The sequence below is a fragment of the Pinus tabuliformis genome, chromosome J (genome assembly GCF_031772625.1).
Source record: "Pinus tabuliformis cultivar Carrire ecotype Pingquan chromosome J, CPIR1, whole genome shotgun sequence".
In the NCBI taxonomy this organism is placed as follows: domain Eukaryota; kingdom Viridiplantae; phylum Streptophyta; class Pinopsida; order Pinales; family Pinaceae; genus Pinus; species Pinus tabuliformis.
The window spans coordinates 1,554,640,136-1,554,701,083 of NC_142295.1; the positions used below are offsets into that span (position 1 = coordinate 1,554,640,136).

At 40.6% G+C, this 60,948-nt stretch overlaps 1 long non-coding RNA gene across 2 annotated transcripts; it reads left to right on the forward strand.

The window, feature by feature from the left end:
- Nucleotides 1-40,798: 40,798 nt before the first annotated feature.
- Nucleotides 40,799-43,090, forward strand: LOC149233421 (uncharacterized). Of its 2 annotated transcripts, none has more exons than XR_016248231.1 (3): nucleotides 40,799-41,390; nucleotides 42,292-42,390; nucleotides 42,532-43,090. It is a non-coding gene; the product is annotated as an uncharacterized LOC149233421 (long non-coding RNA). The 2 variants fall into 2 exon arrangements; XR_016248232.1 differs by having other exon boundaries at nucleotides 42,298-42,390.
- The last annotated feature ends 17,858 nt before the right edge of the window (nucleotides 43,091-60,948 follow it).

Sequence of the window (60,948 nt, forward strand, 5' to 3'; positions counted from 1 at the left end):
AACTATTGCTAGGCACATATTGCATCCAGTAAGTATTCATACATGTAGAATCTTTCTTGCTCATCCTTGGACAGATTCCGGGCGTTAGTCACATGGGCTTTCAACATATAAGCCAACAAGTCTGACCAGTTGAATGGCCTTCCATCATTCACCAACTGGTCTAATACAACTATCCAACCTTCAGGAAAGGTCTTGGTGCTCTCTTGAATATATTTGGCATGCAAAGATGATGAAGAACTGGTAGGTCTTCCTGAGAGACTTTGTCTTGTGAAAATGACTGGGTGTTTGTCTGAACTTTGATGGCTCTTTCACCCAGAACTTGACTATATATCTTATGTTCACTTAGCTGTGGGTGGCAGAGAAAAGTGAGTCCATGCACCTCGTTGGATGAGGTAAATGTTCTCCACCCTGAAGGTGGAAATCTCTATCCCATTGGCACTACTCAATGTCATAGTCTCTGGATCTGTGTGTAAGACAATCCAGTTGATAATGTTCGCACATGGTAGGGCAGGGTACCTGCGTGCAACCTTTTATAAGCCTGACTGTTGGACACTGATATAAACCTATTGGTCCTCTAAGTCTTCCTTGAAGTCCTCTACAAATGTATCCTTGATTTTGATGCCATGTCAACTTGATGTCCTTCTTAATGAACAACTGAGTGTCTGCATAAACTGGAAAGTTAACCAACACCTACTCAATTGCTTCCCACGTATTACTCTTGACGGTTTTCTTTGATACAACTCTCCTGGAGGCCATGTTAACTATAACTGCTAGAGAGATGCTCAACAACTGTTGTACCTGGAGACAAAGAGGACACTCATGGCATGCAAATGTTAGCTTAAAACAAAAAGAAACTTCAAGATCACATCAAGCAAAAAACCAGGCTAATGCTAGGAGAGATTGCGCAATTCTGGTTCACAGAGTGACTGGCTTCCTGCTGGAACTGCGCACTGTGCAGTCCCAACAGTCAGAGGGGGAGGCTTGCTGATTGGAACTGTGTAATGCACAGTTCAAACTGGGTACAGGACAGAAGAGACTGCACATTGTGCAATCCTAGTGGCCAGGACTAGGAGAATGGCTCTTGGAACTGTGTAGTGTGCAGTTGGAAACATGCTAGGGCATCCTCTGCCAGTTACAGAAGCTAAGACAGAGATCTTGAGCTCCCATAATGTGTAGTGCTTTCAAGGGAAAGTGAGATCCAGGCAAGGGAAGCCCGAATCTACCCAAGGGGAGTGTGAAAATGAGCAAATATGAAGGATGGTGTGATGTTGAGTGCATATCTGATTGAATGATGATGCATGCAAGTGAAACAAGTGCATAAATCAATCAAACTAGAGGAAAACGAAGCGTGTGCAGAGAGTTGCCACAATGGCGATTGCTAATGCAAAAGTTGGTTAATGCATGTGATTCTCGGGAAAGGAAATTCAAAACTTCTACAAGTTAAAATAGGTTAAAACGTCAGACAAGTGAAACAACACTCTCAAGGCTAAACAAGAAAAAGTGACAGAAAAAGCGGCAAAAGACTATAAAAGGTAGACTTGCCCAGAAAAGCGACAACAAACTCACCGAAGGTTCCTTGATCCCCTCAGGAATGCCAAATCTCCAAGATCGAATGTGCAAATGAGCTTTGCTAGAATCAATTAAATAGATTTGGCCAATTTAGGTTTTATAACGCGAAAGCCAAAAATCAAGGAAAAGGTGACACTTGACGACAGTTTCCAAAATAACTAAAGTGCCTTCTTCAAACTGCTAAAAATAGATCCATATTTTCCAAGGATGTTTTTTTGCTTTTTGCTTTTTTTCTTTTTCAAGAAAAATTTCCATGCACTGCCCGAAGAGATTGCGCAGTTCTTGGAAGGATTGGCCAACTCACTGGCTCATGCACCAAGCAACTTCTGAGCAAGAGGCTTCTACGCAATTTCAAGGTTGAGTGGCTTTGGCTACCTCTCATGCTCTGCGCAATTTCCCAACTGAAGGTTGGTTTTCAACTATCTCTGCACAATTTTGGAGCTGAAGGTCCACTCTCAACTTGAACTGTGCAATTCCTAAGAGCAAGGTTGGTTGCCCTCGAGGATTACGTAGTTCTCTAAGGCAAGCCCGAAACTGGGTCGAAATCAAGTTAAGAGATCATCTTGTGGGTTAAATAGTAAACCAAGTGATAAAACAGAAGCCATGATGCAAATACGAGGCTCAATCAAAGCACAAGTACCTGGGTCAGTGTGAGATGAGTTGTTGAGATTTAGAAGGGAGGCTCCAAAACGAGGCATATGAAAATTTTTGGAGGGTGGTTGTATTCGATACAACATTGGCGACACACTGGTAGAACTCTAGCTTTCTATCTGGATCTTGTCTCATGTAAAGTAAGTCTAACTCTTCCGGAAGTATTGCTCGATTATTCAATTATCATGACTTCTTCACTAACTTGAGTTAAATATGTAGTCCCTACCATTTTCTTTATCGGCAACACACATACCAAGCTAAGTCAAACTGAGGGTTGTTTCAATTGGGGATGAGGGGTGTATAAATACACAAGTAATATAGATTTTCAGAGTTTTTAGTTTCATCTTTGGTGTTGCTCCACTGCCAGCAGACCTGGACAGTACCCTGGTGGAGTCACTTCAAGAACACAAGCATTGCTCTGCTACCAACGAGCCTGCACAGTACCCTAATGGAGTTACTTGCTTCACCTCTCTTTGCAAAAATCCTCTCTCTTCTTTCGCCTTTATTTTATTTTTTCATTTTTCATTTTTTAAATAATTGTGCATAGGCAGCTATTTATTTCATGAGGCAGAAGAGGGATCCCAGCTTACTGAGAGCAGAAGAGTTTGTCTCTTCAGAGAAGGATGTTTGTATATACCTCCGGCATACTTGTTAAGTTTTTCCCCCTCTCCTTACTCTACTTGACTGGGTTGACAAGGGTTAACTGAATATAGAAAACCGATTAGAAGAGGCGGTGATAGTTAAGAGTCCAAGCATTGTGGTTTCACCATGATTCTCTCTTAAAGGAACGTATTTTCCATCAAGGTATCATCAACTAAAAGAAATGAAATATTTTCATAAAGAGAGGGAATATACACATAACCAAGTGTTGATAGTTGTACAAGTTCCTCTTGGGTTTCACCCTGCTTATCTAAGAAGCCAAACACAATTTCATGTGGAAACTAACCACGGGTGCAAAAGCGAACAACCAAAGGAAAGAAGCAAGACAAAGAAAAATAAAGTAAGAAAATCCATAAAAGAAACAAGAAAAGAAAAACACTACTCCTACTCCTAAGATAAGCAAAGCATGGGCCAACTCACATGAAGTGATATTTCCAATGCAGCCACCGGTGCATTGGTTGACCCATGTAGGTGACAACATGATTGACAAGAAAGATATTCAAGCAAACCAACAGACAAGAAAGATAAAACAATGCGAACCAAATCGTTTGAATCTTGAATGCAACCACATAAAAGAAAAAATTTAAAGCACATGAAAGGAATTTTGCAGATGTATCATGGTGTTATGTCATTGTACATGTGGAAGACAAGCATGTACACACCTTCAAACTTGGAAAATGAGCAAACATGAAAAAATAAGAAAATGTATGTTTCGTAATAGTGCTTGCTGCATATGACTCCTCCAATGCATGAGTGATAGGATTGTGTGATTCTAGTGGAGGATGTGAAAGATGTGAAATGGATTGATTTTAGTGTGAATAAGAGAGTGATGAGGAGCATGGGGAGATTCAACAGATTTCTATTCGGAAGTGGAACTAACCTCAAGGCTATGAGAACTTGAATAACCATCATCTCAAGCTGAATTTCCTTGACAACTTGAGGAGTTTCCACTTCATTAAAAGATGGATCATCAAAGACCGGTGGCTTGGAAAGATCGATAGTAGATGAATCAGAACCGTGATCAAATGAATGAGTAAAAGATCACGACAACCCTAATCAGAAAATTCAAGATGGAAAATGGTATCCTCATGATCTGACAAAACATAAAGAGGGGATAATGAAAAACAAGAAATTTCACCCTCTAAGTTGCCGGAAATGAAAGATGAGAGATTGGGTGGTTCTCGGAAGAAAGATTTGCCCTCTCTACAATCAAATGAAAGACTTACATCCCACGTGTTTTGTGAATGATCGGAAGTGGATACATCCGAAGATGAATCTTCACAAGATGGAACAGTAATGGCGAATCGTGGAAGATGTTAGGACGAAGCGGACGAGGCACGGACGGAAGGAAGTCATCCTTCACCGCAAATTTTTCTTCAGACTCCCATAGATACTCATAAAAAATGATAGCGCATGTTGGTTTTCAACACCAAATCTGTCCAAAACTTGATCCTTGTGAACATCACATGTGGAATCCGATGCGGATGAACATGACACACCAAAAGCCGGAGGACCAAAGGAATCAAAGGATGAAGGCTGAGCAGATGAGACCATGTGACAACCATCAGGCTTTTAGTCCAAATCTGCGCAGAAATCCTAAGAAGGTGGGGTAGGAGGAGATGGTGACAAATCAACAGGTGGATTCACAACTTCTCCCACCTCGTCCTATGGAGCTAGAGATGTTTGATGAGAAGGGGATGGAGGATCACTTGGGACAACAACCTCATCCGTCTCAGATTTTAAAGCTCTAACACTGAGGTTGTTGTGAGAGAGTCAGAAGTTTCTAATTTTTTCTGATTCTCAGAGATGTGAAAAAGATTCCCTCTAGAAATTTCAAGTCAACTTCATCTTCAGGAAATTCAAAATAGTAATGAAGAAAGCGATCATAAAAGTGCTCAAGAGATTTGTTAGGATATTTTCTCAATTTTAAATTTTTTTGATGAAGTGCTTTACGGTCATAAAAAATGAAAGCACGGTATAATTCTTTGATCATGTGATTGAAAGAGTGTATAGAGGCTACGGGCAATGTGTGACACAATTGATTTGCGTGCCCTTCGAACGTCAAGGCAAACAACCAAGAGCCAATGTCATCTGAGGGGACATCATGCATGCCACAAACGCCAGCAAAGGAAATTGTGTGCCTGAATAGGGGTGTTCCATTATCGCCACTAAACTTATATTTCAACAAGTCATCTATAACTTCTGCCCACACATCGAAATCAGCAACATGAGAGAAACATGTCGGGGTTGTAATTTGGACATAAGTCATGAAAGATGTGTAGAAATTCAAAACAGACTTCAAGGGCTTGGATTGTCATCTGGCCCTCCTTCTAGTGCCAGAAATGTTGACGGTATTGAACCTGCCAACATTCAGGGGATCTCCCCGATAAGAAGTCCCAACTAGACCTCAAACTATTTGGAGTAGGAGTCCCAACAGTGGTTGGTAATGTAATGCCTTGACCACGATAGTGCGTAAAGATAAGTATGATAACTTTGGGATGAAGCAAGTGTGTGACCTTGCAACGAGTCAAGTGAGATGCATGGGGGTTCTAACATAAGAAGGGAAAAAGGAAGTGTGCCCCTTAGAAGCCTAGAATAGTATGCAACTTGAAAGGAACACATGAGCGTAATAACATCACAAGCTAAAATGTGAAATAGTCCAAAAATTAAAGTGACAGGTTAATCCAACAACACACATTCAACAAGATTCATACAATTTCATACAAAGTAGTTCATAAGCAAATGCGTAAGTTAAACAACATACATTGCTAAAGAAACTAAATAGTCCAACTACAATAACAACATATGCATGAAAGCATGTTGGCTCTGTTATTATTATTATAGGTGAAAGTTCCATCCATACATACACCATTGACAACCACTAGCCCCAATAGTGGAACATTACAGTGAAGAACACCTTCTCCTCCAAAGAAGTATATTTTCTCTACATTGTGGAGAAGCCAAGGCTCGTCACAATATTCCCAAGCCTTTTCTAAGCCTAAGCCTAGCCAAAAGCGTGGCTCCCAAAAGACCCTTCTATGAGTTATGAGGTTCTATTTATAACAAAGGGTGGGGTGACCCTTCACATTCCCCTTTGTGACTCTTTGATTACCCTCATGACTCTTCAACTTCTTTACAAATAACTCATTACATAACATGATGACCTTTCACATTCCACTATTAACACTTGGAATTTCACTTACAACATATTTATAAATAATTCCACATGTACCCATGTGAGACAAAATAGGCTAGAGACAGCCTAACAAGACAAAACACTATGACTATGAAGTTTGGGGAAAGACTAACTCGACAACCTTCACTTGATGCTTCTCGGTCACGTACTCATGCCAATCTTGGTATTATGCGATGATGTCCTCAAACTGCTTGATGGTGTCTTTCTAATAGCAGACTCTTGCCTCCATAGCATCTGGGTATATGGTCTTGGAACCTATATCCAACTTGTCCTAAAGCATGGTGTTGAACATGATGGGACCACCAATGTACTTCTACATGTTATGTGCGTTGAGTTCCAAGTCATCCCTGGTGGCCTCTCACCTTAGTTACTCCATGTACCTATCGACATCTAGCTAGACCTGGTTCTTGTGTTTAGCCTCAGTGAGGGAACCAATTGAAGGATCATGTGCATTCTCACCATGACATCCAAACTCTTGTACAACCATGCATATGAGGCATGTATGCTGGTGATGAATGGGGCAAGTTGCTCATAGTTTTGGATCAACATATGGACCCTTGCTTTCTCCAGCTCTACCTAAGGCTTCATCATCTTTGGCAAGTGAAGCAAGGCCCCTTTATATCGCATTGTCCACTCTTGCACATGGGCGATGGCAACATGTATGTTCCTGAGAGTTTGAACAAACTCTTTGCTCCACTGTTGTAAGCCATGCACATGGACAATTTCTTTATGCATGGTGACAAATCTGTCATAGAGCTTCTACATGGTAGTCTCAAGTGTTGATACTTCATCAAGTATTCCTTTCCTCATCTTTGTCATTGCAAAAATTGTGCTCTTCTCTTTGAGTTGTTCTACCTCTTGCCTGGAAGCCTTCAAGTTCTTTGCCATGTGTTCATTGTCGGCCAATGAGAACTTAACATTGGAGCTTGTGGCTCCTGCATAAACCAAGGTGACATCTAACACTATCACCCTTTCCTTCATGAATGCAGGTGACATGTGATCATCCAGAAAGTTTTTCCTTCGTGCTTGTACAATATTCTTCTGTAACTCGTCAAATGAAAGATTGTACACATCCATAACTGGATCACATCAAGGAGACTAACCTCTCATTGCTTTCTCGTGACTGGTTCTGACATTGGAGGTGATGGAGATTGAGAAGTGACCTTGGGTGCTCTTGGCATAAGGTTGGTGTCTTCATTCTGTGGCTCATCCCCCAACTCCATGTTTGTCACTTCAATCAGTTGCTCAATCTGCTGAGTAAGCTCCCAATCCTGCATCTATTCACCCTCTTCTTCATTTGTTGACTATTTTGACTCTTCACCCTTTATGGCTATTGTTTTCTCTGTCATCGTACCTTTCCTTTCTTCTTCCTCCTATTTCTGCTTCTCTTCCCCTTTTCTCCTTCTCGGCTCTTGCTCTTTCTTCAAATTCTTCTCCATTTCCTGCAACTTTCATTCTGCTTCTTCCAGGGTTTGCTTTTCTTTCTTCCTTCTCTTTGCCCTCTTTATATGTTTCTCCCTCTTTGCCTCTGCTACCAAAGATGCTTTCTCAATGATAGATCTGCTCTCATCTTGTAGCTTTGCTCTACCTCTGGGTTCTCGACAATCTTCCTCTGCCCTTGTCCTGCGCAGGATTGCTGCTTATTGTTGTTTTTGTTGTTTCTTCCTGCGTTACTGCTACCTGCAGAGTAGCCTTCAAAGTTGTGGCTATACTGACCGACTCGTGGAGCTTAGAGTCATTGTAACAATATCTCCAAGGGTCCTCCTCGTGCCAGTGAAATGTCCCATGGATCCATGGATAGTACACCTTTTCACAGTGGTTCTTGCAAATATCATGGGGATCATACGAATTAAAGTCCTTGGTGTCGAACTCAAACTTAAATATCTCCTTAGCTTCAACATCTGCATCTTTCAAGCTCTTAATCTCATATAACCTGATCCACAAAGGAAGAGCAAACCATGGTGCCTTCTTCTTCCTGTGCAGTCCTGCTAATAACCCTGTGGAGAGGTGATATGAGACCTCTTGCATGACCATCTTGTCCATGGCATACCTTGGTAGAACATGCGGAGGCTTCTCTCCACCAAACACTCTAATGAAGGTGCCATCGGGTGAGGCATACCAATTTGCAATGTTAAGTATCGCCTCCATCGCTTCTTGGGACATGCAAGGTGGATCCTGCTCAAAGATCAGCTTGTACAATGAGATGATGAAATGGTCAGTCAACCTTGCCATTACTCCTCAGTATCTGCAGTCGGAAAGAAAATTACAATAAATGTTGACAAAAGTATCCTTCGATGTCCATGTCCAACTCTTCCCAGGAAACTATTGTTGGGCACAGATTGCATCTAGTAAGTATGCAGACATGTAGAATCTCGCTTGCTCATCCTTTGGTGGATTTCACGCGTTAGTCACGTGGATTTTCAATAGATAAGCCAATAATTCCTACCAGTTGAATGACCTTCCATCATTCACCAATTGGTCCAATACAACTACCCAACCTTTAGGAAAGGTCTCGGTGCTCTCTTGATCGTATATTCGGCATGCAAAGATGATAAAAAAATGGGTAGGCCTTACTGACAGACTTTGGCTTGTAAACATGATTGGGTTTTTGTATGAACTTTGATGGCTCTTTCACCCAATGCTTGACTATATCTCTAGTGTTCACCTGGCTGTGGGTGGCATAGAAAAGTGTGTCCATGCACCTCGTCAGCTGAGGTAAATGATACATCTGTGGATAGTTCTTGCCCTGAAGGTCTCAAGCTCTATCTCGTTGGCAGTGCTCATTGTCATAGTCCCTGGATCTGTGTGTGAGACAATCCACCTGATAATCTCTGCACATGGGAAGGCAGGGTACCTGCATGTAACCTTGTATAAGCATAACCACTAGATACTGATATAAACATGTCGGTCCTCTAAGTCTTCCTTGAAGTCCTCTCTAAACGTATCCTTGATTTGCTGCTATGTTAACTTGGTGCCTGATGTAGGAGCATCCAGCTCAGCAATTTCATTGTATTCTAGTTAACTTAAGGGGTCTTATGTTTTCAAGGAAGTTGGATTCCTATGTATCAAATTAATGTAATTATTAATGTTTTGAGTGATTTGGAATAGGAATTAATTAAATATTGGGAGGATTTTGTAAATGTTCTCGAATGTTGGAGAACATGAGAGAATTAGGATAGTTGAGAGTTCATAGGGATTGATAAAGCTTAGATTAGGAATTAGTTGATGATTTTGTGGATTAGAGAGGATCCTTAGGGATAAAGAAGAGATTTTAGGATTTTGATTGAGAAGGTTATGGATCTAAACCAGGAATTGGTTATAGAATCCTTTTGCATAAATGTAAGCCTAAAAGGCATAGAAAGAGTTAGTTAGTTAGAGAGTTAGTGAGTTAGCGATTTGGAGTTCAGAGATTAGATATGGTTGACTGTAAGCCTACGGGCAGGAAAGGAAAAGGCCACTGATTAGAAAATCAGGTCGAAGAGAATACATGGATAGAGAAGCGAGAAGACTATTACATAGTGAAGACAAGATGCAAAAGAACGTAGCAACAAAACACATTCATTGGATCAGTTAGGTCAACAAACAAGATTGAGGGAGATAGACGGCTAAGATTAAGTCGCGTAAAATAAAGTCAAGCAAATGAAGAGATCAGATTCAGCCATGTGTTAATGGACGCGGAGTAGTATTCGGAAATAGTAAGTAGTATCTCATGCGCTTAAAAGTTGTAAATGGTATTCTACGATTTCACGCAATTAACCTGGGGGGTTGACACGTAGCACATGAAAACCACTTTTCTCGCGCGCTCTCGACCTGATATCGGTCATGCAATTTTTCACGCGAGATTACGCGATCACTGTTGGATTGAGGTAGGAGAAATAAATGATGGAGATCGGTCGGGCTAGTTAGTGTGAGTTATTGCACAATAGCCATTAGATCGGACGAGACAAATCGAAAGTGGAGATTTGGGCGCACAAAAGTCTAACGTTGAAATAAATACGTCCGCTATGCGACACACAGTTGACGATGATTGGTCAGGTTTGTTGTGAATCGAACAGTAAGAAAGTCCATGGGTATAATCTGATTAAGATGTGATTTATTAGATTCTACTTAAGCATTTAATTACAGAGAGTTAAACCTTGGGTTATGGAAGGTTTTACTAAACAAGAATATTAAAATTCATGGGACATGTATATGACATGCATTTTATATGCATGTTGTGGGTATGTGCAGCTTAGGCTGCATCATTTGGTATCAAAGCAGAAGAAGATTCTGCGTGCAAAAGAAGGAGGTATAGTTATGTTGTAGATTGGTAAGCGTATGGTATTTATATTTTCATACAAGTAGCGGTAGAAGAAAGTGAGAAGATTGGAGCTTCCTAGAGCCAAGAGTGCTCAAATGGTTCCAAAGAAGAGAGAACTAGAGAGATGTTGAAAGACTGAGCTCAGGGGGAGAGAAGCTTGGTGACGTATCGAGTAGAAAGGAGGACTTGTTAATGCAGAGGTTTTGTTGTAGCTCATGGAAAGATCATAAAGGCAATTCCACAGAGGATGTAGGTAGAATTGCTAAGGGAGAAGAAGGCTACAAGATGACGAAAAAAGGGTGCTAAAGCAATCTATAGGAAACAGATGAGTCAAGAGGAGCTTGACAAGGAGATGGTTCCAGAGGTATAGAACCATAGATCAAGTTTAAGGAGAAAAGCTTGATGAAGGGCAGGTACAGAGACTTGCTAAAAAGGGAAGTTTAGGTGCAGTTCACAAGTGAACAGATAAAGTTCATAGAACAAGAAAGGATGACTACTGAAGGTCATTACAAAAGAGAGAAAGTTGAGATAAATTTCCATCTTGAGTTGTTGATGGAGATGTTGCAGATGAATAAGGAAGACCAGAGGCATGGATGGATTATGAAAAGGAGAGTCAAATGGCGTAGATTGCAAGTAAAATGGGAGCAAAGAGTGAATGCTCAAATAGAGGAAGAGTTACTCAGATTAAATGAGTATGTATGTGAACCCGAATATGGTCCATTACTTTCTAAAAGTAATGAATGGATAGAGAAGAGATCTGCAGAGGGGCTTAATCATATGAAGGATTCAAAACAGCAAGGAGATATGATGACTGAAGCATCAGATGAGACCACAAGGTCTTATGTTTTTAAAACTGATAATTTGTGTATGATTGCAGGTATTACAGGAGAAAAGAAACTTTGTGAAGATGTCTTTAGGATGGATGAAGATCTTGAAGTAAAATGTGACAAAGAAAATTTCTCAGAAGAGGAAGAATTTGACTGGTTACAACAGAAAGAGTCGATGGATGAGTTACTTAATGAGAGAAGACAGTCATTTGAAGCTGTCATAAAGATGAAATATCAAAATCTTATTTTGATGAAGAATGAAGGAATATTGTCTCAGAGAGGTAATCTAATGAATTTTTTTAATGTTATTGATGAAGAACAAATGCAGGAGAATATTAATGCAGATGATGGGGCAAGGATAGCTCTTGAAGAAGGTTTACAGAGAGACATCAAGGCAGAATGTATTGAAGAAGGACATCTACTGAAAGATGTTAAGGAATAAGAAGTCTATGCAAAAGATTTAGCAAAGGGAGAAAGGACATCTGATGATGGGTCAATAACAAGTGAAGGTATGGAAAATTGTGTAAAATTTCCAAATTCTATTCCAATTGAAATTATTGAGTTATATAGAAAATTAGACTTTCAAAGAAGAAAGTTGGAAAAGCAGAGGATATATACTTAGGATAAATTGCTGAAAAAGGAAGACAAAGAAATTTCCATGAATGGAAATCATAAGGAAAAGGGAATGGTAATAAAACTTCAGCAAATTAACATTACAGAAGGAGGATTTCATTATTGTGAACCAGAACAGAGAGATATCATTGAAACAGATGATATGGAGGAGAGTTTAAATCAACATACTGATATGTTGACAAAGGAATTGGAGGAAAACTCAGAGCAGCATACTGAGATGTTGCCAGAAAAGGAAAAGGTAATGAGGCCTTATATTTTTAATTCTGATAATTGTTTTATGCTTTCAAGATTTTATGAAGATGAGACGGACTTGTTTCAAATTGAAGAGTCGGTTTTAGAATTGAAGAAGACTGGAAGTTGCGAGGACAAACATACTGATGAGGAAGATGAAAAGCATGAAGATACCATGCTTGGAAAAGTTAAATTGACTGTTAGAATCAGTCAAGGAAATAAAGGACAATTATTGAGGGTTGTCAAGGAAGAGAAAGGAAAATGTGATGGAATTGATGAACAACATAGTGAGGTATTTGAGAGGAATCAAGTACAAAGGGAATTGAAGGATAATTTATTTCTTGAAAGTAAGTATACAGATATTGAACAAAGGTTGGTTGGAATGTCACAAGAGGGTAAGGATGAAAGGGCGATAGTAAGAATACGACAACTTCAAAGAGAAGACAGTAAACAATAGTTTGAAGATGAGTGGATAGAGTACAACAACAAATGGAAAAATAATTATCAGTTAGAAGATAAATCGGACATAGAGATTGAAAGAATAATAAGATTGATGATGAAGGTGCCTCAGAAGAAAGCAGTAGTAAGAAGGCCAAGCAACATCAAGAGGAAGACAATAGTAGACTATGAAAGCATAGTTAGTGGGGCAGAGCAACATAAATTGAGGAGACTTGGAGAACAACAACAACAACCAAAGATAAATTACATAACAAAGTATGGGATCTAGGAGGACAAAGGAAGCACATGATCCAGATATCATGATTTTTTTTACCTTGGAAGTCTGATGCAAGAGCATCCAGCTCAGCAATTTCATTGTATTCTAGTTAACTTAAGGGGTCTTGTGTTTTCAAGGAAGTTGGATTCCTCTGTATCAAATTAATGTAATTATTAATTTTTTGAGTGATTTGGAATAGGAATTAATTAAATATTGGGAGGATTTTGTAAATGTTCTCGAATGTTGGAGAACATGAGAGAATTAGGATAGCTGAGAGTTCATAGGGATTGATAAAGCTTATATTAGGAGTTAGTTGGTGATTTTGTGGATTAGAGAGGATCCTTAGGGATAAAGAGGAGATTTTAGGATTTTGATTGAAAAGGTTATGGATCTAAACCAAGAATTGGTTATAGAATCCTTTTGCATAAATGTAAGCCTAAAAGGCATAGAAAGAGTTAGTTAGTTAGAGAGTTAGTGAGTTAGAGATTTGGAGTTCAAAGATTAGATAGGGTTGACAGTAAGCCTACGGGAAGGAAAGGAAAAGGACACTGATTAGAAAATCAGGCCAGAGAGAAAGAGACTCATTATGTAATTATTTGTCTATATATACACAAAGATTTTAATTCTAAGTTGTGTAACTGTGGATTGAGTAATTGAATTATAAATTGTGTGTGGATTAGAATAAATCTGTGTAACATAGGTTTGCACGTGAACAGAACCAGAGATGAAATACAGAGAGGAGTGTTATGGGCTTGCACACAGACAGTATTGGAGAAAACCTTTAATGTTACAGCGAAGGTATAACTGCAAGTTTTCCTAAAAGCCTAAGGATTTATGAAGGAAGCGTAAAGGTGTGAAGGAGTGAAGTAACGGAGCTAAAGATCACGATCATAACAATTGAAGATCGTAAGGTGAGAATAAATACATGGATAGAGAAGCGAGAATACTATTACACAGTGAAGACAAGATGCAAAAGAACGTAGCAGCGAAGCACAGTCATTGGATCAGTCAGATCAAAGGACTAGATTAAGTGAGATAGACGGCTAAGATTAAATCGCGTAAAATAAAGTCAAGCAAATGAAGGGATCAGATTCAGCCATGTGTTAATGGACACAGAGTAGTATTCGGAAACAATAAGTAGTATCTCATGCATTTAAAAGCTGTAAATGGTATTCTACGATTTCACGCGATTAACCTGAGGGGTTGACACGTAGTATGGGAAAACCACTTTTCTCGCGCTTTCTCGTCCTGATATCAGTTGTGCAATATTTCACGCGAGATTACGCAATCACCATTAGATTGAGGTAGGAGAAATAAACGGTGGAGATTGGCCGAGCTAGCTGGTGCGAGTTATTGCGCGATAGCCGTTAGATCGGACGACACAGATTAACAGTGGAGATTTGGGCACACAAAAGTCTAACATTGAAATAAATACGTCAGCTATGTGACACACGGTTGACGGTGATTGGTCACGTTTGTTGTGAATCAGACAGTAAGAAAATTTGCGGGTATAATATGATTAAGATGTGATTTATTAGATTCCGCTTAAGCATTTAATTACAGAGAGTTAAACCTTGGGTTATGGAAGGTTTTACTAAATAGGAATATTAAAATTCCTAGGAAATGTATATGACATACATTTTATATGCATGCTATGGGTATGTGCGGCTTAGGCTGCATCAGTGCCCTTCTCAATGAACAATTGAGTGTCTGCATAAACTATAAAGTTAATTGATACCTGCTCAACTGCTTCCCCAGTACTACTCTTGAAAGTTTCCTTTGATGCAACTCTGTTGGAGGCCATGTTAATTGTAACTGCTAGAGAGATGTTCAACAACTGTTGTACCTAGAGTCAGAGAGGACACTCATGGCATACAAATGTTAGCTTAAAACCAAAAGCAACTTCAATATCAGATTAAGTAAAAATTGGGCTAATGATGGGAGAGATTGCGCAATTCTAGTTCACAGAGGTGACTGACTACCAACTGGAATTGCACAGTGCATAGTTGGAGCCAGGACGTGGTAGCCTCTACGCAGTTCTAGAAGCCAAGGCAGAGGCCTTGAGCTCCAAAAATGTGCAATGCTTGCAAGGGAAAACAAGATCCGGGCAAGGGAGCTCAGATCTACCCAAGGGAAGTGTGAAAACGAGCAAATTTGAAGGATGGTGTGATTTTGAGTGCATATGTGACTGCATGATGATGCATGCAAGTGAAACAAGTGCAAGAATCAATCAAACTGAAGGAAAACGAAGCATGTGGAGAGAGTCACCACAACGACGATCGTTAGTGAAAAAACTGGGTAATGCATGCAACATACGGGAAAGGAAATGTAAAACTTAAAACAACAATTCTACAAGTTAAAACACCAGCATTCATTCAACAAAACAAGTGAAACAACACTCTCACAACCTAAATAAGAAAAAGTGGCAGAAAAATCGGCAAAAGACTAGAAAAGCAAGACTTGCCCTTAAAAGTGACGACGATCACACCGAAGGTTCCTTGATCTCCTCGAGAATGATAGATCTCCAAGATCAAATGTACAAATGAGATTTGGCAGCGTTGATTAAATAGATTTGGCCGATTTAGGGTTTATGACACGAAGGCCAAAAATCAACGAAAAAGTGACACTTAGCGACAATTTCCAAAATAACTCAAGTGCCTCCTTCGGACTACTAAAAATAGATCCCTATTTTCTAGGGATGCTTTTTCGCTTTTTATTTTTTGAATTTTTAGGAAAAGCCACCATGCATTGCCTAGAGAGATTGCGTATTTATGGGAAGGACTGGGAAACTCATTGGCTCATGCATCAAGTAGCTTCTAAGCAAGAGGCTTCTACGCAATTTCTGGGTTGAGTGGCTCTAGGTTGCCTCTCATGCTCTGCGTAATTTCCCAACTGAAGCCTAGTTGTCAACTAGCTTTGCACAATTTTGGAGTTGAAGGCTCACCGTCAGCTTGAACTGTGGAATTCCCGAAAGCAAGGTTGGTTTCCCTCAAGGATTGTGCAGTTCTCTAAGGCAAGCTCGAAACTGGGTGGAAACCATGTTAATAGATGAGCTTGTGGGTTAAACAGTAAACCAAGTGAGAAAACACAAGCCATGATGCAAAGATGAGGCTCAATCAAAGCACGAGTACCTAGGTCAGTGCGAGATGAGCTGCTGAAATTTAGAAGGGAGGCTCCAAAATGAAGCATAGGAAAGGTTTTGGAGGGTGGTTGTAGCTGCTATAACACCTTCTTAGCTTGATTAAGGGACATTTTTTTGTATGGTTGTAGCCGTAAAAATACCCAGTCATCTACATTAAAACTTATTTCGTTGTGATGTTGATTTTCCTGGTTTCATTCGATTTTGCGCCAAAGTGAGGTTATCCTTTAAGAGTTGGAGAACTTATTGTTGATGCTCGATGTGATCTTCCACTACTTGAACCTTAGAATTTTCTCTTAAAGGTGATGTGATGGATGGCAGATGATATCCATATTGTGCCATAAATGGGGTCATTTTTGTTGTAGTATGGAAGGAAGTGTTATACCACCATTCAGCCAGAGGTAAACACTTGATCCATTATGTTTGTTTATCAAATGCAAAGCAATAAAAGATATCCTTCCAAACATTTTTTCACTATCTTAGTTTTCCCATCAGATTGAGGATGATAAGATGGGCTATGAGCTAATTGAGCACCCAGACAAGAAAATAATTTCGTCCAAAAATTTCCAGTGAAAATGGGATCTTTGTCACTTACAATAATTTTTGGGTTTCCATGTAGCTTTTGAATTGTTTCCATAAATGCAGTAGCAACTGTACTAGCTTTAAATGGATGAGATAATGCACAAAAATGTGCATACTTGTTAAGTCTATCAACTATCACCATGATGACACTCTTTCCTTTGGACTTGGGTAAACCAGTGACAAAATCCATTGAAACCTCCTCCCAACGTTGATTTGGAATGGCTAAAGGTTGTAATAGCCTCTAGGTCTTAATTATCTCAACTTTATTTTGTTGGAAAACCAAACATTCTGCCACAAACTTTTGAATATCAAATTTAAGGCCCTCCCAAAAAAATTCCTTCTTGACCCTGTGGTAAGTTTTTAAAAATACTGAGTGCCCTCCTAATGGAGGGGTGTGCAATTCTGAAAGATTCTTTTTTTAGTTGAGAATTCTTAGAAAGATATAAGTGATCTTTGTACCATAATGAATCATTTGTCCAACTAAATGTCTCAGATATACTAGGATATTCCTGCAACTTTTGAGTGAGTGTCCACACTTCTTTGTCAGTTTTCCATTCATCCCTTGCTTCGGTTATCCAGTCTGGTTGGATAATAGAAATGGTACAAAGCAATCCTTCTGAGAGTACATCTGCAACAACATTTTGCTTCCCTTTTCTGTAGATGATTTCAAAGTCATAACCCAACATATTTGTGACCCATTTTTGCTTCTCTTCTTAAGATAATTTTTGTTTCAAAAAGTATTAAAGAATATCATGATCTGTTTTTACCTTGAAGTGTCTTCCCATTAGGTAAGGTCGCCATTTCTTTAGTGCATGTAGTATTTCCAACATTTCCTTCTCATAAATAGGTTTGTGTAAATACTTTCCTTTGATTGGATGACTTTCAAAATAAATGGGTCTTCCTTATTGCATTAAAACAACACCAATTTCATTTCTTGAGGCATCACATTCCACAATAAAGGTTTTTGTGAAGTCTAGTGTAGCTAAGATCGGTGCTTGGCACATTGCCTCTTTAAGATGTTCAAAGGCCTTAGCTGCTTCTGGAGTCCAAGAAAATGCATCTAATGTTGTTAGAGGTGCTGCTATTCTCCCATAATTCTTAACAAACTTGCGATAATACCCTGTCAACCTGAGAAATCATCGAAGATGCTTTATGGTTGTGGGGATTTTCCATTCCTTAATGGCTTTAATTTTGTTAGGGTCTACCTTAACACCCTCATGAGATACAATATGAACCAAATATTCCACTTCTTGTACTCCAAAGAAACATTTTGAGGTTTCTGCATATAATTGTTTCTCCTCCAATAGTTTGAGCACCCTGTCAACATGTTGAACATGATCCTTCCATGACTTGTTGTAGATTAGTATATCATCAAAAAATACTAACACAAATTTTCTAAGGAAGGGTTTGAAAATGGAATTCATCAAACCTTGAAATGTAGAAGGTGAATTGGTAAGGCCAAAAGGCATGACCAAAAATTCATAATGACCCTCATGAGTTCTAAATGTTGTTTTTGGAATGTCTTAAATCTTCATTCTAATTTGATGATATCATGAACGAAGATCCAACTTGGTCAAGTAAATTTCTCCATGTAATTCATCCAACAATTCATCATTGATAGGAATGAGAAATTTATCTTTAATAGTGAGCTTGTTGAGCTCCCTATAATCCAAACATATGCACCATGATCCATCCTTCTTATGCACCAATACTACTGGAGCAGAGAAATAACTTTGACTAGGTTGAATTATACCAGCCTCTAGCATTTCTGCAACCATATGTTCAATTTCACTCTTTTGGGCATAAGGATATTTGTAAGGCATGCTGTTTGGAGGAATACTTCCGAGAATCAAATGAATAGCATGATCATGATCACGAATAGGTGGGAGGCCTTTGGGAGTCCTAAATACCTTGGAATGATTGTCCAAGACTTTTTGGAGATCTAGAGAAATAAACAATTTCAATGTTTGAATCTCTAGTGAGCATAATTGTGCAATTATGCCCCATTGTTATTTCTTTAGAAACTTTGTCACGCCATTAGAGCCAATTATCTTTCCTAGTTTCCCCGCAATACCCTTTAATTCAACTTCCTTTCCTTCCCCAAAAAATTTCAAGAAAAGTTCTTGAAAATTAAAAAGTTATCGTACCCAAAGATTGTAACCATTTGACTCCTAGTACAACGTCAACACCACCCATTGGAATGGAAAGCATTGGACTATTCAATACATATTCCTCCATGGTTAGCTTGATATTATGGAACTCTCCAGAGAAATTTATAGTTCCTCCATTTGCAACCATCACTTGACACTTTAGTGTTGGATATAGGAAGCAATTCAATTTCTTGGCTATCTTATAATGAATAAAATTATGGGTACTATCCAAATCAATCAACACTATTACTTTTTTCTTCTTGATATGTACTTCTATCTTGAGAGTTTGAGGAGTGGTAATTCCTACCAATGCATTACAGGATATGGTCGGACTCATTTCTTCTTTCTCTAGGGCTGGTTCTTGGTGTATATCCTCTTCTTTTGATGTTTATTGTCCCCTTTCTTCCTCCTCTTCACAACCTATGTAAAATAATTTATTCTCGGCACACTTATGACCTTTAGTGTATTTTCTATCACAACTATAAGAAAGCCCTTTTTCTCTTTTTTCTTCCAATTTTTGTGTTGTCAACCTTGTAGGTTGTGGAAAGCTAGGAGCAACAAAACTTCCATGTTTATAGTTGTGAGTGGTAGACTTCCTTGTTGCCATAATTTTGCTTTCAACTTTTCTTGCCACCCTGAATGCCTTCTCCAATGAATCAAGTTCCCAAAGGCGAACCTCATGTTGGATATTATCCTTTAAATTCCCTATGAAGACATCAATATTGTGTTCCGATGGAATATCATTTACCCTTATATTCAATTTTTGGAAGTCTTCAATGTGCTTTGCCATTGAACCCTTTTGTTTGAGATTATCAATTGGTGAAAGAAGGTGTCGTTATTTGTATCCTCATAATGTGCTATCATTTCCTCCATAAAAATTGACCAAGTGACAAGTGGTTTACGAGAACAAAGCCATCGATACCATACAAATTGATTAGGTTCTAAATATAAAGTTGCAATGCGTACCTTTTGTGTGTGTTGCACATTATGGATATCAAAATATTGCTCCATCTATAGTATCCATGTTACCAGATCCTTGCCATCAAACTTCCTCATATTGATATTTGGAATATAGTGGGTCTTCAATCCAACGTTAGAGTCTATGAAATCATGATTAACATTTCTTTTGTTCTCATCATGAGTTTCATCTAATATCCTTTCGCCATTAGGAAGCATTTCTTGTAGTAACTTTGTCAAACCTTCCATGTCTACTTATAAACCATCCTTCAAACCTTCTATGTCTACTTTTAAACCTTCCAAGTCTGATTTTAAACCTTTCTTCAAACCATCCATCTTAGCTTCCATTTCATTTTTGGCTACTCTTTGCGAGAGCGAAATTTGTGGCACTTGGTCTCGTAAACTTGATATATCATGTTGCATTTCTTCCTCTTCTTTGTGCGTCATAGTAAAGCTTTCTCGTTGCTTACCAGGTGTTTCCATTTTCTTACTTAGAGTCATTTTGGAATAAAACAATGATATTTATGCTTCATTATGCCCCTTGCATCCTTCAAAATGATTTTTCAAACAAAACTTATGCAATTTTTTTTAAAATACACACCTTTTTCTTGCTCTGTAGGAGCTCGGTATTGAATCTGTTGTATCTCTATAAATCTAGATCTCCAAGGTCTGAAATTCAGTCTTGTGGTATCTCTCTAAGTCTTATTTCCAATGCTATGGGTCAGACGAAATTTGGATTCTTCAAGGTAAATTTATGTCCAATCTCCCACGATGACCTGATTATGAACTAGTTCAGTAAAGCGAACTTGTGTGAAGTGCCATGTGTCACTGTTTCGACCTTCGGCCTTGAAAATGATATACACGATACTACAGTTCGTGCACTTTCAGACAATTTTTACAAAATTAAAATCCGATGCTCGTAGAGGAAGATATGGCGATTTTCCCAAGGTCACCTATTTGAGACGAAATTACGGAGCATGCAAAAACCCTAGCTTCTTTGGATCATATCTTTGAAAATACAATGAACCAAGATCTGGAATTTTTACACGAAGTTCATCAAGATTTTGACTCCTTGTGGTAAATATTTCAACTTCTAACCCTTCATCGAAAAAAAGTTATAGCAAAAATTCCATGATGGCTTGTTTGTAGTAGCGAAACCCTAGAATCGAAAACTCTGATACCAAATGTTATGCAACTAGTTCACAAAAAGTTAGATCAACAATTTAAAAATTATCCTCTTCGAGGGGGAAACCTCCTTTACATTACAAAAGCGAACAATTCTTGGACGATACAAATGAAAATACCTCTTTTCTATATATAGGAGTCTAAGGGGTCACATTATAATCAGAGCCTACATAAAAATAATAATGTAAGGGCACAACAATAACAATAGTGAGCTTTTATGGGGCACAATAATAATATGGGGACTACATGTGCACAACAATAACAATAATGGGGTTACACTAACAATAACAATAAGGGGCTACACTAGTAGTATAGGAACCTAACAATTATTTTGAGTCCCGAACCAACTTTTAGAACCTCATGTGACCACAATATGTGTCTCAGTCTTAGGGTTCCATAGTCAAACTCATGTTGATGTCAACATGATGTCACCAATGCCATGTGGCACTCTCTGAGTGCTACTACATGTCACCAAAATTTGGCCCTATTGGGTAACCAAAATTGCTACTTCAACATTCAACAATGTAAACTTTGAAATGGGAACTGATACTGTTACCCGTTTCATAGAGATAGCAAAAAAGTGACCTGATTTTGAAAAGGGGTGATGCAAAACGAACATGTTTTTTTTAGAGCATAGTTTTTGGAAGGAATGTCATGGGAAGGATAGTTTTATGTACATTACGTTTTAGAATGGTAGTGATTTTCATGCTGATTTTGAAAAGTGAGTATTCTGCATCACCCCCTTTTTTTAAAAGACCTGTTTTTTTGCTTTAAATTTTCTAATGTATAAAATGTAAATAATTATTTTGTAAATTTGATTATTTTTGAAGTGGTCGTTTCTTCACATTTTCTTGTTTTTTATTTTAATTTTAACTTTTTTTAGTGAGGTTTTTATTGTTTTGCATTTTTAAATTAGAAGATCGATATTTAGAATTTTCGATATTCTACATATTTATACATCCGAATTAATTTTTCAATCCACATGAAATAATTGTTTCTAAAAACAACATTTTTTAACAATGGACATAAAAATAACCATTTTTAACATAAATGTAACTAAAAAACTACACGTTTTGATAATTTTTTGCTAGAATTGACATGTCAAAATCACAATTTTTATACGATAATTTTAACTAAAAATGGTTAAATAATAGCTTTTTTTATGAATTTCATGTCAAAAAAATAATAATAATCATTTTTTTTCAAAAAATAATGATTAACTTAAAAATCAATGCGAAAATCACATATTACAAATATTGAATGGATAACAACCCTAGTTGAGTGTTTATTCTTCTCATAAAATGTCAAAGTCAAAACATTGCAAAGCTTGATTTACAAGCATAACTTAAATTTAATCAACAATGTCACGTAATCCAAACTCTTCATCCTCTAGAGTTTCATCATTGTCTTCTTCCACAATATTTTCTGCTTCCTTTTGCTCATTTTCCTCTTCTAATGGATCTTTGATGTCTGCAAATCTCCCAATGTATGTCTTTCCAAACATTCCATGTAATGGTGGTTGGGATTCCTTTGCCTTTTTTGCCATACGTAATTCACTAAAGTCCCCTTTCTTCAACCCAATTTCTTGCATTACATCTGGAAGAAATTGAAGAGAATTAATTCTTTTCTGAATGAAATTGCACTGTAGTGGATCTTTTTCAATTGCAATGCAATTTCTTCCTTTTTGAAGGCAACATGCTAGTGTTGTACCTAATTATCAAGCACAAAAGAAATAATGAACTAAATTTGTACAATGACATATTAATTAAAAAATAACATATTGAAATTCAATTCCATATAATAAAACTTACCTGAGATAGAAAATAAATCCAAAACCCAATCTCCTTCATTTGAACAAAAGATGGTTAATCAATAATTGTGGTTTTTGATAAATGTTAACTATCTCTCATTTTGCTTCTTTGTCTTCATATGTTAGTTTTCTCACAACAGCATCATAAGTCAGTATTTGGCTATGACTCTTTCTATCTACCCGATTAAAAATCATAGACATATGGCTATCATCTTTTGCCCAACTATCAATATGAATGAACTCACAATCATTTATAAATTGTTGATCTTCATTGTTAAGAAGATTTGACTTTTGTCTGTAACATGAAATAGTAAAAGTTCAATTAACTTGTACATAAATGAATTTTTCAACATTAATCAAATATACATTTTAAACGTCTTACCATGTAAGATGCATCGTTGAATTTTTTTTCCCATTGAAGCTTGACAATATCATTGCCAATTGTGTGTCTGAATGAAATGTCACAGATCTCCATAATGGTGATGACGTGACTTCTACAAATCCCGCAACCACTTTACTAAGCGTTTGATAAGTATAAGGGTCACTATCATAGTCAATGTTTGGAATATTGAAACCATGGGGAATATCTGCAATGACCACCTGCCATCGCCCACGCCCGCCCCACCCGCTCATTCGCCCCCTCACCCGCCCTCGCCGCCCCACCCCCTCACCCGCCCTCCCCCCCCCCACCCCCTCACTCGCCCCCTCACCCGCCCTCTCGCCGACCCCCTCACACACCCACCCACCCCCTCACCCGCCCTCGCCCTCGCCCACCCCTTCACCCGCCCACGCCAACGCCCGCCCCACCCCCTCAGCCGCCCTCGCCCGCACCCTCACCCGCCCTCGCCCGCGCCACCCCCTCACCTGCCCTCACCCACATCCTCGCCCACCCCACCCCCTCACCTGCCCTTGCACACGCCCACCCTACCACCTCACCCGCTAATGCCCACGGCTAGGGCGCGCCACCTCGGCGGCCCGCCCACTAGCCCGGCTGGTGGCTGGGTGATTCCCGGCGGGCGGGCAGGCCACCGGTGTGACGCCAGCCCAGGCCGCGCCACCGTGGCAGCCCGCTCGCCCGCCCGGCTGGTGACTGGGTGATTCCCGAAATCACCTAGCCACCAACGGGGCGGTGGCTGGATGATTCCCAGAATCACCCAGCCACCAACCGAGCGGCCGCCTGGTGGCTGGGTGATTCCACCAGCTGACCGCCCAGCTGGTGGCTGGGTGATTCCAGGAATCACCCAGCTTGCGGCCGCCTGGTGGCTGGGTGATTCCCGGAATCACCCAGCCACCAGACGGGCAGGCGGGCGGATGGCCGGGGTGGTGCGGCCTGGGCTAGTGCCACCCCGGTGGCCAGCCCTCCCGCTCGGCTGGTGGCTGGAAGATTCCAGGGAATCGCCCAGCCATCAGCCGGGTGGGTAGGCGGGCCGCCGGGGTGGTCGCGCCACCCTGGCGGCCCCCCCGCCCGCCCGGCTGGTGACTGCCCCGCTAGTGGCTAGGTGATTCATGGAATCACCTAGCCACCAGCCGGGCGACCGCATGGTGGCTGGGTGACTCTCGGAATCACCCAGCCACCAACCAGGCGCCCGGCTGGTGGGAATCACCCAGCGACCAGCCTCCCACCCGGCTAGTGGCTGGGTGATCCCCGGAATCACTCAGCCACCAGCCCCCGGAATCACCCAGCCACCAGCCGGGTGGGCGGCTGGTGCCTGGTGGCTGGGTGATTCTCGGAATCACCCAGCCACCAACCAGGCGGTCGCCTGGTGGCTGGGTGATTCCCAGAATCACCCAGCCACCAGCCGGGCGGGCGGCTGGTGGCTGGGTGATTCCGAGAATCAACCAGCCAACAGCCGGGAGGGCAGGCAGGCCGTCGGGATGGCGCGGCCTGGGCTGGAGCCACCCCGGTGGCCCGCCCGCCAGCCCGGCTAATGGCTAGGCGATTCCGGGAATCGCCCAGCCACCACCAGCCAGGCGGGCGGGCGGGCCACCTGGGTGGCGCGGCGCCGCGCCACCCAGGTGGCCCGCCCGCCGGGCTGGTGGCTGGGTGATTCCCGGAATCACCCAAGCACCAGCCGCCCGCCCGGCGGGAATCACCCAGCCACCAGCCAGGCAGTGGCTGGATGATTCCAGGAATCACCCAGCCACCAGCTAGGCGGCCGCCTGGTGGCTGGCTGATTCCGGAAATCACCCAGCCACCAGCTGGGTGGTGGCTAGGTGATTCCAGGAATCACCCAGTCACCATCCGCTCGCCCGGCTGGTGGCTAGGTGATTCCCGAAATCACCCAGCCACCAAGCGGCCGCCCGGCTGGTGGCTGGGTGATTCCCGGAATTGTGCAGCTGGTGGCTGGGTGATTCTCGGAATCACCCAGCCACCAGTCGGGCAGTCGCCTAGCCGCTGGGTGATTGCCGGAATCACCCAGCCACCAGCTGGGCGGCCGCCTGGTGGCTGGGTGATTCCGGGAATCACCCAGCCACCAGCCGCACGCCTGGCTGGTGGCTGGGTGATTTCCGGAATCACCCAGCCACCAGGCGGCCGCCTGACTGGTGGCTGGGTCATTCCCGGAATTGTGTGGCTGGTGGCTGGTGATTCCGGGAATCACCCAGCCACCAGGCAGCTGCCCAGCTGGTGGCTGGGCGATTCCCAGAATCGCCCAGCCACCAGCCGGGTGGGCGGGCGGGTCGCCGGTGTGGCCTGCCCACCCCGGCGGCCCGCCCACCCGCCCGACTGGTGGCATAGTGATTCCGAGAATCACCCAGCCACCAGGTGGCCGCCTTGCTGGTAGCTGGGTGATTCCGGGAATCACCCAACCACCAGGCGGCCGCCCGGCTGGTGGCTGGGTGATTCCAGGAATCACCCAACCACCAGGCGGCCGCCCGGCTGGTGGCTGGGTGATTCCAGGAATCACCCAACCACCAGGCGGGCGGCCGCCTAGTGGCTGGGTGATTCCCGGAATCACCCAGAATCCAACTGGGCGGTGGCTGGGTGATTCTGAGAATCACCCAGCCACCAGCTGGGCAGCCACCAGCTGGGCAGCCACCTAGTGGCTGGGTGATTCCCGGAATCACCCAGCCACCAACCGGGCGGTGGCTGGGTGATTCCGGGAATCACCCAGCCACCAGCCGGGCAGGCGGCTAGTGGCTGGGTGATTCCGGATCACCCATCCACCAGCCGGTGGCTCGGTGATTCTCGGAATCACCCAGCCACCAGCCACCAGCCGGGCGGGCGACTGGTGGCTGGGTGCTTCCGAGAATCAACCAGCCACCAGCCGGGCGGGCGACTGGTGGCTGGGTGCTTCCGAGAATCAACCAGCCACCAGCCGGGCGGGCGGGCGGGAGGGCCGCCAGGGTGGCGCGGCCTGGGCTGGCACCACCCTTGCGGCCCGCCCGCCCGCCCGGATGGTGGCTGGGTGATTCCTGGAGTCACCCAGCCAACGGTCGGCCAGGTGATTCCCGGAATCACCCAACCACCAGGTGGCCGACCGTTGGCTGGGTGACTCCAGGAATCACCCAACCACCAGCCAGGTGGTCGCCTGGTGGCTAGGTGATTCTAGGAATCACCAGCCACTAGCCGGGCAGCCGCCTGGTGGCTGGGTGATTCCGGGAATCACCCAGCGACCAGTTGGGCGGCCGCCTGGTGGCTAGGTGATTCCAGGAATCACCCAGCCACCGAGTGATTGTGGGAATCATCCATCCACCGGGTGATTCCGGGAATCACCCAGTCACCAAGCGGCTTGGTGATTCCCATCGGGCAGGCGGCTGGTGGCTAGGTGATTCCCGGAATCACCTAGCCACCAGCCGGAAGGGGCCACCGGGTGGCGCCAGCCCAGGCCCCGCCTGCCCGCCCGGCTGGTGGCTGGGTGATTCCGAGAATCACCCAGCCACCAGCCGGGCGGCCGCTTGGGTGATTCCCGTAATCACCTAGCCACCAGTTGCGCGGGAGGCTGGTGGCTGGTTGATTCCCACCAGCCGGGCGCCTGGCTGGTGGCTGGGTGATTCTGGGAATCACCCAACCACCAGGTGGACGGGCGGGCGCGGGCGGCTGGTGGCTGGGTGATTCCTGAAATCGCCCAGCCACCAACCGGGTGGGCAGGTGGGCCGCCGGGGTGGCGCGAATCACCCAGCCACCAGCCACCTGCTTGGTCGGGAATCACCCAGCCACCTCCCGGGCGGGTGGGCGGGCCGTCTAGGTGGCGCGGCCTGGGCTAGCGCCACCCCGGCGGCCCGCCTGCCCGCCCGGCTGGTGGCTGGGCGATTCTGGGTGGGCTGTCGGGGTGGCGTGGCTTGAGCTGGCACCACCCCAACGGCCCGCCTGCCTGCCCGCCCGGCTGGTGGCTGGGCAATTCTGAGTATTGCCCAACCACCAGTCGCCCGTCCGGTTGGTGGCTGGGCGATTCCGGGAATCACCCAACCACCAGTCGAGCAGGTGGGCGGCCGCCGGGGTGGTGCAGCGTAAGGCTGGTGGCTGGGCGATTCCGGGAATTTCCCAGCCGAACGGGCAGGCGGGCCGTCGGGATGGCGCAGCCCAAGGCTGGTGGCTGGGCGATTCTGGGAATTACCCAGCCACCAGCCGCGCCACCCCGGCGGCATGCCCGCCTGCCCAGCTAGTGGCTAGGCGATTCTTGGAATTGGCCAGCCACCAACCGGTCGGGGTGGCACGGCCTGGGCTGGCGCCACCCTGGCGGCCCGTCCGCCCTCCCGGCTGGTGGATGGGCGATTCCTGGAATCATTTTTCTTTTGTATTTAGCATGTTATGGTTGAAAACATGTTGAATTTATACTTTGGAAAGAAAAATGATATCCTACCAAAAACATTAATGTGTTATTTTCCTCATAAACAACTTTGTTTGGCACATAAAAATTTGGTTTTACTAGCATTTTTAAAAAGTTTGAAAATTGACCCTAAAAAAAAATCATTGTTCCAGTATCATCACTTTTGTTTTGAAGCTATATTTTGCACAAAAATTTCGTAGTCACTGCCATTTTTAAAACATGTTCAAAATTGACCCCTAAAAAATAAAATCATCGTTCCAGTATACACACTTTTCATTTTTAGCACTGTTTTTGATGTTTTTTCGGGGTTTTTTGGCCAGAGTTCCCTATTTGAGTTTATAGTTCATGTTTCAAAGTTTACATTGTTATTCCATATGGCACCTTGTCATGTTGTCACATCATCACTATATGACCATGTCATCATGTCCACATCATCATACTTGATCCAATCTCATGCTACTACTTGACCAATCCGGTCTCACCACCTGTGCATCCACATCAGAGTGCCATATCACCGATTTCTTGTGCTAAGAGGGTCCACTTGGCATCTAGATATGGGGTCCACCTACACTTTCCACGTGTCATGTTTTCATTGTTCCAACATGGTGGAGATCAGATGACAAGGGAGGGGGGTGACCTCTATTAAACTTTGCTCAAGTTATGCTCCATCCATTGTTCATGAAATCTATAACAGCTAGATCTGTCATGAGAAGCACAAAGTTTAATCCTGTTAACTAGTGTGCAAGTCCTCACAAATACATGGATCTAATCTAAAGATGCACGACTGTCAACAAATTTGGTGTTTTTCACTTTTTGCCACCGTCACCTTCAAACTGACTTATCTTCTCATCCCAAAGGAATTTGACCAAGTGTGATACACCATTAGAAAGGTCTTGGAGAGGACTATCCAACCATACCATCTATAGATTCATCTAAGCATCATAACTTCATTAATAAATAAATAAATAAAAATAAAAATCTTCAAGCTACTTTGCTATCATTTATGTGATCTTTCAAAGCATCGAACTATCATGATAACATTATATTCAACCATCTCCTTCCTTTCACATGCCTTTGCAATCAATGACACTAGTTGTCATTAATGACAATACCATGTACAACAAAATATCCTAGTTCATATGTGTATGGTTGATATGAAGTGCAAAAACCATATAATATAGACACATCTCATAAGCTTACACAATAAAACAAATCCATGCATAGACAACAACATAGTTGTATATGCAATGAAAGTCAACTTGAGAGTTCATTAGCAGAGAAAAAAGTCCCTAACATATGAATGTGATTAGATAATAACCACTCAACTACAATCTCAAGATCAATATAAATAACCCACCTAATGGGAGACAAAAATGTTTCCTCATTAGCTTCTTCATATTCCATATAACACAATAGCATATGGAAATGGGGAGAGGAAGAGATAAGTTTATATGAAGACATATTAAGATGATAATTGGAATCATTGATATTGGTTGAATTGTCTAATGACGATTTTATGCTTTGCATTGTTCTCTTGAAATGCTTGAAAAAATTTCAATGTAAAATGTTGCCTGAAAAGGTATTAGCGCAATTGAACCTTGTCATATGCCATTAGTTCACAACATCGCATTGAAAGAATCGACTTTTATCACATTTTTTGATAAGAGCACATGACATTAAAACTAGTCTATACTATTTTACCTGTATAGTCCACGTTTGTGAAATATTTATCAATTTACATATGCATAAATAAATATAAATAGATGTTAAATCTTTTCCTCTATGAGTTATCTTGGACTTAATCAACCTCTAAACACACATTTGAGCATAAGCAAATAGATATCAAACTTTTCCTCAAAATGATTTACTTGCAATCTTAGACTTAACCAACCTCTAAAGGCACATTTGAAATTACACACATTTAAAATATGAAACAAAAAACAAACATAAAAATACCAAGCTAGCATATATATTTTATTTGTAAACTTTAGCATAGGGGATGGCTTGGATAAACTTAAATTAGATTGGGGTAAAATCACATATTGGATTGAAAAATGATTTGCTTAATGTTATCACCCCAAGAAACTCACCTAGGTTGTATATCAGTGATGCTCAGGAACATTAAAAATTTAACAGTTTTGTTGGATAAAATGATGGATAAATGGAAGATGTGCAGCACCTTTAAGCTAGATAACCACTCCTACTATGATTTACCCCAGACATGGGTGAAGACCCCCAAACTACAAGGCTTTCAACCACCAACTACTCACAACTATAAGTAAAAATGATGATGAAGAAGACTGATTGCACCAGCAAATGCACAAGGCTTTGTGATGGCCAGCTACAACCAGTTAGAAGGTCTGGAAGACTACTATTCCATATACAGAGAGGATGACAGCTCTCTGGTATTAGAACAACAGCAACCTGCAAGCAATTTTCAATGAACCACTAATTTTAAAATAGAGGTGGGATGACAGCCCCTCAAATGCCAAATATTCACAGCACATCAACTAAATGCAAAGCAGGAAAAGCCTAGAACATAGAATAAGTGAAAAGCAAGCAGGTGATAGCAAAAGAAGCTTGTATTAATGGAAATCAAGACCAGAAGCTGCAGGTCTCATAGTATTAACAGTCTCCAGAAGTTGAAAGGCTACAATAAGCTCTCATTCATCAAACACTCATCCCTCAATTACATCTATGTTCTGGGTATATATATGGTGTTACATTACAAAATATCCCTGCTAAACATGCGTGGAGGAGCCAATAAATGGTTACCAACCACATTTACATTTAGAAATGGGCCTCTGATACAAATCTGGCTGTGTTATAAATGGATTTGACCCCTCTGGTGCTCTGCGGTCCTCCTTGGGTAGGTGGAGTGAAATATGGGTGAAACCATGACTGATAAATGTTGATCTGTTTGAGGCACGTCCTCTTTCCTACTCGGCCATACTGCTAATTGAAGGCAGCTACCTGATGCGTTGTACTGCTGCATGCTTGCTTTAACCAGCTCCACGCCACTGAGAAATACCGCCCACATTGCCATTTTAAAATATCAAAGGTCCACACATATATATCTTTTTATCGGGTCCAGGCTTCATCGCATTGGCATTCATATATGTAAATGGTATACACCACTAATTTCCCCGATTGCGATATGTCGATCGCGATCCAGGCCGATACCGTCGATTCCTCTCTTTTCTTCATATTTGAAAATACATGAAAATATTGGAAAAACATAAAAAAATTCCTCCGCCGGAGCTGAGAAATATATATTTTACTTCCTGGAACCTTTCGGGTCTGAGCTTCATTGCTATCAGTGGTCGCCAAGGTTTCCTTTGTATTTCCTTATGATTTGTTATATAACAAAAATGCGCCCAAAACTACTGAAAACGGCCTAAGCGCGGACCTAAAAATTTATCAGAAATCATTCATAATGCTATCGGGTCCGACCCATCGGGTCGGATGCATGACTTATTTAAAAGCCCCGCCCCTTTTAAAAGCGCCGATGCGATACGCCGACGCGATATCGGCGATCGCATAATATAAAGGCCCAGACCTCTTGTAAGTCCTCCATTGCAACCCTCCGATGCGATATAGGCGATCGCTCATCGGCGAGGTCTCCCATGTCGCTGCCATTGCCCGCCTGCTCCAAATGCGATATGCCGACGCGATCTGGACCGTTGATTGGCCAGATCGAACGGCTGTCGCGAATTGAGCTGTTATGCCTGCAATTTGAGATTTTTCATGATTTTAGAGTATTTCTGCCTCCCGATAGTGTATTTACGCCTTCCTAAAGGCTTTTCTTTTGCAACCATTTCGATCAGTGGAATGCTTTTAATCAAAATTTGAAGATTTCAACAACAACAATGGATCCTTTGGCATGATTTTAAGTGTGTTTTCAGACTTTGAAAGTGTTTTGAATCCAGATTTAATCCTTTTGTATAGCAGAGCTAACACTGGCTCCTTCTGGGGATGAGATCCTCCCTGTGAGGTCTCAAGAACCTGCAGACCAATGCCTTCATACAAAAACAGCTATAAAAACACTTGCCTAGTGTCCATTGGGCATGGAGTCAACTAAGCATTCAACAGAAAACTGTAAAAGAACAAACATTAAAGCCTGAAAACATAAACTTCAAAAATTTCCCATTTGCTGGGCCACCAAGATTGTTGCCTGTCAGCCAGTTCATCATAGATCAGCAGGACAGGATTTATTTGATCCTCCACCTCAAACAGCTTAGGACATTTAAGCTCATCAGGTAGACAGGGATCAAATCTCATTTCCCCTCTGTGTATTTTCCTCCTTGGATGCTCTTTACAGGAGCTTCTGTACACCTGTTGAATAATCATGGCCGCCGTGTACCTGTATTTGTCTTATGTGGCCTGCACAATATATATGGATGGTGTACCAATATGTTCATATGCAGGGGACACAGAAACGTCTTCTGCTCCTGAATATTTCCTTGGACAATCCTCATCCAAGGAGGAATTCCAAGACTGCGCATCCGCTTCTTCTGTCATCTGGCAGGGTGCCCCTTTGATCTGTGTGGAGACCTCCTGAGCAGGCATCAGAATATTAAGACTGAGGTGATCAGTCTCATCCTTGAGCACTGAATTATGCTCTGCCTCAGTGTTCAAGGGGCAGTAATGAGGGCTTTCTTTTTTAGCAGACAAGGAAACAAAAGATGATGGGGAGCATTCTTCTCCCTCTTTAATCACTGGGCCGGGGACAAAAGCAGGCTGGAAATTTTGCAGATTTGTGTAGCCATGGAGAGGTGTGCTGACATCGGGCTCAGATTGCTGGAAGGGACAGGTGCGTGTTGCATGCTGCCACTGCTGGCCAACTTGTTTTTCTGCAGCTACAACAAATTGTCGAGCAGCGCTCTTGGCCAATGCCTCTTCATAGGCAGCTTTGGTTAGGAAAGGAGCACCTTCCAAACCAAAGACCTCCTCAGGATACACTTCTTTCATGACTATATTTTGGCAAAGGGTCTTCACCCCTTTATCTTCGTTTGCATCCTTGCTTCTCTTCAAAACTTGAAACTGCTCCTGTGCTCCTCTATATGGGTTTGAGGTTGAAAGAGAAAAGTCACAAGGAGCTCCTGCTTCTTCAGAGTATTGCTCAGCTTCTAATCTGGAAACTTCAGAGGCCAAAAACTCAATCATCCTGGCCATTTCGTCGATCTTATGATCTGAGGATGATGAGAGCCCATCCCTCTGAAAGTTCCCAAACTCAGTATAATCATAGAGCAGATCTTCCTTATCTCCCCAGTGCTTTGAAAACACATCATCTAGGGCCTCAATGTCTGCAATGGTCCTAGGGGGTAATTCATTGAACCATTTTCTAGCGTCATCCATACATCCTCTTCATAGATATCCAGGTTATCAACAAAGTTATAAAAGGATTCGAGGTGTTCCTTAGCTGATACTCCTTCTGTACCAGTGAACTTTGGCATGTATTCCTGATAATCTCCTGCAGGCATGGCATTTAGAGGAACAGGAAAGACCAAAGGTCTATACCTAGCAACAATGATTCTTTCTATCTTTGAGGGAGCTTACTGGCTTGCCATGACTGAAGTAAGGTAAAAGGACACTGGTAAACTGAGTAGAATGAATCAATGAATGGAATGGCAGAAACAGAGGAATATAATGGACAACAAGGAGCTTCTTTCTGTGAATTGAGTTCCAAAAAGGGAATGAATAACAAGGAGCTGCATGAATCTCTGAAGGTGACAATCACTAACAGGGATACATGAAATTTTAAGGCTTACCTGACCCTGATGCTCCTTACTGCGATAGTTTCTTCTACGGAATGATGTTCTCAGGATTAGGCAATGGTTCAGCTGATATTCTGAAGATAACTTCGTGCATGCTTCAGCAGCTGCTCCAGAACTTCAATGTGGAGTCGCCAAAGGATGGCCTTCCTCCAGTGGAGTCGCCAGACAGATGATTACAACCAAAATATGTGTTCAAACCTTGTCTGTCATCAAAGCTTGAAGCTGTGTCGTCTCCCAGGGAAGCTGAGCTTCGGTTCTCCTCTCCCCGGCAATAGCGCCAATTAATGTTATCACCCCAAGAAACTCACCTAGGTTATATATCAGTGATGCTCAGGAACATTAAAAATTTCACAGTTTTGTTAGATAAAATGATGGATAAATGGAAGATGTGCAGCACCTTTAAGCCAGATAACCACTCCTACTATGATTTACCCCAGACATGGGTGAAGACCCCCAAACTTCAAGGCTTTCAACTGCCAACTACTCACAACTATAAGTAAAAATGATGATGAAGAAGACTGATTGCACCAGCAGATGCACAAGGCTTTGTGATGGCCAGCTGCAACCAGTTAGAAGGTCTGGAAGACTACTATTCCATATACAGAGAGGATGACAGCTCTCTGGTATTAGAACAACAGCAACCTGCAAGCAATTTTCAATGAACCACTAATTTTAACATAGAGGTGGGATGACAACCCCTCAAATGCCAAATATTCACAGCACATCAACTAAATGCAAAGCAGGCAGAGCCTAGAACATAGAAGAAGTGAAAAGTGAGCAGGTGATAGCAAAAGAAGCTTGTATTAATGGAAATCAAGACCAAAAGCTGCATGCCTCATAGTATTAACAGTCTCCATAAGTTGAAAGGCTACAATAAGCTCTCATTCATCAAACATTCATCCCTCAATTACATCTCTGTTCTGGGTATATATATGGTGTTACATTACAAAATATCCGTGCTAAACATGCATGGAGGAGCCAATAAATGGTTACCAACCACATTTACATTTAGAAATGGGCCTCTGATACAAATCTAGCTGTGTTATAAATGGATTTGAACCCTCTGGTGCTCTGCGGTCCTCCTTGGGTAGGTGGAGTGAAATATGGGTGAAACCATGACTGATAAATGCTAATCTGTTTGAGGCACGTCCTCTTTCCTACTCGGCCATACTACTAATTGAAGGCAGCTACCTGCTGCGCTGTACTGCTGCATGCTTGCTTTAACCAGCTCCGCGCCACTGAGAAATACCGCCCACATTGCCATTTTAAAATATCAAAGGTCCACACATATATATTTTTTTTATCGGGTCCACCTTTCGGGTCGCAATGCATATCTTAACCGGCCAATGCTCTATCTCTTTATATTTTAAAATATACGCAAAACTGCTGCAAAATCATGAAAAATGGCTTTGGCGGACTTCAAATTTTAAATAATTTCGCTCAGGAAACCCATCGGGTCCGGGCTTCATCGCATTGGCATTCATATATGTAAATGGTATGCACCACTGATTTCCTCGATTGCGATATGCCGATCGCGATCCAGGCTGATACCTCTCTTTTCTTCATATTTGAAAATACATAAAAATATTGGAAAAAACATAAAAAAATGCCTCCGCCGGAGCTGAGGAATATATATTTTACTTCCTGGAACCTTTCGGGTCCGGGCTTCATCGCTATCGACGGTCGCCAAGTTTTTTTTTGTATTTCCTTATAATTTGTTATAAGACAAAAATGCGCCCAAAACTATTGAAAACGGCCTAAGTGCAGACCTGAAAATTTATCAGAAATCATTCATAATGCTATCGAGTCCGACCCATCGGGTCGGATGCATGACTTATTTAAAAGCCCCGCCCCTTTTAAAAGCGTCGATGCGATACGCTGACACGATATCGGCAATCGCATAATATAAAGGCCCAGACCTCTTGTAAGTCCTCCATTGCGACCTGCCGATGCGATATCGGCGATCGCTCATCGGCGAGGTCTCCTGTGTCGCTGCCACTGCCCGCCTGCTCCGACTGCGATATGCCGACGCGATCTGGACCGTTGATTGGCCAGATCGAACGGTTGTTGCGGATTGAGCTGTTATGCCTGCAATTTGAGATTTTTCATGATTTTAGAGTATTTGTGCCTCCCGATAGTGTATTTACGCCTTCATAAGGGCTTTTCTTTTGCAACCATTTCGATCAGTGGAATGCTTTTAATCAAAATTTGAAGATTTCAACAGCAACAATGGATCCTTTGGCATGATTTTAAGTGTGTTTGCAGACTTTGAAAGTGTTTTGAATCTGTTGTGGCTAGCAACAACCCCCCCTTTTTCATTTAAGTGTTGTCCAAAATACTAAATGAATGGGGACCCTTAGTTAAAATTTAGGAAAAGCAAGAGTTTCCTTTCTTCAAAATAAGGTTACCATCGTAAGCTTAGGAAGATCTTTTGAATACTTTAAAACCTAAGTTTATGATAAGAAAAATCTTTAAAAAATCGCATCATAAAATGATAGAAAAACACCTCCATTTGGGTATAATCTTGGTATGTGCAAGAATTCTCGTACTAAGCAGTATATCGCATCGCAATAAGGTAATGCCAATGAGAAAGACTTCAAGATTTTCTGATTTGCGATAACCCCGATCGCAAGATCGCATATCGCAGGGAATGGGCTAACAAAATATGGCAAGCATAAAACTTCTGCGATCTGTGATGTTGCAATATCGCGATAAAGCGATGGTTGCGATATTAAGCCAAATCAACTCTGTGATGTTATATTTGTGAGTCGGTACGAGAGTGCGATGGTGCAATAATGTGATGTCACGATCTGCGACAATTGCGAACCAAATCGCAAAATCACTCCATCACGAATATTTCGGGCATGCTATTCAAGAAAAGCCACTTACCATAATCTGACTTAAGATCATGCTTTTAATGATAATAAAGGAATTAGTTGTCATCTATTAAATGTAGACGCGTGATTTTGCAAAGAATTACTTCACGTAAGGTGGCATATTTGATATATCTGCTGCATTTAAGACTCTCCCATCACCTTTCTTGATCAGTCATTTCCATTTGTGAGCTGCAGGAACGAAGAACGAAGGGCGATACCAAGCCATACGCAGGAAGAAATGGGAAAGAAAAATAAGGCTCAGGGCTCTGAGGTGAAGGAAATGGCACCTTTATATACAGACACAGCTTGTAGCAGAGAAGCAGGGATATCAATGTGGGAAAGCATGTACAGACTGCTTGAAGAAGAAAACCCCAGGATAATGAAGGTTACCGCTGTCGCAGATTCACAGGGCTCTTCCGAAGCATCCTTAGAAGAGCTAGCGTGCTCATTCCTCCATCGGATAATAGCAAGGCCTAAAATTCTCCCATATACGGATATGATCAAGTGGATACTTGACAGTGCAAAAATGAACGACAGACAGTTCAAGATTCAAGGACATGGGCTCATCGGGTCATTCGCTGCACAAGACTTAAAGCTCATGTATCATCTTCCTGAACCGCATGCGACTTATAATGCACAATTCATTAAAAAATTTGTGGCAGAGAACCCAAACCTATCAGAGAACACCAAAGATTGGTCCAAAAAAGATGAACCGCTCAAAAAAGATAAAAACGGTATGTACAACACTGGTTCCCTCACCTCTCCATATTGTTTTGCTGCGACCATGCTTTGTAGATTATTCGGGATGCCAGATATCAATAAGTTTTCGTCTGAATGGTTACCATTGATTGATGCTGCCACAAATGCCGTTATTATAGATTGGGCCAAGATCTTTTCTGATAACCTATTCACGGCTATTATGAATTACCGGTCTAAAAGATCCATGTCTCAAAGGATCTATCCTCCTTTTTACCTATCCGCATATGTTATGGATTCTATTTGTTATGTGTCTAAATTTCCCGCTATGGGTTGGAGATGGAAAACTCAGGACCCATTACCCATCCATGTTTATCATAAAATATTATGGGATTCTCAGTTCATTCCACATTTCTACCAAATTTGTCACGGGCTTATCTTACCCATGTATAGAATGATGTATGATAAAGAACCCCCGAGGTGCTCACCTGAGGCACAGATAGATATCATCCCCATCGCAAGATGGTTCGGAGAAGAATGGTTCACCTATATTAGAGTATTTGGAAGCACCGTCCCCCCTCATGTCCTGCCTTTGTATATTCCTGACAAACAAGCAGAATGGAAACAGAAGGCAGAAGAAAAGAAAAAAGAGGTCCAAGCACTAAACAGGTTAAATTGGGAGTGTTACTGGGCATACTTGGTGAAGCCGCATAGTCAGCAGATGATCGTGAAATGTATCATAAATGCGGCTGAGAAAGTGGTGCCAACTCTCATAGATTCTGTTTTCTCAGCCCAGCTCAAAGCAGAAGTCAGCCAGCCGACTCTCCTCAAATCCATGATGAATACATGCAGCTTTAAAGATCAAATTTAGAAGTAGCTTTATTTAGAATGTTGTTTTTTCTTAAAAATTAGATTAGAAAAATGACGGTCATTTGAAAACCGCATCCTAAATTTTGTAAATAAACTATTATTAGAATTAGGAAGTAGTATTTAAACCCTTCTCATGCATTTAGAGAAGGGTCCAGAAATTTGTCAAAAACTTGTTCTCAGAACATGCACTTCTGCACCCTCAGAGGAGGTTTTGATAAATAAATGGATCGAGGTTTATTAATGTTTGCATTTGATATCTGCTACTGATGTTGCACTTCTGTACTCTTAGTAGATATTAGAACAAGTAGAGATAAATCATTGTTGCTTGAAGCTTATGAGTAGGACCAATCATAAATGGTACTTTTATCTCTTGGCCATTTCTGCTTATATTCTTAAAGTGATATATAGTTTTTAGTTGTTTATATGTTATTGCATGAATGTTTGAGTTACCATTTGGCACTTTTGTACGGTGGAGTCATTTATTTATGTTTGATATATGAATAACTTGTTATGTGATATGTTGTTCACAACTATTTTGCCTAACTTTTTATGCAAAGTAGTTCATCTTAATTGATTTTCATTCTTATGATAGCTGAATGATCTTTATTACCAGTTATTATTTGAAATCTCTTTAGATCGCATAATAGAAGAAATACATCCCGGGTTAGCATAGATTAGATGTGTTGTTTTCATTAGATTATAATAGCATAGAATTAGATTAAAGTAGCTTAGATTAGAACCCTTAGATCAACATCATCCAACTCTGCACACACACACACTCTTAGATTGGGAAACTGGTCCCATTATCCCCAGTCGGACCCGCTATACCAAACGGATAAGGAGCTGCCAACCAAGGTTTGGACCGGGTGGGTATCCCCCTTGTTGTCGATCCGATTTTCGGGGCTTCAACAAAATCCAGCTTTAATCCTTTTCTATAGCAGAGCTAACAGTTACATGCTATCACTAAAATTATGAGAAACTTGTTGAACCTAGATATCTTTTAGAACACTATAATCTCCACAATTAACTCCAACCCTAAACCCTTCCTATGAAATGTGAACCTAAAATTTAATGAAAATAAACCCTACACAAACACATTATTTTATACCTTATAATTTTTTTTAAATATTATTTAAAAAATACATCATAAAAATAATAAAAAATTAATTATATTTTTATTAGCAAAAAAGTGTAGGACAGAGGTTCTAGACAGCACCCAAGGATGCATATTCATTGTCATTGTCCTACAGAAAAGTGGTTGGGATTTAAGTGAACCTTCCACTATATTGAGATGACCAATTTGTATAACTTTTAAGTTTTCAACTTTCAAAACAGAGTTAAACCAATGAACTTAACAATTGATCCTATTTGGTGATTGTTTTATAGCAGCAGCAACTCACTAAAGCCTAGGCCTAGATTGTGCGAAAAAAGAGCCAAGACTGCCCATGGATATCCATACAAGCCACCGAGGACTCGATGGTGCAGGAACAGAACCAAGAAGGCCCATAGATATCTCTCTAAAATTCAAATTCAAAGCAAAGAGGGACGAGATTTAAAAAATTATTGGTGTAAAACAGTGATATCCTCTTTGACCGCAAGTATTCACGTTTATGTCATGAAGTTTTTTTTTTTTTTTTTTTTTTTTTTTTTTTCTGGATAAAGGCTAATCTATTAAATAAGAAAAAGAAAATTATTTACAAAGAGGCCTAGGCCTCTGAAGATGCAAGGGAGCATCCTCTGTCAGAGAAGACTGCAGGTGCTCAAGGCAACCTGGATTACATATATGGAGAAAATGACAGAGAGCATAACAGTGGCTGTAGCTAATGGCCTTCTAGCTTACAAAAAGAGGACTATGCAAAAGAGCAGCATTTGATTGATATGAGATTGCCTGTAGAGTGTAGCTTGCTGCTGAAAACAAAGTACCAAACTGTGGTAGGGAGTCCAAATTCTTCAAAAGTCTGGAAGAGCTTAGAGTTCTTGAGGACTCCCTACTATGAAACCGGTGGCTGGACCCTTCTGAACCCGAAGGTGTTCCTTCAAAATTGCAAAACACTTTCATTAAGCATCAAAGAAAAACATGAACTAAGCCTCTGGCGGCTTACCTTGTTCAGTGCCTGGCTTGTAAGCCTCCTCATTCATCTCCAGACTGTTGGTAGGCTGAGTGTCTATGTTGGCAGTATTCTGAGGCGAGCCATGAGCCAGATGCTGAGGCAAACCATGAATTGGTTGCTGAGGCGAGCTCAAGCCCGGAAGAGGCTTCATCAGAGTAACATCAACAACAATTTCCTTGTCAATATCTTCTCCTACTGCTGGTACCCGAGCATGATTCAATGGCTCCAGCTCCCTATCAGGCTCTTCCTGGTTGGACGAATCATCCTCTTCCTCTGTAGCAATGACTGTTATGAGCAGTGAGAGACGGGTCTGGTTCCTCCGGCAGCGAAAAGTGCAGCGTGAAGTGTGGACTTGACTGTCCATCTGGTCAGACTCTTCAGAGGGAGACGACGGAGGCTCCAACATGGCAACGGGCTGAATTGCCTGGGCCTCTTGCCTGCCGCGGATTCCCCATACCCCTCCACGTCTTGTGACTCCCCTCTGTCGTGGCGCCATTAACCCTGGAGAGCACACTTTGCAAACAATGGACAGTGACAATTCAGAAATGAAACTTGCTATCAGTTCCTCCCTAATTACAATTACCCAATTATGGTGCATAACCAAGCATTTTTCCAGCGAATGCCCAGAACACACAGTCGGAACAGAGTGCTCAGAACACGCGGATGGAACGGGAGTTAAGCTGTGGCTTCTGCCCCTACCACCCGCTATCTGCTCAAACTCACACTCAAACGAATTAACTTCACAATACCTCATATCCCCACTGTGATACCTGCGCAACATTTTATAGGACCCTGAGCTGAGCATTTCGGCGGCAATGGAGCCAAAACTCCATAGAACGGCGTACATGAACATCAATTCGCCTCGCGCGAGGCCATCCTTCTTCTGCAGAACCATCCGCTCCATCTTAAGCAACGTTAATGCTTGGCAGGGGCGAGTTAAATGACCGTCCTGCCAGACGATCCTAAGATCACAGCTGCCCCCCATTACGTGTAGTCGGATGAGACCAGGTGTCACCCGCATCCGAGTGTTTATGTCATGAAGTTATTTACGTTCAAAACCATGAATTTATGGCCATGCCAAATCTTTTAAGTTACTATATTCTAAGAAACTTTCCTTGCCAGAGGATTGCCCTTTTCTTCTTTAAAATATCATCTAAAGACTGTCGAGAAACTGCTCATTGCCTAACCTTTGCAACTAGATCTTCTACATTGGTATAGCTTGAAAATGTAAGCCAAGGCTTATTGCAAAATTATGACATCATATACAACCCAAAAGCCTCTGTAGAAGAGTAGGATTTCATTTCATGGCGATGCCCTCAGATATATAAGCATTCACGAATTTGGGGGCTTATTCCAAATGTAGTCAAAGATCGTCGACATGAAAGCTCAGGTAGGGCTGTACTTGTGGGGAAACGAGTATTTTTCCTCTGGAATTAAGGCAGAAGTTCAAACGACTTCCTATTGGAAAAAAGAAAACCCTACCGCCATAAATAACAATCCAGACCAATTTATCTCTCACACTCTCTGTGCGTGGCCTTGGGGCGTCACTCCCACTGGTAAGATCTTTTCAACACCTTCCCACCCTGCCCCCGGCATTTTTTGCCCTGAGTGAAGTTGAGAACGGAGTTGAACGACATGGGCCGATCACGTCAACGCAGACCTCGGAACAAGTTTACAGACAAGGAAGTAAGTTTTCTCTTCTAACAACTTGTGAGATTCTATTGTGTACTGTGATTGTAGGTTTATTATTTACCGGAAATGGGATCTGTTCATGTAGTAGTTAGATAACCTGATCTGGGAATACCTAGTTTCAGTAGTAATCAAATGTCCTGTTCTGGGAAAACTTGCCAAGAAAAGAACTGGACCAGGAAACCGCGTTGAAAGTCCAGCATTAAAAGAATGCTTCAAACACAAGGAAGAACCATCAGTATACAGCAATTATTCACGGGATGCAGACACAGAGGGTATCAGATTAAAGACTGCAAAACAATACCAGAAAGAGGAATAGACACTTTATTAAAGAGAGTACTATTAGGAGTTTAGGTATAAAAGTGTATAGTTCTGCTTGTGCCCTGGCCCTGGCAGCAAGATTACAAATACTGCATTGATCCATGTTTTGTTATGACAGCGACCTTCATTCCGTGCTCTGTATTTCTTACCCCAATTCTCTATCCAGGAAACAACAAACAAAAAAAAACAGGAAAAAGGGTGACCTAACTGAAGCAACAATTTAAGGGCCGTTAATCTTCCCAAATTGCTTTTGATGACTACACTTGCCAGTGCGCCCTCAATGTCCACATGGCTGTAATGTGCAGGCATACTGGGTCGGACCTTCCCTCATTTGGTATTGATGGTTCACATCACTTTCATTGCCGGGGGAGGGGGTTCACTGAAACTACTATTCCAACAAAAACGACTAAGTTCTTAATTAGCTGAGTGTTGAAAGAAGGCAATATTCTATGATATGCCAAAATGTAACTTTTAAATATACAAAAAAATAGTTTATTTTGCTTTCAAATCAAAGTTTCAAATTTTATATTTTCGGTGTATGTTTGTTAAAGATTCAGAGGTTTGGCCTGTTTGAAAGGTTCAGGATCCAGAGAAACTCGAGCCAGGTTTACTCGAGCCTGGAAACTATAGACTTTCCCAACCCCATGCTGAAATTTTTCATGACTTGGAGGTTATGGTATGGACGGTTCCCCTTTCTCCTGCTTCATCCAGTCTTTCTTTGGCTACGTCATCCAACTGGAAAAGGCAATTTATTTATTTATTTTGATGGATTTTGAGTTCGCTGTTATGAATTTCTGGTCCTGTTGTCTTTTCTCAGTTGCAGTGAATATTATCTGTCTTTTCAAGCTGGTTTATTATCAACAATTCCGGGAGTGAAAGGGATGAGCCGGTTGCCCATTAACTACTTATCAACAATCCTGGGAACAAAAGGGATGAGTTGGCTGTTCATTTAGTACAAGGGATACTTGTGCTGTATCTTGTCAGCAATGATTTATCCTATGGTGTTTAAACACAAAAAATTCCCATTTATTCAGACCTAATATATTTGTTTTTGTTGTTAGTCGTTTTCCAGATAATTGGGTTACTTTTCTCAGAAGCCAAGTGGTTCACAAACCCCAGAGATTAGTGATCACTATGTCTACAGAATATTTGTACCAGGCAGATCAACTTGAAGGGATCATTTCCTGCCGGCTCAACCACAGACCCTGATCCTGAGAATGTCCGAGAGAATTGAACCTGTGACCTCTCAATAACAAAGGTGCTTTAATGGCGGGGAGTCAATCAATTGAGCTAACCCTCAGGGCTAAGCAAAAGCTAAAATATTATCCTCAAATCTGTTTTTATTTTTCCCAAGACAAAGAGACTTTTATTTGATATTTCAAGTGTGAAATGAGAATATACATCAGTCTAACTATTAAATGGTTTGGCTTTTTGTCAGAATTTGGCAATACAATTTTTGGCGAGATTGTGCTTTTTTGTTTTTCAAAATATGTTTTTTAATGTATAAACAGATTCAGCACCCTGAAAAACCCCTGTGGCACTCAGATTGTGCAGATTATAGAGCTTAAACTTAAGATTCCAACAAATCCCTGCTGGATTTCGGATGAAATTGACCAAAAGATATGCCTGGAAAAGGCCCAAAACATAAGATATGCCTGAAAAAGGCCCAAAACATCTAGTAAGTAGACTGTGCTATATACATCAGATTACCTTATAAAGCTCAAAATATCTTGAAATATGCTTACATAGCTTATATTTTGAGTCATGTTCTTCCTCTTTAACAATGAAATTGAAAAATTGAAGGGAAAAATCAATAAAGTTTTTGTTTTGCCAATTAAGATTACTGTTAAAATAACATTTTCATTTTCATACGGTAAGCCCGGCAGGTTAGCTCAATCAGGTTGAATTGACCAGTTTCAAAGTCGAGATCATTGAGAAGTCACGGATTCATGTCTGGTAGAGTCCCTCTGTGTGTGTTAGAAGTAGATGGTGGCGTTTACCCTGGGTGCCATTCAGGGAATAAGCACATGCAGGGTTTCGCAAGGACATTCTCCATGCCAAAAAAGAACACTATCATACAGTACAAAAACAGGGGGAATTAGTAGCACGAATTTAGTAGAAATCTAAGATTGCCCTCAACTTGATAGCAGACAGATGATGCACAATATCGTCTTCCTTACCGTGCAAGCTGAACAGGACATCACATTTCAAAGGTCTGTGCCAAAGTATAGTCCTAGGGGACCTGACGTTGATATCTACTGACATGATGCCTATTGATAAGCATTATTTGGTTTGTTTTCTACCCAAACACACTTTTTTTTAAATGGAAAAATAGTTTGTACAAGTCTTACTGTTGCCTGGTGTCATGCAACCATTGGTGCATCTTTGGTCCTTCTTCTCTTTGCTGTTCAAAGTTTCAAACTTCCTTTTCAAACCTAGGTGTTTGAGAAGAAGATGAAAGGTTGGATTTATCACCTCCAAGCAACTAAGTCCGCTCTTTTGCCTCCTTCCCTCTGCCAGATGGCTCCTTGACCTGGTGAAGGATGATGTCCTTGGCCAGCTGACACTTAATCTCCTAAGACAATTAGGAGATCAATTCCCATGTCTACGAGCGAATCGCTTCTCTTGAGGGCAGCCTAATAAATGGCTCCTTAACCTGGTTAAGGATGTCCTTGGTCAGCTGACACTTAGTCTCTGTAAAACGATTAGGAGATCAATTCCAATCCCCACCAGCGACTCTCTTGAGGGGAGCCTCATAAATGGATTATCTTCCTCTGTGTCTTGGGTTCTCTGGGAAGAGGCCCCTCCTCCTTCTTGTCCTTGTTGTTCAGCCTTCATGATGCCCTCTCCAACTTCAAACCTTTTTTTCCAAAACAAGATACTCGAGAAGATTTGAGCGTTTTATTAATGATGTTGTCCAACTACCGTTCCAAGTTTGTCAATATTTGAGCTATAGTATGTTGAGCTGTTCTTTTGCCTCCTTGCCTCGTCTATGTGGATTGTTAACCTGATTAAGGATGTTGACAAAGCATGGCAATTGCTTATTACAAAGAAATATTGGTAAGTTCCAAACGTAAAAGTGCAATTTACATGGAATTGCCACGTCTGTTCCTTATTTTTAGAGCAGAATGTAATTGCTCAAAATCTCTATTCTTTATAATAGAAGAAAATATGAATAAAGAAAATGAGTATATGTCCCAGAGAATGCTCTTGCTGTGTGTCCTTGAGACTGTTTTCTTTTTTCTGCTCTGCATTTCTGTCTTTAGATTATCCAGTGAAGATTTCCATTTATCTGGGTTGTTCAGGTTTGAAAGTTTTGTTCCAGAGTTCTTATTAAATCTGCCAGTGGTTTGTAACAAAGTTGTTTGGCTTCTGTGGAAGAAATGAGGCCAAGAAAAAACAACCTAAGAAAGATGAAAAACAGAAACGAAGGTGGAAGTCACAATTTCATCATGTGGAAGATAAACATGGAAGATGTTTTAACTTCTGACACAAAAGGCTTAATGGACTGCTGTTACTGGGAGACTAGCAAATATAAGTGACGAAGAATGGATGAAGGTAGATAAGACAGCACAATCTGCAATCTGCTTCTGCCTTGCAGGTTATGTGATTCTCAAGGTCTTTGAAGCCCCATCAGCAAAGGAGATGTAAGGGAAGCTGTAATATCCCCAAATAGAGATACTAGGAAAATAACAAAAAATTTCAAACAAGGGCACAGCAGAATCTGAAATTTTTTTTTTCAGAACGAAAAAGCTGAATGATATTATATGAGAGATATAAAGGTTCAAAAATTACATCTGAAAAAACCCCATTTGAAACTAGTCAAGATGGAATCATCATGGGAGTATTCCCGCTATCAGATAAGGTAAAACAAGCTGTGACAAAATGTTCTGGGGGATCTCCAATGAAAAAAGACATGTGATCATAGAGAAACAGGAATCATATGCATGATCAGTAGCATCATATACACCATCCATATACACAAGATAAACAAAAGCAGCCACATAAAGATCAAAAACGCGTCCACGGAAACCTGTGAAGAAACAAAAAATGAACCTAGAAATCCGGCATATTAAATTATTGGATCTGATAGCTTTCTCCCTCAGTTAGAACCTGCAAATACCATAACCCTGTAGCATCATGAAGACCTGTTTTAGACAGTGAGTCTGCCAACTATTAAAAATCAAGAATTACAACTATGAAAATTACTTGCTGAAATAGACACAAATCTGAAACTGTCCTCTTCATTTTATCTCCAAATCGACCTCCAACCTGATGAACGATTGCATACCAGAAAAGATGTTGTGCAAGGGTCTCACAAACGGGAATCTTCTACCAAAACACATCCTTCTGACTAAGGGGAGTCCATATGTCTCTTCGAAAGCAGGGATACTCAAGGTTGGCAGAGGTTAGGCCCAAACTTACAGCAGTGTAGAATAGAAAACTCACAATGTATATCTTATCCAAATATCAAAGTGACATTTTCCTTTTATCAATTATGGAAGTCGAATTAGCCATGCAAAACTCTGCCTTCAACTTCCATGCATCTCCTTTAACTGATGGTGAACTAGGATGAGATGGCCATGCACGTGGCTAAGGGAGTATGCTTGAGTTCAACTGAAATAGAAGTGCAGAGAAGAAGCACGCGCTTAGTCTAGTGGAAATACTCTTATGTCAAACTGATATGAAGTGGGAGAGAAAAAGGCATGTGCCTAGTTACTTGGACCACACGCTCAGTTATCTCCCCATGCATGCACGCGTTGTAGTTAACTCCAAGAAAAGTATCAACTCATTCTTAAATTAATGCATGCCTCCCAATGGTCGTTAGTTCACTCATGCATGCGCTCCAAATAACTCCCAATCATGCTTAGTCTTATCAATGTGCATTAATCCTTGTGCATGCACCCAAACCCAATGTAGCTCTGCATTCTTTCCCGCTTTGGTGAGCCAAAGAAAGGACAACCGGTTTGCTGTCAGTTTTCCTAGTTTGAGTTGGGGATATTATAGTGCCCCCCACCCAAAGAATGCTTGTCTTTAAGCATTTGTAGATCAGGATGCTCAAGAATCTCCTCCCCTTCTCATGTTGTGTCCTCCAAGGGCAAGATTTTCCATTTGATGAGATATTCAAAGATTACTTTATTATTCAATCATTTCACCTTTATTTGCAAAATGGCCTCTAGAATCAATATCAATTTACCTTCTCATCCATGGGAGGTAATTCCATCGAAGGAGTTGTTAGAAATACTGAGACGGGGTTGAATCAATATTTCTTAGCAATAGTAACTTATTAATCTTTTTATAGCATTAATTAATCTTCAGCATCAATTTAAAGCACAAATAAGCAATAGATAGTAGACACAAGATTTTTTTAGATAGAAACCCCTCTGAGACAAACCACCTAACGCTTTTCTAATAATTTTATGAGTACATCAAATGCTTCAACTTCAACTGAAAAGGGAAGCCCCAACTCCCTCGTACTCTAGAAAAGCATTCAATTTTCCATCTCCAATTGGAAGGACGCTTGAACGCCCTGTTTTATCAGTCAATGTTGAAAAGATGCTTCAACACCCTAGCAAGATCCAACTTGCCCCAGCAACACCCTACCACCCTAAAATGTTTTCAGGCTCCGGCTTGAAGGTGACTTCAACTACCGGACTAGCACCACCCAACCACCATGAAAATGATAACAACTATTGTGGGCTCCCGTACCAGGGAAAATGACTCACTTATAATGAATAAGTTTCTACAATTTATGTGGGCTCTCGTACCAATGACAATGACCCACTTACAGTGATTTTTCAACAAAACTCTTTCTGCCAATAACCCTCAGATATATAATGATAATCAGATAATGAGGTGTTGAACAATTCAAACCATTGATGCTAACATACCTTAACTGTGAATATGAAAACCTGAGCTGATACTAGAACTGACCTTTCTTTTGATCATGTTCTCAATATGTTGAATCTGAACCTTTGCAAATGATAAAACATTGCAACCTTTGTTGCTATACTTTATTGCTACTAAAAAACTTGAAACTTACTATTACAAAGACTGTTACCACTGAGACCGTTGGCAATTTGATTAATGACACAAGCACTTAGCAAAATTTTGAAGACTTGAAATGAGTCGATGCCTTTGTCTGAAGATGTTCACTGTAAACTTGTAGATAATGATACTGCACCATAAAACCTTGACTGCCAGACCAAACCGTTTATTCCAAACTCATTGATTGTAAAAGGTGTCTTTGTACAACTCAACTCAAAGACTCTTAATGGCATCCAAAATAGTAATCAATAGGAGGGGCTATTATGTTATAAAACAATACTTCTTTATTTACAATGATATTGTTATAAAAGACAGAGAAGCCCTTGAAAACATATCCTTACTTCTGTAGAATTGTAGTGAGAAAAACTCTTACTTGCATTCCTAACTGATGCTCAGACCAGTGTTGTTCCAATCCTTGCGAAAACTAACTTCAACTTACTATCTTGAGAGATGTATCTTTGAATTTAAACCTTCAAAATAGAGCTACTGTATTTTGGCATCAAGAATCAACATTTGCACATACCTTATCATTTGTAGACAATTGCACCATCCTTCATGTCTCAATAATGACTAAGATTAGATTATGCTTGAAATTGCAGTGAGGTCGGCCTAACTTCTTCAAAATGTCGGTTAGATCTTGACGCGTAGGTATCAGTGTGTATTAATAGTAGTCTGAATACTTCTTTGCAATACAATAGGATCTAAATTGATAGTCACTCAACACTATTGTGATTGCTTCACAGAAGGACCAAAGAAATTTAAGAAATTTCAACCCCCACTCCGGTTATCAGTTTTCTTTATCACTCCATGCATTTAGTTTTAGATCCAAGCATGATAAAAATTCTAAATCTAGAAATGACAATATTTTTTGAAAACAAAAATTTAGAGATTTCACAACTGCTGTAATTGTAGAAATAAAACACAACAAAACTATGACAGACCCACATAGAAAATAACACAGTGATTTTTTGTCAATGTGACCATGGAAAAACCCCTTACAACTCTTGGTAAAAACCAGTTTGAGAGCTCTTCTTTATTTCCGAAAATGATTTTACAGAGAAACTGAAATACATAGTAAAAATTCCAGCAACCACAAATTACAACTTATCTCAATTTCTTTGTTTGAACTCCACCTCGAAAATCGTGCCAATCAGCAAACAACCAAAACAGAAATTTTTCCAACAATAAAACAACATTAAATGTTGTATGGCCTGCCTCGGAAAACATGCCCATAATTGATGTACATACACTATGGACCGTATGGATTTCAGCAATACATTTGCCTCGAAATTCGTGCCCAAATATGACTTGAAATTTGTGCTTTTGCTGCTGTCCCTCTTCCTCGATTTTTGTGCTGTCTCTCTTCCTTGATATTCATCCCTTTCTCCTACTGCACGGTTTTGCCTTGGGATGCGTTCCAATAAACGTTGCTGCCCAGATTTGTTGAAATGTCTTCTTGCTGCTCTCCTTCACTTCTTCACTGCTCAGAAATTTTCTCTTTGCTCTCTCTTCTCTTTCTCTCAAATGCTCATGAAAGAATGAATTGATCTTTTCATCTTCTCTTCTCCTTTTAACTCTCTAAATAACCTTTTGGGTTACCCTAAGATCTAATGGTTGAGATTCATTTAGATCTAGGGATGAGAATAATTGTGCATTTAACTCTGACTTTCTATTTTTTAACTCACCCACTTAGCCTTTTATTTCCACAGTCACTTTTTCACTTTCTAATTCTTCATTGACTTTAATAAAGTCACCTTTAAATTAGAATGTAACTTTACCATTTATAAAGTCACTTTTAAATTAGAATGTAATTTTACCACTTATAAAGTCACTTTTAAATTAAATTGACTTTACCACTTATAAAGTCACTTTAGGAGAAAAGTAAAAAATAAATTTGGACACTTTTCCCTAGGCCAAAGACAAAGCCTTAGGGAACCACTTGTCCTCTGGTATCCAAATTTTAACAGAGACTGACCTTATAAATTGTCTCTTATTCTCAGTTTAATGCCCTTGAGGGTCGAGACAGTTGCACCTTCAAATGAGTTGAGACTTGGAGAATTTGATGAATCTGGTCCTTGATTGTTTCGACAGACTTCAGTTCTGCATCTTCAAAGAGCCCATGATCAAGTCATCATTGTAGTCCCACAAGCATCACCTTTTAGACTTAAGAGAATAGACCTTAAGAAGAGTCGAAAGTATCTGCAAAGATTAGGGAAACACAAATCTGATTTTGTTTTGTTCAGATCATACCTTAAACATCATCAAGGACCCGCAAATAAATTCAGGTAACCAAGCCGCAAAAGTGATGAGGTTTCTTCACTGTATAACCATCGAATGAGGGCTGAATAGGTGTGTTGCTCCTTCAACCAAACCCTTGATAGATACCAAACCATAAACCAAGATCCAAAACAAAATCTCAAATGCCTCTCGTCTAATCTGTCATTGTATCCACAAGGCCAAGATAGTTTCTAAGCAAGATCAATCAAAAGATGTTCATTAAGTTCATACTTTGTGAGGGCTAATTGAATTCCCTTATATAGTTTTACTCATGGATAGAAAGGGGATTCGAAAGGAGAGCCGGTGGAGGAGTTTCAAGAGGGTATGCCTTTTGAAATTTGAATTTTATTTAAGTTGAAGCCCAAAGATAGACTGTCTACCCTTTTAGAGATGAGAATTTAAATTTTACTTGAAGTCAAAGACTCTTTCATGATTTGGCAATTCAAAAATAATCGTTGAGACCTTTTGTGAAATAGTTTGACCATAGACATTTTGATGAAAATCCCATCTTCATGATTTGACCAATGATAGGGAGCCATATCATCATCTTTTGGGGTTTTTATCCTGGGTTCTTCATCTTCAAAAGCATAACTCACAAATCGTGAAGACTCTTGTGACGTGCCACTGACCACTAAAATCAGCTCAACGAAGAGAATCCAACAAGGATGATCCAGACTCAAAGAACCAAAAATTGCTATGTCATTTTGGTCAACAAAGGCGGGGCATATCTTGGTGTTGCTTATGTTGACATCAATGATAACCACTTATCAACAATCTTCCCCTTTGGCATTGATGACAACACACGTGCTCCCCCTGCAATCACTGCTCCCCCAACTCCATGCCTCTAATCCTTCTGTCATATTTTCTCCCCCCCTTTGACATCAAAGGCAAAGGGTGACTTCCTCTAACAAACTGCATGCTATTGTATACCTGTAACGTACCTCTGCTCCCCCTTGTCTGCTTGGCTAGATAAAAGCATTCTAATGTGAACTTAGGAGAATCCCAAGGTTTTGTCGAAGATACTCAAACGTCTCATGCAGTTATGGTTTGGTGAAGATGTCAGCTATTTGCTCTTTTGTCCCAATATATTCTACATTGATGCTCTTTTTTGTAACCCGCTCTCGAACAAAGTGATATTTGATAGGGATATGTTTTTTTTTAGCATGACAAAATTCTTGGAGATGCTTATGGCATTGTTGTTGTCGCAGAACATCAGAATGGACTCATCAAATTTCACCCGAAGATCCTACAATGTTTGTTTCATCCAAAGAATCTGAGTACAACAAGTTGTCGCGACTATGTATTTTGCTTCCTCTACGGATAAAGAGTTTGAAGATTGCTTTTTGCTCAACCACGATATAAGACAACTACCTAGGTAGAAAGCTGCTCCACTGGTGCTTTTACGACCATCAACATTGCTTGCCCAATCTGCTTCTGTATAACTGTGATAGTTAAATCATTCCCTTTTGGATACCATAGGCCAAAATCTATAGTTCCTTTGAGATATCGAAAGATTCTCTTCTCTGCAATGACATGGGATTCTTTTGGTGCTGCTTGGAAACCTACCACCTGTCCAAACATCTAGCCTGGAAGTTGTCACATATAATAGACTGCCAATCCTCCATCTGAAATCTCTTATGCATTTATTTGATATACTTGGTTTGACAGATGAATATGCCCTTGTCTTCTTGAGATATCTCAAGCCCCAAGAAGAAAGTCAACTTGCCAAGCAATGACATCTCAAACTCACACTGCAAATCTGATGCAAACTTCTTGCTTAACTTGTCATTATCATTGCCAAAAATAATGCCATCCACATATACTTCAATAATGGTCAAAATATAATGTTCAACCTTTACGTAAAGATTGTTATCGACATTTCCTCTTTTAAACCCTTGTTTCCGCAAATACTTGTCAAGACGGGCATACCAAGCTCTAGGAGCCTGTTTGAGACCATATAATGCTTTCTTCAACCTGCAAACATAATCCTTCTTGTCAGTGAGCAGAATCCATTAGATTGTTCTATATAAAATTCTTCTAATTCTCCATTCAGAAAGGTTGATTTTACATCCATCTGATACACCTTGATCTTCCTCGAACATGCATAGGCCAAGAACATCCTGATGGCTTCCATTCTAGCGATGAGTGCAAATGTCTTTTCGAAGTATATTCCCTCAACTTGCGCATAACTTTTACATACCAATCATGCCTTGTTCCTAGTAACTTGTCCATCCTCATTTAGCTTGTTCTTGAAAACCCACTTTGTACTAATGACATTTTTGTCCTTTGGTCATGGAACAAGTTCCCAAGTATCATTCTTTTCAATCTAATCCAATTCTTCATTCATAGTTGCTACCCAATGTTGTGACTAGCCTCTTCAAAGTTGCTAGGCTCATATGTGTGTTAAGAGCACAAGATGGGCTTGTTTTGGCATGTGTAGCTGTCGATTTCTTCTGGTACCTATGCCTTCATTGATGTCCCCATTGATTTGTTCTGAAGGATGGTTTTTTTATACCATTTTTTGGGAATCTTAGAAGATGTATGTTGTTTAGCCTCTTCCTGGTTGGTAGTTATTTCCTTATGCACTTGCTTCGAAGTTTCCTTTTTGACTTTTTCTAGTCTTGTCTCTTGTGTCTTTGGTTTGCTTGAATATGAGCTTCCTTGTTCAATCTTTGGTCCAAGGGCTTCATCAAATGTTGCATTGATGCTTTCAATTATCCGGTTGAGTCTTTGATTAGAACATTTGTATGCTTTACTCTTGTGTGAGTAGCCAACAAAAATGCCTTCATCTACCTGAGAGTCAAATTTTCATGTCTTCTAGTCTTCCCTTTTAATGTAACATTTGCTTCCAAAGACTTGAAAATGTTTGACATTCATTGGTCTTCCCTTCCATAGTTCATATGGAGTCTTATAACAGTTGCTTCTAAGTAAATCGTTGTTCAAAATGTACATTGTTGTATCAACTGCATGAACCCAAAATTTGTTATTCAATTTTGAATCATTCAGCAATGTTCTAGCCATTTCTTCTACAGTTCTATTTTTTCTTTCGACGACTCCATTTTGTTGTGGTGTCCTAATTGCTGAGAACTGTCTTTTTATTCCATGTTCCTCATAGAAGTGTTGAAATGCTTTGGATGTGAATTCTCTGTCGTTATCTGATCTCAAACATTTGATCTTCAAATCAATTTCATTTTTAACCATTTCCTTGTAGATTCTGAAACATTCAAATGCTTGGACATTTTCTTCGAAAAGGTCACCATTGTCAACCTAGTATAATCGTCAATCATTAGCATGAAGTGTTGTTCACCATCTAGTCATTTAGTCTTCACCGGTCCACATAGATCAGTGTGCACCAATTCTAATGGTTTTGACATGGAATGTTCCTTTGTCTTGAATTCAACTCTTGTATGTTTTCCATGCCTGCAATGTTTACATGTAGTGTTGGTTGGTTTCGAGATCTGTGGTATTTTTCTCACAACCCCCCCCCCCCCCCCCCCCCCCCTCCTTTTTATTCTGACAAGGTTGTCAACGTTTATATGTCCCATTCGTGTTTTCTAGAGCCAACTTTCATTTTCTTTTACCAAGAAACAACCTTTGTCAACAGTCTCCTCCAAGGTGCATATGTCATTCAGAATCCTAGTTGCACTTGCCAATAACTTGCCACATTTCTCTCTCCTTATTTCACATTTCTTTGAGTCAAAGAGCAACATGTGTCCTTGATCACACATTTGACTTATGCTCAACAAACTATGATTCATATTTTCAATGAGAAGCACATCCTTTGTTGTAGCATCCTTGCCTCCAAGCTTTACTATGCTTGTTCCTATAACATTTGTAGATTCGTCATTTCCAAAAGATATTGTTCCATCATTTCCTTCTTTCAAAGATATGAATTTATTCATGTCTCCGATCATATGCATTGAGCAACCACTATCAACATACCACACATTCTTCTTGCTTTGAGATTTTAAGGCAAGTGCACATCTCTTTGCTTTCTTCCTCTACACCTGAGCATTTTGATTCTATTTTGATTCCTTTGGGGGAGCGGTTAGCACGCAATCTTTAGCCAAATGTCCAAAGTTGTTGCATTTATGGCATTCTACTTCTTGCTTAAATATCCAAACTTGTTCTAGTTTTGCATGTAATCTTCTCGAGAGTCACTTGTCACTTTCTTCTTTAAATGAGGAATTGTCTTCTTTAGAGAAAAAGCTTTTCTTAAAGCCTTTCCTTTTACCTTGCTTGTTGAATCTTCTTTGACCCTTCTTCCCTTTCTTGGGTGCTTCATCTTCATTACCAGAGTTCTTATGAGGACATTTAGCTGCAAAGTGACCAATCTCACCACAATTGAAACATATTAATGGAAGTTTACCTTTGAACTTACATGTTCCTCTTTTCAACTTTCTCACAAAGTTAACAATTTCTTCATTTGAGTATTCTTCTTCTTTGGAACAAGTAGAGCTTGGCCTTGATTCCTGTTTGTTTTTCTTGGTCTTCTTGGATGTTGCGAATGTTACTTCTTGGTTAGATGGTCTTTCTTGTCCTTTCCTCATTTTGTATGTTGTAAGTATTCCATGCAATTGGTCCATTTCGAGCTTTTCCAACTCATCTCTTTCTTCTAGCACAAAGACTTTAGCATCAAATCTCTCTGGAAGCAGTGTTTTAAAATTCGGTCGAACCAAATCGGATTCGGTCAAGTCGACCGAGCCGGACCCTCGCCGGGTGGGCTCGGTAGAAAAACCAATTCAGTGGTCGGTTTGTTACTGAATCGACCAAGTCAACTGAGCCGACCGAGCTGACTGAGTTGACTGAGCTGACCGAGCTAACCGAGTCGACCGAGCTGACCGAGTCGACTGAGCCGACCGAGTCAGACCCTTGGCCAGTTTATTAAGGTGTTGCGGTTGGTGGATGGGGAAAGATTGGCTATGGGCTTCATTTATAAGGCTATGGATCAAACAAAGGAGCAAATAAAGGCAACATACAAGGATGGAGTGGATAAGTATGGGCCCATTTGGGAAATCATTGATCAAAGATGGAACAATCAACTCCATCGCCCTATACATGCAGCTGGGTTTTTTCTAAACCCAAGGTATCAGTATAAAGCTTTGGAGGTAGAACTTAGAAGCTTCATTGGGAAGGTTAGCAGTAGCCAATAGTACTGGTGCCTAGTGATGTTTTATAATTTACTTTTGTTGTAGAGGCTATTTAGAGCCTCCTTGGCTAAGTTTTTTTGTTTTGATCTCTATATCATGTATGTATTGGACAATGCACTGGGTGCCATTTTGATATAATGGATATATTCGTGGGCCTACTTTGATCATATGTTGTCTTCTCTCTATATTCTAATACATTGTGTTTGCAAACATGAAAGAAAATATTGAAAATTATGTTTTTTCATAAAAAAAATAAATATTTAATGTATTTTTTACAATGACTGAATCATTGAAATCAAACCGGCCGAGTTGATACTGAGTTGGAGTCGGAGTTGGAGTCGGGGTCGACACTCGGCCAGTTCCGAACCCGAATCAGAGTTTTAAAACATTGTCTGGAAGAGATCTTAGAATCTTTCAGACAACTACCTTGTTTTCCATTGGTTCTCCCAATGCTTCTATAACATTCACTATTTCATCAACACAGAGAAAGTAAGCTACAATGTTTTCCTCTTCATTCATTTTTAGCTGCTCAAATTGACCTCAGTGGGTCTAGAGCTTGGCCTCCTTTACCTTCTTGTCTCCTTCATATATATTTTGAAGCTTGTCCCAAATTTCTTTCACTGATTTGTAGTGCATTATTTTGACATATACAGAATCTGACACACCAACCATGAGGGAATTTTAGCTTTACCATGACTTTTGTAAACCCTTCGATCGTTATCATCTAAAGGAGGAGTTGTAGGCTTTGTGTATTCGGTCAACACATCATTCCAAACACCAAATTCTTGTGATTGAAGATATGTTTTCATCTTTCCAGTGCAAAATGCATAATTGTTCCCATTAAGTATTAGAATTCCGCCTATACCACTCCATGATCTCCTTCCAGTTGTTAAATTGCTAGTGAAGGAACCAACTCTGATACCAATTGTTGGAAATACTAAGAGGGGGGTGAATTAGTATTTCTTAACAATAGTAACTTATTAATCTTTTTAGAACATTAATTAATCTTCAATGTCAATTTAAAGCATAAATAAGCAATAGATTGTAGACACAAGATTTTTTTTTGGTAAAAACCCCTCTGAGACAAAAACCACCAAACGTTTTTCTAATAATTTTACGAGTACATCAAATGCTTCAACTCGAACTGAAAAAGGAAGTCCCAACTTCCTAATACCTTAGAGTGGAGTTCACTTTTCCAGCTCCAACTAGAAGGATGCTCCAACACTTTGTTTTATCAGTGAATGCTAAAAGGATGCTCCAACACTCTAGCAAGCTCCAACTTGCCCTAACACCGCCCTACCACCCTAAAGTGGTTTCAGGCTCCAACTTGAAGGTGACTTCAACCACCTACCTAGCTCTACCCAACCACCCTGAAAATGATAACAACTATTGTGGACTCCCATACCAAGGACAATGGCCCGCTTACAATGGATAAGTTTTTGCAATTTATGTGGGCTCCCATACTAGGGACAATGACCCGCTTACAATGATTTTTCAACAAAATCTTTTCAACCAATAACCCTCAGATATACAATGATAATCAGATAATGAGGTGTTGAACAATTCAAACCCTTGATTCTAACATACCTTAATTGTGAAGATGAAAACTTGAGCTGATACTAGAACTGACCTTACTTTTGATCTTGTTCTCAATATGTTGAATCTAAACCTTTGCAAATGATAAGACACCATAAACTTTGCTGCTATACTTTATTGCTACTGAAAACCTTGTAGGATATTGTTGCAAATATTGTTACCACCGAGACTGTTGGCAATCTGATTAATTACACAAGCACTTTAAATTTTTTTGAAGATATGAAAAGGACCAATGCCTTTGTTTGAATATGTTCACTGTAGACTTGTATATAATGATAATGTACCATAAAACCTTGACTGCTAGACCAAACCATTTATTCTAAACTCATTGACTGTAAAAAGGTGTATTTGTACAACTCAACTCAAAGACCCTTGATGGCATCCAAAACAATCATCAATAAGGGGAAATTCTGCTATAAAACAATACTTATTTATTGACAATGATACTGTTATAAAAGACAGAGAAGCCCTTGACAAAAATGTCCTTACTTTTGTAGAACCGTAGTGAGAAAAACTCTTGCATTTCTAACTTATGCTCATACCATTGTTGCTCCAATCCTCACGAAAATTGACTATCTTTAGCTTGTTGTCTTGATAGATGTATCTATGAATTTAAAATTTCACAATGGAGCTACTGTATTGTGGCATCAAGAATCAACATTTGCACATACCTTATCAGTTGTAGACAATTGCACTATCCTTCATGTCACAGTAATAAGATTAGATCATGCTTGAAATTGCAGTGAGGTCGGCCTAACTTCTTCAAATGATCGGCCAGATATTGACTTGTAGGTACTGTTATGTATTAATAGTATACTTGTTGGACACCTAATCCTCTAAGGGTTGGTGTGGAAGTCGAACAACCAAAGGGAGTCCAAGAGACCACTTGGAATATGAATCCAAGGGTCACACCATGTACTATAAATGTATATCATTGTCAATAATAGACATACTCTCATGCTTATCATTCACATTCTGTCTCTGCCATGTAATGTATTTAACATGGTATCAGAGCGGGCGAATTCCTACCGTGCTCCAATTTGAGCCACTATTTTTTGTTGTCATTTCTGTGAGTTTGTTTCTAGACCTGGGCATTATCTAGACTCTCTGAAATCTGCACCCATTAGAACGCAGGACCTAAATTTGGCTCTCTGCCCCACTAAATCTTGGTATAAACGTTCTTTCTCTGTGCGTTAATTGAAGTTCAAGGTTTATATGCGAAGTTGTAGCGTTACTCCTGCATTAAATTTCGTTTTATATGAGGGTCGTATTTATATATGCATTGAGATTATTGTGAGCACTGGTTCATGTCACTTTATGTTCATTATATCATATGGTTCATAGTTGCTCCAATCTGAGTTTGGTTTGGAATTGATTTGTGGTCTTTCTATTTGCATTCTCAACATAGCAAAAAAAAAAAAAAACGGCTAGTCTCCTCATACTCAGCGTAAAGTTTGGGAAAGCCAACAAGAAATGAATGGTCATGAACGTTACTATCGGTGACTCTGTCCTCTTAGCTCCCACACTTTTAGCCTAGGTACTCAGCCCTACCATCCACACCTAATTAAAGGTTGTCAGATCTTCTTCACCTGTCTGCCAATGTTTTTGTGCCAGTCTTCTCATTTCAAATCTTTCTGCTCAATAGTAACTCCTATGTGCCTATTGCATCTGCTCTGAGGAGCGCCAAGAATAACATTAGGTTTGCAGGTCCCTAGTTTAAGCTTCTTCTTGAATAGCGTTGGCATGTGTTGCATACAGTTCTGAAAATCAAATGAAAAACACTCCCTGCCATCTCTGTCCGTCAGCGAGGTCTCCAATTTTAGTAATATCGCCCTCTGCTCTCCTTAGTTTGTGATTTTATTATGTCTGAGATTACAAAACCGCAATAACCGACCAATCTCCTATCTTATCTAATGGGTTAAAGGCATAGGACCAGAATGATGAAAATCTTTCCCAAAAAAATGCTCAAGTTTTCCATACAAATGAGCATTGTATTAGGATATTTCGATAACTATTTCAGAGTTTCTTTATACCTAACAAAAGCAAATCTTCTCATAAAGTGAAGCGGAATGCTGGCATATTTTCCAAAAGAAAATCTTTGACCATGAAGTGAGTCTCAAATACCAAACCATTTCTTCAATGTCAAGCTTTCCCTTGAATACTATTGTTGCCAACACTTGAAGAAAAATAACGCATCAAAATGTCATCATCGACAAAGCTCTACGACGCTTACAGTAAACTATTATTTCGACACATACGAGAGAAGAGGTGATATCTAGAAAAAAAAATATTGTCCCTTTTTTAAAATTTCTCAGAGTTGCTGTGGTCTGCGATACCAGTGAGATTCAGTGGACAAGGTATGGTGAGATAGTGTGATAAGTTCATTGAGAATTCCCTAACGGTGCTCTATAGAGGTCTGCATTGGCAAACTGCTTGCTAGCGTTCAATATTTGTAATGTGTTGAAGGTCAGAGACTGCAGCTTGCTTTTTGGACGCCTTGGCCCCAAGTTCAGTGTATATATATTGAAACCTTTACTTAAAAGGTTGCAAGGCTCCTCTAGTTGTCTGTTTACCTCAATAGCCTTCATGGTTCGCTCTCATAGGTAGTTTTCATTCTTTTGAGCACCATGGAGCTTCTCCTTCACTTCCTACAAATGCAATTGCTAATCATTGACAACTTTGTTTAGCCGAAGGCCATGATACTTGAGTTCCACATACAACTTATGTGCATATTCAACGTATTTTTCATGGAGTAATTTGTAATGATGATGAAGAATGGGACCTTCAATAGAGTCAACAGTCAAAAACTACCTGATGATGAAACTTGAGGAACAAGAATGTCTTTTGGCCCAAGCAAAAGTTCCTTACTCATAATCTCCATACTTCCCATTTCATAAACTTCTAGGCTCTGATCATTTTCTTTACATCAGTCGATTTGAAGAGGGTGCAACTCTCTCTAAGTCTTCATCTCTATTACAACACACTCGCAAGCAGAGGTAAGCGCTAAGAGCCACGATTTACCAAATGAATCTAGGAGGGTAGTGACACCAAGCAATATTATCACTTGCATTCTCCTATAGTTCCAGATTTGTGTGTGCCTCTTGGATCGCTTTTTGTATGCATGTAGCCACCTATACATCAGAGGCCGAGTTGATTTCTTACACCTGTAGCATCTTTTTTTGAGAGAAAGACGAGTTGTTCTCATCTCTGTAGCAGGCTAGCAGCCTATCACTATAGATCTGCATTTCCTATTCCTGTAGCAACTCATTCTTGGAAGGGGACAAACTGATGTGATTCATGTAGCAGCTCATTCTTGGAAGGGCACAGATTGATGTGATTCTTGTAGCAGTTTGTTTGGAGTGCCAAGTTGGGTTCAAACAGTCCCAGATCAACCCATTCAATCTTTGTCCATTGGGATAAATTACCAGGTGTATTCTTTGCATTAGTATTGTAAAAGTTTGGCGTTGCTCTCTGTGCTGATTTGAAACATTGAAGGTTGGAAACTAAGTTTTATTTGTTTTAGATTATTGTTGATGAATTGAGGTGACCTACTGAAGTTTAAAAATGACTCAAATTGGCAATTTATTAGAGTTATTAAGAACTCTAATTATGTCAACTACTGAAAGCACAATCAACATTAGCAAGAAAACTCTTTTTGACATTCAAACTTGCTTGCAACATACACAAGAGAAGATTGATTTTTTGCAGCTTGAATCTTAGCTTCAGCAAGATGAGTTACAACAACATAAGCATCATGACATCCATCAGCAACCAACAAGTGATCAAATCAGTAACATTGAGACAAACTTCCATCAGCAGCAAATCAATAATGTTGATCTAATACCTAATGAAGGAGCATAATTGCATGCAAAAGCAGAAGTTTAGTTTGCACTTCCCAAGCCCATCATCAGACCTTGGGAAGAGCTTGTCCATAACAAGCATAGAACTGGTCTTGGATATAATAAGGAGGTTTCCTTTCATATTCCAGATTACTCAAAGCCCATTTAGTTTCAGAGCGCTGGATTCCTTCATGACAGTTCACCTTCACCTGTTCCAGATTTTGCTCCTCTTCCACAACAGCAACAACAGAATGTTAAATGCAAACATTGTGATCGAGTTGGCAATATGAAAGATCATTGTTTTGATCTTCATCCATGTAAGCA